Here is a 69,174-nt window from a genome sequence, read left to right as displayed (position 1 = left end):
CCCCCCCCCCCCCCCCACACACACACTAATGTTCTCTGTTTGGGGCCTATACTTAGGGTTTCACATTGCATTAGTTAGTTATTATGTTTTCTTAGTCTCGCCCAGTCTGTAAAAGTTCCTTGTTTTTTCCTGATGTTTCATGACCTTGACAGTTTTTATTGATCCATTATTTTACAGAATGTCCATTAGTTTGGGTTTGTCCAATGTATTCTGTTAATTGGAGTAAGGTATTGCATTTGGGGCAAGAAAACCAGAAGAATGATGTGCTCTCATCTGTGCACCACGTCAGGGTGTTCATGGTGTTGACTTGTCTTATTCCTGGTGATGTTTATCTTGGTCACTTGGATGATGTGATGGTTGTTAGGTTTCTCTATTACAAAGTTACTTTTTTTTTTATCCCTTTGTATTACTGAATACCTTTGAGGAGATTTTTTTGGAGACAATTCAAAGTTTGTGTCCCATCAAGCTTTGGCCACATATTTTAGCATCTTTTTCTGCCGTATGTTGCTCTCTGATCCATTTGGCCAAATTGTTATACTTTTGGCCTCATTTTTTATTCTTCTGTGATCCTATAGGTACTTACACTAGGGTGTGGATAAGAGACAATAGAGTGTACATATACCGTATATGTACTACTACTTATTCACTGGTTCAGATAAAGATTATTTTACTAATGTGTAATTAAATTCCCCAACTGGATCTCTCTGGACCTCAATTTGGATATATTTTTTTTGCAGTGCTTTTTTTTTCCTTTTATAGTTTATTGTCAAGTTGGTTTCCATATAACACCCAGTGCTCATCCCCACTAGTGCCCTCCTCCATGCCCATCACCTCCCTTCCTCTGCCCCCCTCCGCCATCAGCTCTCAGTTTGTTCTCAGTATTCAGAGTCTCTCATGGTTTGCCTCCCTCCCTCTCCCCAACTATTTTTCCCCCTTTCCCTCTCCCATGGTCCTCTATTAAGTTTCTCCTGATCCACTTATGAGTGAAAACATATGGTATCTCTTCTTCTCTGCCTGACTGATTTCACTTAGCATAATACCCTCGAGTTCCATCCACATTGCTACGAATGACCAGATTTCATTCTTTTTCATTGCCATGTAGTATTCAATTTGGATATTTTTAAAGTAGAAAACTATGCTCTGGAAAAGAATACTGGAAGCAAATTTCAACAGTAATTAATGGAGTAGGATCTACCCTCTTATATCCATTGAAAATAAAGAGACATTGTATTTATAAAAATTTACCCAGAGTGTAAACATTAGAAATCATAGGTAATAATAAAGAAAAAAAACCTCATAAATAATTTCTTCCCTTAACTCTAACCTTTGTTGGGATTATGCCAGTATCCTTCATAATTTTCCTATGTACATATACACATATATTTAAATTTCTGTTTTAAAAAGGATTATATTGCATATATCATGTTAAATTTGATTTGTGTACTTAAAACTAAATAATTCTTAAGAGCAGTACAATATTCGTTCACAGGTTACACAGCAGGATTTCTATAATTCCTTTTGATTGTGTATTTTAAGTTGGTTTACTTTTTAAATTTTAAATGTATCAAATGATAATTTGAGATAATATTTGAGGGCTACTTGTCCCCTTGATGTCTCAGATCCACCTTCTAGGCTTTCTGTGTAGGCTCTGGGGCAGCGCATGTATTTCTCAATGGATTTTCTAGTTAATAGCCTTGAAAGCCAAACTTTTGTTTGCATATACCTGAATTTGGGAGACTAAGCTTTTTGAATTTCCAAGATTTGGCACTAAAAATGCAGGATACAAACCACGAGAGAAACAGAATATGCAGTTAATTTGACACATGTGTGTACACATTTCTGCTGAGTATGTATATAGGGCTGAAACAGCTTATGCATAGACTTATAGTCAGTTTTAGATACTGCCAGAAAGTATCCCAAAGTAGTTTTTGCACTTTATACTTCCACCAGCAATGTATGAGAAGTTCCTGTTCAAATGTTTTGCACATTTTTCTATTGAGTTTTCTTTTCTTTTATTACTAATTTGTAGAACCACTTTATATATTTGGATAACAGATCTTTGTCATAAATATTTATTGCAGATATCTTCTACCAGTTTCTGGCTTATGTTTTCACCCTCTTAAAGCTATCCCTTTGGGAAAGAGCCTAAGTGTCCATCAACGGACGAATGGATCAAGAATATGTGGTTTATCTATACCATGGAATACTCCATGGCAATGAGAAACAATGAAATCTGGCCATGTGTAGCAACATGGATGGACCTTGAGGGTGTTATGCTTAGCGAAATAAGTCAGGCAGAGAAGGACAAATATCATATGTTTGCATGTATAGGAGGATTAGGAGGAACTTAACTGAGGACCATGGGGGAGAAGAAGGGGGGAAATGGTGGGGGAAAGGGAGAGAGGCAAACTATGAGAGACTCTTGAATGCTGAGAAACAAACTGAGGACTGATGGATGTGAGGGGCAGGGGGGAGATGGGCATGGAGGAGGGCACTTGTGGGGATGAGCACTGGGTGTTATTTGGAAACCAATTTGACAATAAACTATTTGTAAAAAAAAAAAAAAAGTTGTCCCTTTGATGACCAGAAAGTTCTTAATTTTAATGAAATTAATCTATCAACCTTTTATGGCTAATGCTTATCTGTTCAAGAAATTTTTGTCTAAACCTAGTTAACAAAGATATTCCCCATCATTATCTTCTAGAAGTTTTAGTGTTGAATCATTTTCCTTTAAAAGTATAATCCATCTGGAATCTATTTTTGTGAATTCTGTGAAATATAGGTCAAACTTATTTGCTTCAAAGAAGTAAGGCTATCCATATTCCCTCCCTCTTCTTTCTCAACTTAGTGGTGTCTTTGTTTTAAATAAAAATAAAATTGGTTGATCTGTTTCTAGCTTCTCTATTCTGCTCTATTGGCCACTTAGTCTATCCTTCCACTAATCCCCCTCTTAATTGCTATAGCGCTATAAGTTTGGCATCTCCTAACGGAAGGCTCCAACTTTGTCTTTATATTTCAAAGTTGTCTTCTTTTTATATATAATTTTTTTCATTTTTATATAAATTTTAGAATTAGCCCATCAGTCAAGGGGCCTTAAGGAGGACACTTGTGGGGATGAGCACTGAGTGTTACATTTAAGTGATGAATCACTAAGTTCTATTCCTGAAATCATTATTACACCATATGTTAACTAACTTGGATGTAAATTTTAAAAAATAATAATAAAAAAATAGGGGCAGAGGAAATGAATAGACATTTTTCCAAAGAAGGCATATAGATGGTCAACAGACACATGAAAAGATGCTCTTTATCATTAATCATCAGGGAAATGCAAGTCAAAAGTGCATTGAGATGCCACTTCACACCTGTCAGAATAGCTAAAATCAAATACAAGAAATAATAAGTGTTGGCAAGGATGTGGCAAAAAAGGCAGCTCATGCACTGTTAATAGGAATACCAGCTGGTGCAGCCACTGTGGAAAGCAGTATGGACATTCCCCCCCAAATTGAAAGTAAAATTACCATATGGTACAGTAATACTGCTACTTGGTATTTACCCAAATAAAATAAAAACACTAACTCAAAAAGGCATTATGTGCCTCTGTGCCTATTGCAGTATTATTTTTAATAACAAAGTTATGGAAGCAACCCAAGTATCCATCAATAGATAAATGGATAAGAAGATGTGGGGTACACACAGACACACAAACACACACACACACGTATACATATACTACTCAGCCACAAGAAAGGATGAAATCTTGCCCTTTGTAACAACATGGATGGATCTACAAGATATAGTGCTAAGTGAAATAAGCCAGTCAGAGGAATATAAAGACATGATTTCTTTGACTCCTATGTGGAATTTAAGAAACAAAAGAATAAAAGAGAGAGAGAGAGAGAAATGGAAAAAAACCAGACTCAAATATAAAGAAGAAACTGCTGGTTGGTTGCTGAGGGGAAAGTAGGTGTGCCGGGAGCCGCACCGGCCTCTCTGGATGGCAGTCACAGCAAGGAAATGGCAATGTTTGCACAGCTTCTGCCATGAGAAATGAAGACTAATATCTCCTTCTGCTACTACTGGCTCATGTTGGAAATGAGCCTGCTGGTATTGACCAGGCCTCCCAATATTCCATATCAGACCCATATTCTGAATACAGATACCTTATAAGGAAAAGCATATTCCTGCCTTCACAAAAGAGACTTTAGATGAAAGCTCTATGGGCGATTGTCAAAAGGCTCTTCCTATGGGCCTTGCAGATCCAAGACTTAGATAATAAAGAGGGTTAAGAACACAAGAGTCACTATTGAGCCTGGTCCCATATCAGAAGAGCCTAATTTATAGTTAAAGTACAGATAAGTACAGAACATAACTTACTAATTGGTGATGTATGGCAGTCCCTTCCTCAAGGCCTACATTCCACAAACACCCTCCCTTACACTGGCAACTGGGATGAGGATAGATAAGAGTAGCTAAAACATAAACCCAGGTGCCAAGATGGACACATTTAGGGCCCCCATGAGGACTTCCACACACAAACCAATTCAGAAACATTCATCCTCTTGAGAGACAGACAGAATGACTCCTAGCTTATCTATATACAACCTAACCTATATGTTATCCTGTCTTTCACTAAGAGCATCCTGTTATTTCCTTGGTTGTAAATTCACCATGACTGGGATAATTCTGCAATTGATATCACAAAAGACCTCTCCTTGTAAGAAATTCCTTTTCTCTGACCTCATATGGTTGTTGAACCTTTAAATAAAGACACCAAAACCGACAGGACAGAGATGCCTGCCTGGTGATCAGAAAGAATCTTGGGGCTCTCTCATTCTCTTTCGCCAACACCGTCCATCCTTCAGGGACCTGGACCTGTCGGAGCTGGCGCGGCCTCCGACATAGGTGGAGGGGTGGGTGGAACTGGTGAAAGGGACTAAATAACACTTATAATGAGCACTAAGTAATGCACAGAATTGTTGGAATCATTATATTATACATATAAAACTAATACAACACTGAATGTTGATTATGCTTGATTAAAAATATCTAAAAAATTAAAAAAAGAATTAGCCTATTTGCTTACAAATACATACACATGAGAAGTTGCTGGATTTAGGTTAAATAGCAAAAAAAATTTATGAAAAATTTTGAGGAATCGACATATTTCCAATATTTAGTTTTCTATCCATAAGCATAATAAGTCCTGCCATTTATACCTTCTTTCATGTCTCTCAATAACGGTCTTTTTTTTTTAATAGTTTATTGCCAAGTTGGTTTCCATATAACACCCAGTGCTCATCCCCACAAGTACCCTCCTCCATGCCCATCACCCCGCTTCCCCTCCCCCCCATACCCATCAGTCCTCAGTTTGTTCTCAGCATTGAAGAGTCTCTCATGGTTTGCCTCCCTCCCTCTCCCCCTCATTACCCCCCTTCCTCTACCCCACGGTCCTCCGTGAAGTTCTTCCTAATCCTCCTATACATGCAAACATAATGGTAGCTGTCGATTACAGTCTTTTTAATGTTCTGTGAGGAGCTCTTGATCATTCTTTGATTTTTGGATCCCTTTATAAATGTCATCAATATTCATATTTGCTAATTCAGCAGTGCAAATGTCAGGGCAGATGGTGAGATTCAGAGTCATGGACAGACCTGCTAGGGAGGACTCATTGCTGTGCTGTCAATGTCTCTCTTTTGATTTGTTTGTTTTGCTTTTTTTTCTTGTGGCGGTGGTTGTTTTTAAAAGCCTTGAGGTAGGTGTGGGATCCTCTGTGACCAAGCATCCAATCCATTTTGGGTAGAAGAACTCTGTCTTATTCACCAGTTTATAACAAAGCCACCCTTGGAATTCACTCTTTGAACACTTTGCCAATAGTATCTTGGTGTAACTTCTGGTGCCCCTGGTGTTTAAGACCTTTTTTTTTTTTTTCATGAAGCTCCTTGCTCTAAGACATGTGTCCTCATCTCAGAAAATCTCCGTCTAGGGGCTTTTTGCCCTTGTATCCATCCGAATTTCTAGATTCCACTGGGTCCCTGCTTTCCAGTTCCACTCCATTGGCCATGTCACCTGATTCTCTTCCTCCACTTCTAATTTCATGTCCCAGAGGGGAGTGCAGGGTCCCATCACTTACTCCCTCCGAGTCACTGCTCCTGGTGATGGTGGTTTGCAAGTAAACTCTGGCTATCTTTCCCTGACATTTCTGGTACTTACATAACACCGTTCTCTACCAGCAATGATGCACTTTTTCTCATTACAATTTTTTATATAATTTCTATTCACATTATATGGGGGATAGGTTGTGGGGGTAGGAATTAAATGTATGTTTTCAAATCTCACACAGCTTTAAAACAGTTTTACTAGTTAATACATTAGAATATGGAGAGCCATTATCTTCAAAACTCTTCCATCTACTTCTGATGTTGAAATCTCTTAAGGGAAAAGCTCTTCCCTCCAAAATTAGATGGATATCCAAGTGCAAGTTTCTTTGGGAAAGTGATGCTGATAAAGATTCAGATTAAGAAGTAATGGCAAATATCACTGCTTCTGAGTTAAGAACAAGTTTTGTTAGTGGGGAAGGGGTCAAAACCTAAGGGAGATTTGGAGCGCGTTGGGCATTTGAATGGGAGGGGTTGAGGAAAAGGGATGCACTCATATCCTAAGTCTAGCCTCAGCAATGGGTCTGACTTTTCCTGTATCCATAAGGGTGCATGTGTTTTTGGTGAGGGGATACAGTGGATGTATGTGACCTTCAGATAACTTATTATATTATGCCATGCTTATCCTTTCTAACCTGGAACTTAACCCATAGACCAGGGCATTCAGTAAGATGGAGACTGAGTATCTCCAGCCCAAATAAATGGAAATAGAGAATACAAGTGCTTCTATAAATCAGTGATGGTGGCTGGCTTTAACACAAGCAGGGATGTCTCCCTCTTCAGCACACAGACACTATATCTCCACGTTCCACTATCACAGGGCCTTAGCTGTATTTAATGACAAAGGCAAAGTGACAATAATTTTGTGAGGTAGATAGGATTTCCACACAGATCATGGTGTAATGCAAACATGCAAAGTCTTTTTTCAAAAATAATTTAGGAAATGTCCAGGTGGATATGAAGGGTGTTTACAGTCATGGCCAACCAAAGCTACTGCTTGGACCACAATTGATTAAATACATATTTTTCAAATGCTTACCCGGTCTCTCACATTATGTTAAATCTTTGGGATTTTAAAGTAACGTGGCTTGCTTTCGGTACTCAGGGGAAAGATTTTGTAGGAGTGACAACGTAAAATTATACCTAAAAGGTGGAACATTCAGTAAAATATATGTTGAAAGCATATTATCAAGAACGAAAGAAATCAATATGGGCTCATGCTAATATGGAAGATGGTGAACATGGGGAGACTTGACATGGGCCTTGAATAATGGGTAAGATGGTGATAGAAAAATATTATAGGTACAGTTTTCATTATAGATACAGATTTTCCAGGACTGCCTCAATCTGTTATTACAATAATAACTACATTGATTGAATACCTATTGTATATTAAGTGCTTTGCATACCTATAATCCTCTCAGCCATTAATTTAGCAAAATCCTCCCCATTTTTCAAATAAGCAAAACAAGACTTAGAGAACTTGGCAAAGGTACAGGTGAGGAGCTGGAATTTCCAGTCCACTGCACCCTTCTGTATCCTGCCACAAAAGTGTGCTTCCCAGAAGACATATCTTGATGTCTGGTTCAGAAGATATGGTCTCTGCTGTGTATTGGGCCGACAGTGTTTCTCCAGATTCACGCACTGCCATCTGTTATAGGCAAAAACCATCCCTGTGTGGCAAGCTTATAATGAGATCTAGTACTCGAGTCATTTCATCTTTCAGGGGCACCATTTGGACTCTAGATACTGAGTGCCCTCGGAACGGTCTCAGTCCTGGGCAGAGGACAGGACTAAGTCCTGCACCTGGCGCTTGGCCCCCGTTGGCTCTGGCTCACCCTCATGTTCATCCCTGCCCTGTGTTCTATTCTGCTGGCTCTGACTCTTGGCTCTTACCTGATAACCTGCCCGACATCCAGGTACACACAGTTTAGATGGGGATTGTTTTCTTTCCGTGGTTTCCTTGCTCATGATCAAATCGTAGGATGAATAACAGACACAGCGGCACCGCCCTAGGCTTCCTACTGAGTAGGGGGCTGCCACGTGGCTTCCTGAGCTAGACGGGGAAGCCCAGATGGTGTGCATCCTTGGTGTTCTCTCCGTGATTCTCCTACTAGTGCAGTCTGGGAGTGGGAGGGACTTTCCATGCACTGATGTCACTACTGCTGCTGCAGTCGCCAGCCTCTCCCTCAGGGGTTGAGCCAGTGGGAATTCTGGGGGAACTTTCCCTGGACCTTGGCAGAGGTGAGGCGGGAGGAAGGAGGAGACCGGAGGGAGGAGGCAGGGCGAACCGGAGCCCAGCAGTGCAGGTGGCAGGGCTGCAGTGGGAGGAGGTAAGTGGCATTCGTATGCATGCTGGGTTCTTCTAGAATATTCTCAGACACCCTGAAATGGATGACAACCCCCAGGGCCTGAGGGCTGTCTTTGCGAGCATTCATCTGCTTTCAGAGTAACAGCTTTGCCTCCAGTGTCTGGGCTTCTGGCAGCCGGACAGTGACTCGCTTGGTAATACCATAGCCTCCTGTTGCTTCCCTGAAGGCACCGTAAGCTCCCCTTTGGTTCTCTAGTCTCTGCAGGTTGTTGTAGAGTGATTTTGAGATCAGGATGACAGTGGATGGCCGCCTCCATCACGCTGGCCAACATACTGGATTTAGGAGAATCAGCTTTGTTCTTTACTGTATGTGAAAAATGCCTATCAACTGCAGAACAAAGCCATGCTTATAAAAGATAACTTATGCCTTGAATATACTTAATGCTTGTATCTAGGCTTTCTATCTCCCGGGCGTAACAACGTGAATAAGTATGTGTGAATGAATGAATGGATATTTGCAAGCTAGTAGTTTTCTGCCTTTTTTTTTTTTTTAACAGCAAATGATCTAAAACCCTGATGACAAGTTGCATGTCAGCTCCCAGATCCAAAACAAAAGCTAGAAACAACACTATGTGGTGACAAAAATTCCCCCCAAAAGTCAGCTACATATTAGACTGACTTTTCATTATGATCAATGATATTTGGCAACTTCTAGCCACAATGGTGAGAAGCGTGAGCTTGTTGTTATTTTTAGTAATGTTAGGAGCTTTTGAGTACTTGACAAACTTATTCAGAATCAAAAGTTCTCCAAAAAAAAACCCCCAAAACTAGGTACAGCTGAGCTTTAGAAGATCTCTGTACTGTAAATGTTGTCTTCTATAATAATTTATAGCCTGGATATCTCTGCTAGTAGTTTTGCATTCAATAAAGATGGACTAGAGAGCAGGCTTCCCAAGGGACCCCTAAAGGACATGACATAAGAGGAAAGAAAGGAAAAGGACTATATAACTTGTGAGGCCCTAACAGAAATACAACAGGAAACCTTGCATGTAATCAAAGTTGTAGCTGGACAATCTTGATCCAAAGTCTATGGTAGAGTTTTCAATGCTAACATATAAGTAGAGAAGCTTGTATTTATGTTGATAAATCAAATAGCATTTATTTCTCGACAGGAATGAAGTCAAACTATCCTGGAAAAGAGATATCTTATCTTAGAAAAGAGATATGAAGTCTTTCATTTGTCTGAAAAGTGCTTGGAGATTTATATAGTGCGGGACTGAAAACCTAAGTTTCACACTAGGGAAGTTGTGCTATTTTATTCATGTTTCATGACAGAATATGGGGTGTTGGTTATTCCAAAGCAAACACATATTTCCTCCTTTGTTCTTTGAGAAGTAATCAGATTGTTTTCCTGTCTGAACTTGGTAGTGTTGCCACAGGTGATGCTGCCTGGAACTCCATCGAATAGATAAAAAGCTCTGCAAGTGACATTTTGTAGGGACATGCCCTCTAGTCTTAGAATGTTCTCCAGAGGAGCAAAGACAGGGATAAGGCCGTTCATCAGGGCGATCCAGAGAGAAGCTGGAGCCTCAAGGACCATAGTGTATGAAATTCTCTGCACCTAAGTGCTTCCCTCCAGCCCAGTCGACTTCACTGGCTTCTCTTCTTCCCTGTTCCAGAAGGAGTTTGAGCATCATCTCTCCTGGAAAGCCTCCTGCAGCTGCTCTGCCTCCCCCAAAGCTCTTTCCAGGTATCTCCAGCCATCACAGAGTGGGCACTGTTGGAGGGAGGCAGGGAAGATGTCTTAGCAATTTCCTAGTGCCCACAGTGTTTAATCTGAAGTGTTGAATTGACGTGGCATTTGTGGCCATAGATAGAGGCTTCCTAGTTTTTTCCCTACTTCTGAGATGATGAAAAACACTTTTTTTCTGTACTCCTTTTCTTCTCATTTCCCCTCCTCTCCTTTTTCCCCCCAATTTTTCTCTTCCTGTGAGAAGTTGAAAATTTTGGGGATTAAAGGAAGCATGCATAGGGACAAAAATCAGGGATAACATGAGAAGGACCCTAATTGCTTTCTGTAGGTCCCCTTGGTATTACAATTAGCCTACTTTACTGGCAGACACTGGAGTTTGCAGGTTGACTGAACAGACTTCACTTGCAATAGTATCATTTTAAAGGTGAGCTAGTGAGGCAAGCTGTGCTTAATAGATGGGCACCTTGAAGAATTTTAAAAATCTTTGTTTAACTTTGGACAAGAATTGTATCACATCACCAATGAAAAGTCTACAGTTCTCTATATAAGGTCATTGTAATGGTTGACCAATATGTTATTACCTGTCACCGAGGGTGGAAACAAATAGCAATGACATTTACTGAGATAAATATTAATGATTTATACATGAACCTTTGAAGTTTAAAAGTAGGAAGATACTCATCTCAGAGCACGTGATGTTACGTAATGAGAGCATGCCATAGGGGATACAAAGTAAAGACTAGAGCTATTCTCTCCTACCTGTTGCTACCTGTTTCAGGCTCAGATTATGAACTTTTCTGTGTGCCAGGTCTCATAAAATCATTACACGGGGCGGGTGTATGGAATGTTTCAGCAAAGTGGTTGTGAGTGTGTGTTCCTGCACATGGACACTGACTGGCCATTTCTGTCGTGGGGCACAGAGCATCAGTTTATGAATGGTTTGCTCCCAGCCACCCCTGCAGGACCCACAGAGGGATCCAGTGCCAACACGACAATCTAACAGCAGTCTCTTGTTAAAGGTTGTGAAAGCCAGCCAAGCCATCCATCTCATATGACAAAGTGGATCTGGGCCTCTGCTCCATCGCTGTTGAAATCAGGGTGGAGGATAAACTGAGGTTCCTGCTTCCATGCTCAGTAGTTTTTGAGGAGCTGGTGAAGGAGATTCTGTGAGATTAGAAGGCATTAATTATCTAGGGCAGTTAGCCCTGGCACTCTGGCTTCCTCTAAGACTCCTATCCTACATATTAGATTTTGCCAGTTGTTTCTAGAGTCTTGGGTAGACTCAGTGTATGTGTGTGTGTGTGTGTGTGTGTGTGTGTGTGTGAGAGAGAGAGAGAGAGAGAGAGAGAGAGAGAGAGAGAGATGTGAGAAAATGGAAACACTTACAAGGACTCTCATTTCTTAGTAGTTGCCGTTAAGTGAATTAGTCTTTCTTTTCTCAAATTCTCTACCGCTTCCCATGGTAGTCACCAATACCATTTTGAAAGTTTCTTTTCAGTGTTAACAAGTTAGAAACATAGAAAGTTTATCGTCCTTGTCTAGGAAATTAGTTTAGCTACAAAACAAAAATTTGGATTATGGATTTTCTGATTCCAATGGAGTCAAATGATTGTGTATAAATTCTATGTATTACATACAGCATGTGTACCCTTGGAAAAGCAATTGAATAGCTTGAATTAATTTTCAGCTGAAAATAGGAATAATAGTAATAGTAATAAAATAGTGATATTGAGTGATATGCTTGTGAGGGTCAAGAGAGAAGCTAATTTGCTGTTACCATTTTGTAGATTTAGTTGGTATAACAGTTGTAAGTTATAAAGTTGGATAGAGGTCAAGAATCATTTGTGTGGTTTGCCAAGGTCTTTAGTCTCATTGATTTCCACAGGGCCATTAATGCTTTAGGGCAGAAGTTGGCAACTTTAGCTCTCAGCCCAAACCTGGCTTGCCACCTGATTTTGTAAGTAAAGTTTTATTGGAATATAGTCATGTCCATTTGTTTACTCATTTGCTATGTCTGCTTTCATGCTACAATGAAAAAATTGAGTTGCAAAATATGGCTATACGGCACACAAACCCAAAATATTTACTGTCTGGTCGCTTGCAGAATAAGTTTGCCAACCTCTGCTCCCAGGAGTTCTAGGTGAAATAAACGGTCTCTAAATTTCTGCACTACCATACTCAGTCTTTCATATAATTGTGAACATTGGACACCACACTTAGCAAAATATCAATAGAGCTCCCCTTCAAGTTCACAGTCTAGTTTGCCTTTCTGATAAGTTTTAGTTTCTGAGGGATCCTTTCCTGTTGGCTTGTTCATCCCTCAACTGCAAGCGGCTTTACCAGGAGGGTGTGTTGCCCACATATTCTAGTAATTGCTTTTTCAAACCTGATGTCAGTGTCACATTGCCACATTCTCACAGCACCCGACCCCTCCCCCATCATGCACACACTTTGTACAACTGCCATCGCTCACATTGGCCATGTAGCAGGCAACAAATGGCATGACTGGTGTGACTTTAAAATATTCACAGATATAAAGGCCCAGAAATCTTTAATAGTATGACCACAACTTGGCCTAACTGCCTCCCCATGCCCAGCGCCTGACACCACCCACAGAGATTAGTTCTTTTTCCTTGGATATTTGTGCATGTCCTGGCTGGTGAAGAGTAGCACATGGAACTCAAATTTTATAGTGAACAAATGTTCACTGTCTTGAATGGATTAGTCAATATAAAGTGAAGTGAAAAGTCATGAACTCCTTTCTTAAGGATGCTACTCGATTCACCAAGCCCTCAGAAGTAGAGCCACTGTCAGAAACTGGCTCTAAACACCAGTGACTTGGCTGTTATCATCTTGTCTCAAGTCTTCTGAGTCTGGCCCCTGGAGAGATAGTGGTTGACTGTGGAGAGACATTTCGGGGACAGTTACAGGGAACGATGCTTTAGGGCACGGGCCCGTTTAAACAACCAGATCCTCATATCATCTGGACTTTGGTATATGTGACATACAGAAGACTCTCATGGAAACCCTGATGGCTGTTGGGTGATAGGCCCACTCCCTGCCAGCACCTGGCCCTCCTTCCAAGGTGAATGGCCACCATGAGACCCCTCTTCCCCACCTTTGACACAGAGCCCAGCTCTTCAAAGACATCCTCGAAGTGTCTTTAACATCACCTTAACAGCAAAGAGCAAGAATTTTGCCTTTCAGCCAGGGTCCAAGAGTTTTAGTAAGCCCTAAATATTTAAGAAAGATTTCAAAGGGATGTCAAGACTTGATCGGAATCATTACTGGACCTACTTCTTGGTCAGTGGCTATCAAGCAGTTGTAATTGATCACATGCATGTATGCCCATGAAATAATACTTGCCCTTACTGTGAGCAGTGCTTTATGATCTATTCTGTTCTATCTGCTTCTCATGTGTCTTGTCCTTTTCTGTCTTATCAGGTACCACTGCATTTCATTATTTTTTAATGTTAATGTCCATCCACTAAATTAATTTCGTTTCCCCCAGGGGATTGTAATCTGCAGTTTGAAAAGCAATGTTCTGGGTACATTACTGACTCTTACCTAAAGTTGAGAGCTAGGAAACAATACATATTTTCATTCACACATGATGCAGGGACATAATGGAGCACTCAGGCCTCTCTGGACATACATATCTTTTTTCCTTCTACAACTGGATGAGTTATTTTAAAATCCTGATTTTCTTTTTGTTTCAGTATCTAGCTTTTCTCTTCCTTTTTTCCCCTAGTCTGTCTTTTTTAAATTTTTTCTGCCTTTGACCACTAGTTCCATCGGTCACTTAAAGGGTTACCGTGTTCCCTACTGTCCACTTGCATGTCCACTGGCTTCCTTTCTGTCCCTTCAGACTGGATCAAGTCCACTTGTCTATGCTGGGTTTCTCTGCTCCATCTAGTTCTCAATGAATTCTATTTCTTGGTCGTTCAAACAACATCTTACTGTGACACTTTTTGTGCTGCCTTGTACTCATCAACTGTCTCCTTTACCAAACTTTGGGCCCAGTGAAGGCTGGGACAGTGTTTTAATTTACCTACCATGGCATCCCCACAGTGTGGCACAAGGCCCAGCATCCAGCTGGCCCTTTATGAAAATTTGTTGGATCAATGAGTAGATGAATTTGGAACTACTGACTGGAGGGGAAAAAACCACTAGATGAAGGATTTAAATGTGCAACCTTATTAATATAAGCTCTGTGGGGTGCCTGTGTGGCTCAGTTGATTGTGGCTCAGGTCATGATCTCATGGCTTGTGGGTTCAAGCTCTACTTATGGCTCTGTGGTGACAGCTCAGAGCCTGGAGACTGCTTCAGATTCTGCACATCCCTCTCTCTCTGCTTCTTCCCTGCTCTCACTCTGTCTTTGTCTCTCTCTCAAATATAAATAAATTTACAAAATTTAAAAAAATAAGTTCTGTTATCATTAATAGTCTTCTTTGGCTTTGTGTACAATGCCAAAATGTCCATGGAATTTCCTCCCAAAATAAGACTGAGAGGTTTTTTCTTCTTATCACTGGTAGCACTGCCTTTACATGTTCATTCAGATCATAGTTGCCCAAGACATTCCACTACTGATGAGTCTGACTTATAGATTGTTATGTGAATTAGTATGTGGATCAGTGGCCTCCTAGACATGTTTATGGGCTGCAGGGAAATGGGAAGAGATTGTATATACATATATATTAAGGATCCTAGCTTCAGGCACATTCATGAAAAGCCACATGTGCCAAGGATCTGATCTGCCTGGTTTTCATTGGCATGGTTGTTAATTGTGTATGTTGGCTGTCTCAGCCAGTGCACATGGTGGTTGGTGCATGCAAGCAATCAGGCTTGTTCTCCAACAGATCAAATATCGAAGAAGTGTTTTCTCTTGTATTGGCATTTTCATCTCAAATTTTATATTGATTTAATTTAATTAATCTTATATCTGTGGAATATAAGACTATAATTCATTTTATCAGTATTTAGTTAAAATTTAATATGGTTGATGGATTTCAACTAACATGGGAAAAAGCTACTTCTCAGAAAACTCACCAACCAAAGAAGATTGTTTAGTCCTCTCTTATTTCTCTAATTTCATTTATTGAAGGACTATTTTTAGTGTCTTCTAGAATAGAGGTTACTGTAGTGATACAACAGACACAGGCATTGCCTTCGTGGAGCCTAAAATATAGAGGAGAGACAGATATTAAACAAATGCACAGATATGTAGTTGTAAGCTCTCGTAGCTTAAGAGCTATAGTTGTAAGCTCTAAAGGGATGATCTCTAAGCATAGGAGGGAGGGCCTAATTTAGATTAGATTTTGAGGAAGCCTCTTTGAAAAAGTGATATTTATGCCAGATATTTCATTCTTAGTGATAGAAACCTGTAAGAAATCTTTGAGGAGGGAAAAGAGGACTCTTAAATAATTGAAAGATCAGTATATTGGAGTTTAGGGAGTGTATTAGGTTCCTAGAGCTGCTGTAATAAACCACCACAAATTTTGTAGCTTAATTAACAACATTAATTAACATTAATTAACATTTGCAACACAAATGTACAATTCTCTTACAATTCTGAGGATCAGAATCTGACATCAAAGACTTAGGAAGGCCAACACTAGCTCTGAAGGCTCTAAGGAAAATCCTGCCTTGCCTCTTCCACCTTCTGGTGGCTAAAGACTTCTTTGCCCTTAGATGCATCATTCCAGTCTCTTCACATGCCATCTCTCCTGAGTCTCTGTGGCTGAAATATTACTCTCCTCTGTCCTCTAAGAGCACCAGTCATTTGATTTAGGGTTTACCTGGGTAATTCAGGATAATCTCATCTCAAGATCCTTAAATCTACAGAGACACTGTTTCATATTCACATTACTGGGAGTTAAGAGTTAGACCTATCTTTTTGGGAAAGAAATACAATTCAATCCAGTACAGGGGTGAGGGGGAGAGTGTTGGAGAAGAAGTGGGCAGTGAGCATGGCCAGATCATGGCCATGGGCCTTGTAGGCAAGGTAAAAAACACACCAAAGTCTTTGAAGGGCTCATAGCAGGGAAAGAACCTTATGCCTGAAGACAGTTTTTCTGGATGATGCTAGAGACTAGATTGAAGAGGGCAATAATGATAAGAGGTGAGAGCAGTGAGGAGCTATTGCCAGAGTTCAGGTAAGAAATGACGGTGATTTGGACTAAGGTAGCCCGTGAAGAGATGATAAGAAGTGGACACACCTGAGATAGGTTTCGGAGGAGGAGTTCCATGTAAGACTTGGCAATGGATTGCATAAGTAAGGGGGAGATGGAGAATTCAGATGTTACTGTTACTCCAAATTTCATACTGAACAACTGGACTAAGAGAAGTTCTGTTTACAGATAGGGAAGACTTACAGGTTTGGGGAAAGATGGTGAGGGCAGATTTAAAGGTAAGAAGTTTGAGATGCTTGTGACATGTCCAGCAGACATTGGAATACAAGAATGAAAGGAGACCTCAGGTCTGGAGGTGCAACTTTGGGAGTCCTCCGTGGTGGGTGACCATGGAAGTAATGGGAATGGCTGAGATCTTCTAGAGAGAGAGTGGGAAGAGAGGGACCAGCATTTAGAGGGGGAAGCAAACAGGAGTCGGCAGAAGAGACCGAGGGTGTGGTAGAGGCTCCATTAGACTTTCATCCACCTCTGACAAAGATGTCTAAGGGGCAGGGGCATGTGCAAGAGACAGAGTGAGAGGCCCGAGTTTTATTGATACATTTGATGCTCACTTGTTCTGTGGTTTTGAGCACTTGCTTTCTTTAAGACCAAGTGCTATGAACACTATTAGTTTTTAAAACAGGTGTGTAAGATAAGGCCTTTATTAAACTTGGCCTCTCCAGGTATGAATATTTAGGATGAGAAGAGTCACTTAATATAATGACATATTTTACTATACTCAGTGGCACATTCTAGATTCATTTTTATTTCTCAATCAGCATGTATTTGACCACAAAACAAGAACTATGTAAATATAATAACAAACACTTTAAATTAAACATTGAATTACTCTCATGCCTATAATATTAGCAGATAATTGTGAATTAAGAGGCTGATGAGAAATGTTTGAGGTTAGGTCATAGCCTTCCATCTAGATTCCATCAGATATAAAGGTGGGAGGGGCAGCTACTATGGTCTAGTGTTAAACATATTCTATAACCTTGGGATTGGGGGGATGAGGTTAGTCACAGACTCACTTTGTAATTATGGAAAGGAATAAAAGGATGGAGGAAAATCCAGCTCCAGAAAGAGATTGAGCACCGTAACCAATATCACACAAATCTCTGCTTTTCATTATCAAAATATCGACATAATTTTTCTGAACTGCTACAGGGAGTTGTTGCAATCTTTATGTCTTCTCTATGCAGCTTTGTGCTTCAAACTTTCTTGCTGCTTATTTTGGAATAAGCATAAATAGTATGCTAACAACTGGAAGCGACTAAGACATCTTCCAGAAAGTAATTTGGTCACTAGAATAAACTGGACTATAGGCTCTCTGTTATTAATAAATATTTAAAATTTTCAGCCTGAAAATGATTTTATGTTTGAGATGGTCTGGTTTCAATATCTTAAAAAAATTGGTAAATAATCCACTTCAAATTTATGAGTGGGTCTATAAAAGGCCCACACATAAATAATTTTATTTTAAAATAATCCTGGTGACGTTACAGCCGGAACTAAATTTGGTAATGTTCAAATTCATCAGATGCTTGACCTAAGGATTATTACTTGTCCAGATTTCAAGTCGTTGATATTAAGCTGTTATGGGAATATAAAGCATTTATGTAGAGTACTTTAAATGTCAGAAAGTCAGAGACAGGTTAGGGTCTAAAGCTAGGAGAGTTGCAGATGTTAGTGATAGTTTTGGTTTGGGTTTAGTGAGGCATTTAGCGGCCATTGGGCCAAGAAACCTGTAACTGCTTTCCTTTGTTAAAGATTATGTCCTTTGAACATGCACTAAGTTATTTTACTAAATTAAGGACTGATTTTTGGCAACCTAAATTCTATCATCTCGCCATGCCATGCTTTGAGAATGCCATGACTTGGGAGCATTATTCCAGGCCAAGGAACCCAGTAAAGAACAAGTTTGACCTGTGTTTCTAAATGGGTCACTATAAAGAATTGCATTACAAAACAATTACAGTTGGGTAGTTATTTCCCAAGTTATGAAAACAGAAACTGCATGCCATTTATGAGGTATGAACTGAATTGAAGGCAGGCCCAAGAGTGAAACTTAACCAGCCTTCAGGGTAAAAGAAAATTCTCCCAAGACTTGGACTTTTTTGAGTGATGGATGATCTGACACATTTGGGTGAATTTTTCTCCATCACTTACAGTCTTAGTCCCAGTATCTGGAGGAGAATAATGAGAAAGCTGATGGGATTTGGTGAACTAATCTAAGAAGACGCTACCTCTGTTCTGCAGACTGTACCCCAGTGACACTGTGTTTGGAGGTTTCACAAAGCCAAATTTGTTTTCTGTCTGATTCATATTCAGATAAACGTGGAGTGACTTTGAAGGAAGTCAGGTCTCTGCTTGTTTGAGTTCTGACTGTCCCCATCTCTTTCTCCATCCCTTGTATGTTCTTCCCTGCTCCTCCCAAGCTGCTGGTTGAAGTGTCCTGAGAAGCCTTCATGCTAGTCTTCCAGGAGTGGCTCTAATCAGAGACTCAAGGCTATTCTCCTTAAGGAACACGTGACTCAATATATTTTTAAAATCAGAGAAACTAATGCCACTATACTCTGTAGTGGGATGTTTTTCTTGAAAAATAAATCCAAGATTCTGTAGAAAATTTAAGTGAATTGAAAATAGTCAATAATGTTTTGAAAGCCAAGAGCAATTGGAAGGACTTGCCTTAGCAGATACTGAAACACACTTTCATTACACAGTTTTAATTTACTGCAAAGACATGGACAGATGAATGGCATGGAATGGAATGTAGAAACAGACTGTTACATAGTTAAAATTTAGCTGTCCATGAATAGGAATCACCCATATTTGGAGGGAAGAGAGTTTAAAGAAATACTAGTAGGATAATTATTATTATTACTATTAAATATGTAAATCTTCATTTCATACCAAAAAATAACAGAAAGAAACAAAATGAAACAAACTAGCAGAAGATATGGTCAATTATATATTGGATCTCAGAGCAGAGAGGGAGTTTCTAAACATAAGAGCAGTAGAAGAAATCACATCTTTTTAATTGCATAGACATTTAAAATAGGAGCGGAGAGGAGGGAAGAAAGATGTAGGCAGAGCAGAGAGGATTTTTATGACTCTCTAAATACTATATACTGGTGGCCACATGTCATTATACATTTGTCCAAACCCCCAGAATATATAGTAAGAGTGAACTCTAGTATCTACTGTAAGCATTGGGTGATTATGACGTGTCATTGTAGTTCATCAGATGTAACAAATGTACCACTCAGGCAGGGATATTGATTATGTGGGAGGCTAGGTATGAGTGGGGGCAGGGTATATACGGGAAATCTCGTTACCTTTCACTCAGTTTTGCTGTGAACCTAAAATTGCTCTAAAATATACAGTCTGTTTGTGCATGAATTATCTGATCATGTCTTTTCTACATTTTTCCTATGAAGTTTTTTGTTCTTTGCCCTTCACATTTAAGAGTTCTTTACAGATTAGAAGTATAGACCTTTTGTCTGTGGTGTATGTTGTTAATGTTTCTATAGCTTGACGTAGTTTCTGATATTTTCCGACATGCATTAAATTTATTCTTTTAGTCAAATTTAGTAAGCCTTTTTATTCATAGAGGTTAAAGAGTAATTGACCAATTTTTTTTTCTAGTACTTTCTAGTGCTTCAGTTTTTTACGTTTAGATCCCTAATCCATTTGGAGTTTATTGCTATGTATGAGGTGAAATATGGATCTAATTTTATCTTTTTCTAGATGACTACCCAGTTGTCCCAGAATTGCTTGTTTAAACATCCATGTTTATTCCATCGATTTGAGATGCTGCCTTTATCATATTCTAATTTTCCATAGGTATTTGGGTGTAACTATGGACTTTCCTTAATGTTTCTTTTATGCCTGCAACTTCATTGAATTCTTTTATTGTTTGATTTGCTTTTATTACTGATTATCTGTGGCTTTCCAGGTATACTAATACAACATCTAAAAAATACATGTGATTTAACTTATTTTTCCATCCACTTTTATTCTTCTGATTGAGTTCTCTTGTCTAAGTGAATTTGCTCATGCCTTCAGTGCAAAGCTGAGTAGTAGCAGAAATAGTGGATGCTCTCTCTTTTTTCTCCAGCATTAAAATTATTTTTTTATCACTAATTGATATTAAGTTTTGTCATTGGCTTTTTCATCATATGTCCAGATAATCATGATATTCTTTTCCTTAGATTTATTCATATGGTCTATTATAGCAATAAAGTTCCTAATATTGAACTAACCTTGCCTTTCTGTAGTAAATTCCACAAGGTGTTGGTGTATTATTTTCTTAATGTTGTATTGGGTTCTATTTGCTAATGTTTTGTTTAGAATTTTTGCATCAGTATCTGTGAGTGACATGTGTCCCCTCTCTGTCCTGTTGTCTTCGTCTGGTTTAGGTGTCAATGTTAACACTTGCTTCAGAGAAGGAATTGGGAAGTTTTCTTTCCTTTTAGCATTCTAGAATAATGAACACTGGGACTCTGGTCTTTGGAAGTTTGGTAGAATTCTACTGTTAAACCATCTGTACCTGATGCTTTTTTGTGGAGTCATTCCTTAATAATGCCTTCTAATTCTCCAATGGAAACTGGTCTGTTTAAGTTTCTCACCTCTAATCTTGTTTTAGTCGTCTGTATTTCCTTAGGAAATTATCCAGTTCGCCTGGATTTTCCAGTGTGTCTGCATCTACTTGTTTCTGTGTTTTCTCTTTCTTACAAAAGTGTTTGAAACTGCTAGTTATAGCCTTCACCAATAGTTGTTTTAAAATCCTTGTTAGATAATTCCAACACCTGTACCATCTTGATATTGAAATCTAAGAATTGTCTTCTATCATGTGAATTGGGATTTTCCTGGTCTTTGGTATGATGACTAATTTTGAATTGTGTCCTAAACGTTTTGAGTATTTTGGAAGGAGACTCTGGTTTCATTTAAATCTTCTCTTTGTTGGGATTTAACACATTTATTATCCATCCTAAAGCACAGCCTGGCTCCCTTTGGCAGGCTGTGGTTATAATTTCAGTTTAGTTGCCACGATTTTGCAGTGCTATGCTGGTCTGCTCCACTTGTGCATTATCCAGAGGCCTATGTGAAACTGCACTGTAATTCACTTCTCCCAGTGTTTGCTTTATTGATTCTGTTTGGCTTTACAGATGAGTGGAAGAGGGGTGTGCCTGGAGCTCCATATACAAATTCGAGGGATCTTTTTTTCCATCTCCTGCCTCTTTGTGATCCTCTTCAAACCCTCTCGTTGGGACAGGAAGGAGCTTCTTGTTTGTTGGTTATTGTATCTTTCATTTTCCTTCCTTCAGAGTGGTCACAGTTGACAAGAGCCCACCTCAGAGACTGTGTTCTCAGTGTCAATGGGAAGGAGTAGGGTTCTATTTCCTGTGTCTCCAGCCGCCACCGGTGGCCAGACGTGTGACACTGTTTGCTTGATGTAGGGTGGGGACACTCACCATGGTTTCACCCCACCGCCTCTGCCGCAACCAGGCCAATGTGAGGGGGAGTTGGGGTGTGGCTTCCTTCACGACACCTGCCTATAATTGGGTGGGTGCAGTCTAAAGGGCTCTGTCATGTAGGTCTACCCTCTTCCTAGACCTCCGGCTGGAGAGATCAGGCTTTCCTTGAAGATTTCTTTCCTATCCCTGGTAGTGTTTCCAGAGTATGGAACGCAGACTGAAATGTATAGGAGGATAAAGACCCGGCTGCCCCTCTAGACCTGAGGTTCTAACCTTCCTCCTTTTTCCATCCACTATTCATAGTCGTCTCATGGCTTTCGTCCAGGGATTTTAGCTGTAATTTGTAGGAAAAATAGGGTGGGGTATGTTTTTCCTATTTTGACTAGAGCTGGAAACCATTGTTATTACTATTACTATTATTATTATTGTTATTGTTATTATTATTATTGTAATTTCAGTTTCTATTTTCCCTTTCCCCCAGGAGTTAACAGGAGGGTGTTTACTATCCATGTGGAAGAGTCTTTTTGTGATTTGTTTCTGTTAGTAAACTCATCTTGCTGCAGCGGGATCAGAAAGTGTTGTCTGCTGCACTCCCCCTTAGTGAAGTTACTGATGGGTGCTTTCTTTGTGACCCAATATAGGGTCAATTTCTATGAATTAGCCAGGGGCATTTGAGAAGAGTGTATTCTCTGTTCTCAGGATATAGGCTTCATATATGTCCATAAGATTTACTCTGATGACTATGCTGTTTAAATCTGTTCACATCTTACCTTATTTTATTTTCCTTACTTTCTCTCTCTCTCTCTCACACACACATACACATACACACACGCCAAAGAGTGTTACTGCATTTCACCAGAACAAAGGAGGAGGATAGTCTCACAAAATATAGTCAGAATGGGAGAGAAGTTGAACTTCCAAAAGATGTGCATGCACTTCACATGGTGGGGATGAGCAGGTGGGTCTCTGGCCATTAGGTATTCCGTGGTTGGGGGTAGTGCAATCTTGAGTAAAACAGGAAGGGGTGAATGGAAAGAGTTGCATAAATGTAGTGAGGAGGTATGTAGTTGTGATACAGGAAAGGATATTTAGCTGCTGCTATGAGTGAAAGTTTGTGGTTGGGAAGAGATATCTAAAAAGGATCTAAGAGGGACTTTTTGGGTGACATGCTTTGTGAAGTCCTTAGAATGGTCTCTTTAAGGAAGCCTAATAAATGAAATGGGATATGTGTTTTCTTTGAATGTGACTTTTTTTTTAGTTTATTTATTTATTTTGAGAGAGAGAGAGAAGAGAGCAGAAGCAGGGGAAGGGCATGGGGGGGGGGAAGAGAGAGAGAGAGAGAGAGAGAGAGAATCTCAAGCAGGCTCTGCACTATCAGCGCAGAGCCCCATGTGGGGTTCCATCTCACAACTGTGACATCATGACCTGAGTCAGAATCAAGAGTCAGATGCTTAACCTACAGAACCACAGTGTTAAAGGATAAGGAAATAAAAGGTTATATAGAAAAACTAAATACAAAGGTTTTCCCTGCTATCCTTTTGTAAGCTGAAATGGCCTAAAACGAAGAAGCAATTACTATTAATTTATATGGCAAAATGTCTGAATCTTCCCTGACCCCAAAATAACCCCTGTTAGGCTTTCCTGATACCTTAGGACGCAGATGCACCAGTAAATGGAGACAAAGCCCAGATACTCACACACAAAGTTCAAAGCTCTGGGGCTTTGCTCCTGAGATGCTCTGAGGGTTCCCGGGGACGGAGCTCCTTGCTCAGCTGCCTCAAAACGCTCCTGCAAAATGCATTTTGTACCTTTGCTCATAAGAGAGAAAATCCTCTTTGGAATTATTTCGGTTAGACCTACTAATGCAAGTCTTTCATTAAAAGCCAGGCGGCTTAACTTGGAGAAGTGGAGGTTGTCTGTACATCATTGACATTCATCTTGACCACCGAAGTTATTCAAAGCTTAATGAATCTGGGGTTTTAAAACCCTTATTTTTCATGAAAGATAAATAATATTCAAATTGGGGTGAAAATATAATTCAGGAAATCAAATCGGACCAATTATTGCATTTATTTGGGAAGCTGACATCCTGAGATGGAAAAGTGGACTCTAATTTGCTTCTTAAGAAGCTAGAACTAAGAGTTCAAATAGGAAAGGTTACTAAGAAGCAACAGCGATGACTCAATTCTTTGGGAATGTACCGCTTATTATTTTGTTGTTTGTCACCGTGACCACGGTACAAAATGAAATGACAGAAACAAGTGGAAACCAACAAGGTCCCCGATATTTGACGTTCTCATGGGAAGAGATTGTAGCACATTCCAATGACTGCATTCATTGAAATGTCAGAGGAGAATGCCCCATCATGAACCATTGGCCAGGTGAGAGCTAAGATCATTCATTTCAGAAATAAAAGGGGGCAGAAGAAAGTGGAGGAGGAAGAGCAAGAAGGGAAGAGTGGGTAAATACTGACTTGTAAATAAGAGATGTAGACTAATGGAACTCTTTTGTGCCCTGCCCATCTCGCAATAACAAAGAATACATCAAGAAGTAAAAATAGACCTAGCATTCAAAGCATTTAGGATGAATTAACCATGATGCAACATGATATTAAGCCACAGAACTTGCTACTGCAAGGTTTTATTCAAATAGATAACTTAGATTAGAGGATTAGGTATGGTACACACAGTTTATAATAAAATTTCAGTGTCTGCAATTCAGAACAAACAAACGAAACACCAAACAAAACAAAACACAAATGACTTCAGCTAACAGGGAGGGAGTGTCGTAATCTATTTTAAGATGTGTAGGAAATTTCCCTTAAGAAATATTTTACTGCTATGCTTTTTGATGGATGTTAATAATAACCTCCAAAACCAGTGCTGCCGAATTAGAGGCGATGCAGTATGAATCTGTTGCTTTTCAAAGGAAGTGACCGTAACTATTCTAACAGGTACAGTGTGTAAAGAGAAACTTCAGGGAGAAAAGGTGAAAAAACTACAGTTTAGTGTAGTGAGAGGAATTAGCATTTTGGAGATCTGCAGACTTCCAATTTTCCTCCTCCTCTGTCACCGCTTGCTTCTGCCTTTCATACTTATTCCATAGATCTGCATCCTAGCTGGCCCACCAGTAAGAATTCAGCGAGCCCATGGATTGCAAAATATAAACCTGAAATGAAAGGCGGATCTTGCTTAGACTATATGGAAACCTCAGAGTGTTCCCTGCACACTCTAGGAGCTCACAGAGGAATACTTGATGCTGAAGAAGGTGATGATGATGATAGTTGTAGTAGAGGAAACAGTCAAAATACATCAGCCTCGTCCTTCAGGGGTCTCCTATAGGTCTCTGTCCCAGCTGTCAAACTTGACCTACACATGAATGCTATAAGGGACCCAAACTGATCTCTTTCCCCTTCAGGCAGTCAGGACATGAAATGTGTTTTTCTGCTTTTAGGCACTGTTTATCCTTTTTTTTTTTTTTTTTAACTTGATTTAATGGTATACTATTGTTCTCTTCCTAGACTATTATTCCAATAGACATTTAAAAATTACATTTTATTGTTTATGAAGCATATGCAGAGAAAGAGAAAAGAGTCTGAAACAAACCCTATATTCGTCAACTAGATTTAACACGTGGCCAGTCTTGTTTCATCTATACCCCCATCTCATTCTACCACATCGCAGGGTTATTTGGAAACAAATCCTTAATAAGGTATATATATTAATGCTCAGGTCTTCCCAGTGTGAACATCCTTGCCTGGAGTAGGCTTCCCGATTCTCTTTGTTCTAAATTCACATGTTCAGAACCTGGTTCTACATCATCCATGCCGCCATCGTGACAACTTTAGCCTGCGGGGACAGTCTCCTTAAACTCTATACACTTAGACTCTGTATTATTTGTCATGCCACTCCATTGCTCTCATATTTATGCATTTTAATGTCATTTCATCCTAAGTATACTGAAATGAGGGACAGGGACTTTTTTCTTTTTTTTTTTTTCATTCCCCACATGTGCTTTTATCATGCCCATTTTAGAATCTTACTAATGGAAGGCATATAATAAAGAGGTTTTGTTCTGTTCTTTGGGAAAATTAACACTAACCCCTAGGCCATTCCCCTTTCAGAGCACCCCTATAGATCTGCACCCTCTACTATGCCCTTTCCATTAGTATTCTTTTTTTTAAATGTTTATTTATTCTGGGGAGAGAGAGAGTCAGAGCATGAGCCAGGGTGGAGTAGAGAGAGAGAGGAAGACATGGAATCTGAAGCAGGCTCCAGGCTCTGAGTTGTCAGTGCAGAGCCTGACATGGGGCTTGAACCCTAAAACTGTGAGATCATGACCTGAGCTGAAGTCAGAAGCTCAATCAACTGAGCCACCCAGGCGCCCCTAGTATTCTTTCACCACAGAAACCATGTATTCTCTGTCTAACTACAGAGCTCTAACCAGAATTCACAGTCTCCTCAACCCATACCTCATATAATCCTGAATTTATTCTTAGTACTTGCTTCAAATCCTTCTCAAGGGGAAGTTGTTTATTCCCTCTGAACTCCTTTTCTGAGGCCAGGAGAAGAAGATAAGAGGTTTACTCTGGCTCCCTACCATTTTTAGAGAATTTTTCTATCATCTTCGTGTATTGCCCTTTCTCCTTTGAACCTCTAAACACCTACATCTGCCCTTTTTCTCCAAGCCTGGCCGCTTCCCATCTGCCAGACTCTTAGTTACGCCCTTAGTTAGAACCCTAGAGGACTTTGGTATCTTAGTTACTTTTGATTTTTCTTCCAAGGTGTCCCTGGCTTGAACATTCACTTGGTATACCACCTAATATCTAGTCTCCTGTCCTCCTCAGCGGCCCATTTCTCTGAGCACTTATGGACCTTATTATCTGCTGAAGAGGATACACTTTGAAGTTTTGAGCTCTTTACCCCAGTCACACAGACTGACTTCATGTGGTACACATTCCCACTAAATGTGCTTAGTAACATCTTGTCTTCCGGCATAATGATGTACATAATCTTATGTTCCATCTTTTTTAAAAAAATAAATAAACATTTAAAAAATGTTTATTTTTTTGAGAGAGGGAGAGAGCACACCCATGAGTGGGGGACGGGGAGAGAGAGAGACAGACAGACAGAGACAGACAGAGAGAGATTCCTAAGCAGTGTCCACTCTGTCACTGCAAAGCATGATGCAGGGCTTGAGCCCACGAACTGTGAGATGACCTGAGCCTAAATCAAGAGTCGGATGCTAAGCCGACTGAGCCACCCAGGCATCCCACATTCCATCTTCTCTGTAGACTGTCAAGGCTCACCATGCTCACCACAGTAACAGGAATTTGGGGTGGGAGCCCCATGTGTTGATGATGTCCATGGTTCTGAACAGTCACTGGTCTGGATATTGTGAAGAGGGTCGTGCTCTCTCTTTACTATATTACGTCTAAACTGAACTTTGTGGTTCACCATTTCAACCACACTTTCATTAACACTAAATTTGAATCTACCTCACCTGCATTTAAAACTCAAAACCCAACCAATTTTTTTTCTCTTGGGCTTCCTGCTGCTATTGCAGAAATGTCACATAACCTTGCTATTTAGCTCCTCTTCAGATATTTAATTTCTCACCACAGCGGGTAGCCTGGGCTTGCTTGCTTGCTTTCTTTCTTTCTTTCTTTCTTTCTTTCTTTCTTTCTTTCTTTCTTTCTTTCTTTTTTACAAATAGTTTATTGTCAAATTAGTTTCCACATAACACTCAGTGCTCATCCCCACAAGTGTCCTCCTCCATGCCCATCCCCCCTTCCCCCCACATCCATCAGTCCTCAGTTTTTGTCAGCATTCAAAAGTCTCTCATGGTTTGCCTCTCTCCCTTTCCCCCACCATTTCCCCCCTTCTTCTCCCCCTTGTTCCTCCGTCAAGTTCCTCCTAATCCTCCTATACGTGCAAACATATGTTATTTGTCCTTCTCTGCCTGACTTTTTTCGCTCATCATAACACCCTTAAGGTCCATCCATGTTGCTACACATGGCCAGATTTCATTGTTTCTCATTGCCATGGAGTATTCCATGGTATAGATAAACCACATCTTCTTGATCCATTCATCTGTTGATGGACACTTATAGCCTGGGCTTTCTAAGTCTCTTTACTGGTCTAGATCCTTGCTTTGCCTATATTGTAAATGGAGAAATGTCCCAGGGAGCCTTCCCAATGAGGTTTTATTCTTCTTGCTCTGGACCCTCTTTGTCTGGTAATCTCATTCATGGTTTAATGCCCATCCAGGTGTCAATGATTCCTCAATTAGCATCTGTATCACCAACCATCTCTTTCTTAGACAGACCTGAGTCTCCAGCTCATTTTCCCCCAGCTGGATGTCCTATAGGCATTTCAAATTCAATGTATCGAAACCAGACCTTGTTATCTCTTCTTTTTCTGTCACGTATACTCTTCCTGCTGGGATCTGTGTCTCTGTTCATGACATTGTCAACCATCCAGGTGGCAGAGCCTCCGGCCCTCCACGCCACTTCACTAGGTACTTGCCAGCTATTCCCAGAGCACACCGCGTTCAACACCTCCCACAGGCTTGTACACCCGCTGCTCTATCCCTGGAGGGCCTCTCATCTTCATTTCCCAAGATCCAGATCAAATGCTTGCTCACTTGTGAGGCCTACTTAAGACTCCCACTTCCAATTAATTATTTCTTCCTTAGAGCTATCACTTGTTTGCTTTTTTGTCATAACATTTATTTTACCCTAGGCCCTTTCATTAATTCAATAGTATTTATCAAGGTGGAATGAAATATCAGACACTGTCATATACGTGAGGGAAGAAAGAGAAATGCCTTTGGGTCTTGAAAGACTACTCTGTTTTTATTTTCCCAGACTTCTTTTGGGAAAGGTGGGCATTTTATTCACTTTGTATTATGCCTTTAAAGAGAATATATGCCTAGCAGTTCCTTTGAGGACAGTAGCAGAAGAACATGCTTCAGATAAAGCCTTTGTATGAAATGTTAAAGATAGAAAGTGTAGTCGTAATGGTGAAGGAAATACAGACATATTTGGGTCACATGATGGCTTGGTAGTCCCCCAAAGTGCCTACTTATAACTGTTAGTTTAACTGAGGCAAGGAGCCTAGCAAAGGATGCTTATGCACAGGTATCGATGGGCACCGTGGGTGAATGAAACAACAGAAGAACCTCTTCTATTCACCGGGTCCCAAGGAGGAGCATCAGCCAAAGACACCGTTGAGATGACAAATCCTGGGAGATGTATCTCTGCTAGGTGCCTGGCAATCAAGTATAATCCGAGCAGGGAAGGGACCTTCTTCCCATTTCTTTACGGGACCAAATGAAAATGTTGAAAACCCCTCCTTGACAGTTGAGAGGGCACCAGGAAAGTATTCTTGGTGGGGACATCAGTGCTCCCTCAGTGAGCACCAGCAGCGGTAACAAGGGTGAGGGAGCCTCAAGGATCCTGGAAGCTGAGGATGTTGATGAAGGCACCAGAACAGACAAGGAATATGGAAGGCTCATGTGGTGGCTCTAGCTAATGAGCAAACTTGTTTCCTTGGGAACGCCTCAGACATCACAGGAGGCTTCAGTCCTGAGTAAATAAGTGGGAGCAAAAATCAGTCAAGTTTAGCTTATTACAATTTATGAAATCTCATCTGAACTCATCAACTGGTGAGGCCTGTGGAGATTTGAGTTGTTGCTGTGTGGCAAAGGAGAACTGACATGACACACCAGTTCCCATGGCTGAACTTCCTTCTCAGGCCTATGTCACTGTGGGATTGGTTAGTTCTAAATAGACTGTTGCAAGCAGGGTAGTAGGAGAGTTGTCAGGGTTAAAGCAGAGAAGGAAACAGTAGTGAGAATAACCTTAATTATGGTTGGCTTTTGGTAATTCCAGGAGGATTAGCCAGTTTATGTGTCACGTGAATCTCTTACCTTTACCTATCGACTGTTTCACCACTTGGAAGTAGTTTCTGCCTATAATGGGTAGATGGTAGAAAGAATTTGAAATTCAACATATTTCCTTTCTGTGCAATCAGAATACAGAGAACAGGAAATCCGTCTGTAGCCCTGTTTTCCATATTAACAACAGCCTTCTCTGTCAGAAAATGTATTGAAACTGCTAAATCAAAATCAAGTTTCACGGATGAATTGCAACTTATTTTTCTCTACTATTATATTATTCGTAAACCATCATGGAAGTAAATGATCCATTTGATTTTGGATAAGCTAGTTGGATCTCCTTCTTCTTGGGAAAGAAACAAAACTAGACAAAACTGAGAAGCCACTGTAAGATTATGGCTCCTTCAGAACGCTATAGCTCTTTACAATAAAAGATCCAGTCATTTGGGGAAACATTGGCTACTCTCTGGAAAACATTCAGCCAGCAGAACTAGGCTTGCAGTCCCTTCTGTGTCCAGCAGAGCAGGTGGTACAGCAAGGAGCTCGACCACGTGATGTTAGCACCGACACTGGAATGTATGGCCCGGTGTGGTATGTTCTGATGCTAAAGATGTCAGCACCCAGTTGGCTCTAGCCTACCTTTGTTGACAGGTGGCCACTTAAGCAAGGGGCAAACCCATTTCAGTGAACTCTAGCCACTATTATGACAGGGAGGGGCTAGGTGTTGCAGTGTGGCTTTCCTGTGCCAGGTCAGAAGGGTGGAGAAGAGTCTGGCTGAGTGACAAGAATGAACTAACACCCCAAGTTTCAGCTTCTATCTGAGGCTGGTCAGTTCAGGGAAGCGTCTAGAGAAGCCAGCTGAGATTACAAACCCAACAGATATGTTTCTGGAAAATTTCAGGTTAGAAAAAACTGGGATTAAAGAGAAAGTGGGGAGGGGTGGAGGACAGTATAAAAAGTATAACAAGAAACCAGTGAAAATAGTTTGAGGTCCAGATGAACACTGGAGTTTGAGGAATGATGAAGATATTGTGTTAAATTTCATTTTAGGTCCTTAAGCTAAGCACATTTACACAGGATAGGGTTGAATTAGATTGCAAGAGATCACTGACAAGGTATGATAAAATTTTATAGAAAACTCACAGAGTCCCTGCTCACTTTTTTTAATCTACTGATGATTTCTCCCACAGAGGATATGTTTTGAGACAGGCTGATAAATACTGGAGATCTTGAATTTTTGTGTATGTTTACGTTAAAACCATTGGCATTGTAAAAAACAGAGGTGGGCAAATTACACCTTTAAATCTGACTCACATTCAGAGCGAATCCCATAATGATCGTCTTTAGTCAGATACTATTCTGAAACCTGGTGGAAAGGTCTAAATGCTTATTAGCTTCTTTAGAGACATTGCTTAGTCTGAGTCACAGGGAATCCATCCCAGAAGATAAGTCTACACATCAATAAGCAGATGCTTGGGCAGGGAGGGTGTAGACTGCACCCATGGACAGCCTTTAAACCTAATCCTAAGGTTTTCAGAAAAAAATTCTACTTAGAAATGTTTGTTTCTTTTTATTAGAGGGTGGTAAATCAGGCTTTCACCTTGCGTCTTTTTTGTCCCCTTCAAGTGCGTAGGGAACACATGGAGTGGCATGGAAACATTTTCTTTGTGAGAATGCATCACTTTGAGAAAGGAGATCAGATTCTCATCACTGCATCTGTGCACCAGGATGTGGGTGTGAATGTGCATTATTGATTTGCATATTCAAAAGACTGCTCTTGTTTCTGCCTGGGGAGAGGAAAGCTCCCTGCTCAATCTCAAGAAAGATGTAGGAAAATGGCCGATAATCACATGCAAAGGCCTGAAATCTCTCTAGACCGCTTCTCTGGAAGGAGTGCTAGGTTTGGGAGGTTGCTGGAGGGAACACAGACCCCTGGTGTCCACCAGGTACCATGTCTGTCTGGTATCTCAGTCTTACGTGGCATCCTATTCTTTACCTCACTGCCACTCTGTTTATCTTGGGCTCAGGGTCCCCAGTTCAACCTCCATCAAAATCTGCTCTCAGGAATAGATCAGTTATCAGTTATATACAATGCACTGTAGCCTATTCCTGGGGTATTTTATTTCCTAATGTATTTTGATCGACTTTTTAAAATTATGAAATATAACTTGGATATATAAAAGTGCATTCAGTATATGCATACAATTTAACAAATAGAACATTTTTAGAATCTCCGAAACCTCCTTCCTCATTCTTTTACCAACAGAAACTTCTCTCCCCCAAGAGGTAAGTAGAGCTAAGTAAAGGGAATCATTCCATTAATGTAGTCTGCTCACCTATGTAAGCATCCTTAAAAATGCAGTTTTTCTTGGCCTGATATTTTCATAAAGGGAATCGTAATGTGTGTATTCTTCTGTGTCTTCCTTCAGACTGTGGCTTGGGACCCCATGTGTCCTGTCTCGGTGATTTCAGGCACCAGTGAGCAGATGAGGACATATTTTGGGTGTCAGGAATACATGTTGTGTGTCTCAAGATAGTTTGAATTCAATGGCCATGACCTGGTGTGGAGCATAGTTTTGGGGTGCGCTAGATAAACAGCGGTCTGGGAACTGTCGCTGCATCCCACCAGGACTGAGGGGGTCCCAGGGTGTGGGACTTTCAGGCAAACTGGAACCAATTGAGCACCCTGTTCTTTTGTCTGCATATCCATCTCCATGCCAACAGGGGCCCCTTCCCCTGCTCTTAACTCTCAGCTTTCACTCCCAACTGCCCACTGTTCCTAAAAGCTTCCCCATTCCTCCTATGATGAAAATCTCTCGAGTATTTTAAGAGAGGGAGAGAGAGAGCGTGGGGGAGGGGCAGAGGGAAAGGGAGAAAGAGAATCCCAAGCAGGCTCCACGCCCAGCATAGCCTGACTTGGGGCTCGTTCCCATGTGACCATGAGATCATGACCTGAGCTGAAATCAAGAGTTGGATGCTTAACTGACTCAGCCACCTGGGTGCCCCAAAAATCTCCATATATTATTTCTCACTGTATTGTTTTCAGAGGGATGGAACTATCACACTAGATGGATAGTAGCAGTAAAACCCCAGCTTCTGGAAGGTAGAATGCTATATAAAAACAGTTGAAGCGATCCAACTTCTTATATTGTGTGTAATCACATGCAATACGATATAGCAAGGGCAAAGTGATCAGTGAGGGGGAATAAAATTATCGAGGGCCCATCCTCCAGCAAATGCTAAGCTGGTGTATATAGTATAGTATATAGTGTCTATGTACGTACACATACATTCGTATGTTTTCAAATAAAAATAAAAATAGAATTGATCTGAATTCTTATTTTACAAATGAGAAAATGGGGACTCAGAGAAGTGAAGTTATTTGCTCGAGGTCACACAGCTAATAGAGTTGCCAGGCTGGAATGTAACCTTAGATCTAGTATTTTATCCTTCATCTATTTGCCAAGTTCATATACGATCTAAGCAGTGAGGAGTCTAAAGGAGACCAAGGAGTAGAGATGATGGAGTAGACCAGCAGTGCCTTCCCCACAACGCCCCCCTACCTCCTCCCCCCACCCCGTTCCCCTATAACAGGAAAAACAACTCTCAATGCTTTTGGTTTTAAAACCACTTCATTAAAGTATGATTGATTGTGGCAGTGATTTCATGGGTGTATATTCTTGCCAGTCTCAAATGCTTCTAATGCTGGCTTGTGTCTTCCTTCAGACATCTCAATGCCATGCTAATGTCGCTTGTTTTAATGTTTGTTTTGTTTTTTGTTGTTCTTGTTGTTTTGTTTTGTTTTGCATTTTACTTTTATGGACTATCTGTAGACTTCCTTTCATGGAAAGAAGATGTGCCTCAGCATCCTTACAGAGATATATCATGAGTCTTGTTAGCTCAATACTTAGTATTTAAATCATTACAACTAAGAGAATATTCCCTCTGGCTGAGCTACAAGGTATAGAAGGATGTATGTTTCATTGTGGAATCTGCTTTTTCATTGTTAACCATTTTTTCACCCCCTTCTTTTGGTTTTTTGTTTCGTTTCCAGGGTTCTTGTCACCAGCTCTTTACTCTTCTGGTGGAGGCGGGTATCACCCCATGTGTTCAATATGTTCTGACACATCTGTCCCTCTGATGGGGTATTCAACTTAGAGAACTGCCAACGATCAGGAGATCAGGGTATTCCCTCTTAGCATTAACACCTGCACCTAAGGCAGGGTGCGTGAACGCTTGTAGGAATAACGTGAGGCAAAGTCAGAAACACTATGTGAAGTAAGACCTGATGGCTCTGGAAAGAGTGAGCTCACCTGCCGTCCTCAAACACAGAAACCCTCGGTCTCTGAGCCAGAACAGTGCCTGCTTTCCACACTCAGTCCTCCAGCTGTTTGCCCTCTCCCCTTCTTTAGGGCAGAATGGATGCCCCTCCGTGCAGTTAATTTTATACATGCTGGAGTAGGAATCCTTGAAGGGGAGGCTCTGTGGCATTTCTTGTTAGATACCCAAGTCCTAGGAGGAGGAATCCAACAAACAGGGATAACAAAAATCAGTGACTGAATTTGAAAAGATGCCTTTCCGTATGGAAAAATACCAGGTGTCCCATGATACAAGAATATTTACATAGACTACATAAAATATGATGTGATGTTAATATCAAATTAGATAAAATTTCATGCTAAAATTTGATTATTAAAACCTATCTACTTTGAATTAGATCTGTAGGACATACACATTTCTCTTCATTTGCTTTCTAAAGGGCCTTAACATAATTGCATTTTAATGCCATTATTTAAAATGTCCATGGTCATTATAAAAGGGAGTAGGGAGTGTCTGAGTCAGAGGCTTTATATTTCAGAGTAATGCAAGGAACTTTTTCAGACTCACCCAACCAGCTGCTAACTTCCTCTATGAAGAGAGTAAGGTAAATATTTCTGAAGCCCACAACTTAAAGTCTGGCAGACGCTTTGATGAGAGAGACAAAGAGGGTAAGAGAGAAAGATAGAGAGAGACAGAGAGAGAGACAGAGGGAGAGAGAACAATGGCTGTTTCTCTGTACCTGAGGGTCTAAACTCATCAAACATCAAAATCATTGCCTGTTCTGTCGTCAGCTTCTCTGTCTAATGGCTTGTCTGTGGCTGACTTTACGTGGTGTCATGGGGAGGATGGCAGACACTATCCAGCAGGGGACCAGCGACAAGTTGAAGACCTCGTATTCCGTTTTGAAACAGATAAATAGCATGCAGGGAATTATGTACAAACCTAGATTCTGTATTTCCAGTGTTCTTCTTTAAGGCATTATGTATGGGTTATGTATGGGTTGGAATATACTAAGTTTTGAGATTAGAACTGAACTTTAAAATCACATAGCAAGGTGTTTGATAAGGGAGTTATCAAAATTTGAAACCATATTTTAAAAGAAATAGATTTGAAAATACTTCTGTAGAAAAGTAACTGCCAGTAGCGTTACATCTGACTTATATGATAGGAATAAAAATCAAGCATGCTTAATAGTAGCTACTGCTTACTGCTTCCTCCCCCCAGTATGTGTATTCAAATTTAGTAAATATAGGAGTTTTTGTTTTCTTCAATAATGCACCATGAAATAGGATTGCTTTTCCTTGTATTAGACAAAATTATCCTGAGATTGGTAATATTTTGATCAATCATTTAAGGCACATTATTTATCAATCAAGTATAGTAAATTTAGGTCCATAAAATATTATTATAATTTCATTTTATAGTTTTTTTTTTTTTACTGTGTTTGTCCCTAGCTTTTCCTAGGCTTTATTTAAAAAGTATTTTTCTTGCCTTTTATGAGACTTAAAAAACTTCAGTGAGAACCTATGTGTCTTTTTGTTTTGACATTTAAAAAATGCAGGAGGGAAAGGATAACACATTCCTTGGATTAGGGAAATATACCATTACGTAAGTAAATGGGCTTTGCACTCCTTTGGACTTTTAGATCCTCAAGTTGGATGTTTGGGGTTTAAAAGCCTTCATGAATCTTCATCAGTTTGTGTTAACCTGTAAATTATAAATTTCATGTCTGTATATTAAAGTAAAATATTTGTGTAAAGAATATAAGATACAGTATTTTTTAGTGGAATGAAAAGTTAATCTGAAGCCAAGTTCTTTCATGATTTGGAAAGAATATGCCTTCACTGCTATGTCTGGACCACAGCATACTGAATAGGATCATGTTGATGTCTTCTGTGGCTTCACCTAATTTATTTTCTTCTTCAACTTCCTTCAGTTATTTAACTGGGACCCAAGTCACTGGATACTTGTGAATGGCTTGTTTGAATTTAACTTATTTCTGTTGGTGCTTTTTTATTTCTTTAAAAGTTGCTATACAAAGTAATTATAGGAGAAAGGAAAATCACACTTTTGGTACTCACGCTAATATTTACTCATGTCACCAGATGGAATCTTGGGAATGTATAAAAAGTAATGCGACCTTAAATATAGTTGTCTATTTGCCAATGGGATTTAGACTTTATATCAAAAGAGAAGGAAAGAATCTTGCTTTCATTCCTGGAAACTACCGGGCACCTGTGTAGAGAAAGATAAAAACAAGTTATGTGAAGTGGAACATACTATTTGGTATTTATTTTCAAAGTGCATAAACATGTCTGCACAGGAATGTTTAAGGATAAGTGATCTAGTACCATTTATCATTTTATTTAATGTTTACTTATTTTTGAGAGAGAGAGATAGAGAGAGTGAGTGGGGTAAGGGCAGAGAGAGAGGGAGACAAAGAATCCGAAGCACGCGCCAGACAGTCTCTCCGAGGTCTCAGCACAGAGCCCGTCACGGGGCTCAAACCCACAAACTGTGAGATCATGACCTGAGCCGAAGTCTGTCGGTTAACGACTGAGCCACCCAGGTGTCCCGCCATTTATCATTTTAAAAGTCATTGCTTGAAAATGTAGAACTCGGAAAGCCTCAACTCATTTTTGAAATATTTGTCTAGGATGGGTTTTCTCTGCCATAAAATTCATCTAATTCATAAAAAAGTGCACTCAGTTGCCTCAGTAAACACATTGCTGTGTAGCTTCTCTTCCATATGATGATAGTTTTGTGAAAAGTCACCAGGATGATTAAAGAATTAGAAAATGAATATTCATGGTTATTGCTTAGAAAATAATTTAAGAAATGATTTTTAAAAGCATTCTTTTAAAGGAGAAGAAAAGTTGCTTCTCTCACCCCCCTCACCCTTTACTTTTGTAAAGCATCTAGAAGAGTCAGGGCTTGACCAAAGAAAAGTGCACTGAAATTTTGTACTACTTTAGTATATACCATGAAGTAGCTTCCAGACCCCATTGGGCCACACAGGCAGGTCCCCAAACAGGGTCATTTTTAAATCTTTCAATCTTTCAGGTCTTAGAGGTTCAAATTATATTGAACATACCAAATATATTCTATAGACGATGTCAAAATGAACCCAGAGTCCTCTAGTTTTCACTGTAAATATTTGGAAATGATTATTATAATTTTGCTTTTAAAATCACTTTATTAAGAGTGAGTAATTTCATTTACCATGCTCTTCAGCAGTCAACATGAAATATTGGAAATTGTTTGAAAAGACAGAGTCTAGCACACAATTTCTCTCTAAAATTAAAGAACTTCTTATGAGTAAAAAATTTAATATGAAAACCAACTTATGTTCCAATTTAAGGATATTTACTTGTATGTTCATTAATTTCAATTTTGTCATTTTAAAAAACATTTTAGAAGCAATACTTGTCTTTCCCATGTAAAATGTGATTTTGAGCCCCTAAAAAGTCTGGGGTCTTAGTCCCCCTCCAGTCTTCACTAGATAAAGCTGTCTGGCAGCTCTCCGCCTGTGTCCTCTCCTTTTTCTGGTTCCTTCTCTCCTTTGCCGGAAGGAAGGGTTTTTTTTTCTGTTCTTAAAATCACAGCTGCCACTGCTCTTCTCCCTAGTTTACATGGATCTGATAGGAAGTCATTCCATTTTCTGGATAGCTACTAAAAAAACATAGATGTTCTTCCCTAGAGTGAAGAGTGTTTGGAGTGTGAATGTTTTTTTCATCCTGTATTTCTGGGGGCATAACTCGGGAGTGGGGACCTATTCTGAAAGCTGAATTTCACCTTGCAAAACAGCATCATTTATGGGCTAGTTCCTCAGTGATGTTCTCTTGAAATTCTGAAGTGCTGAATGTGGGTTCTTCAGGAACACTCTGGAAACGTCCAATGTGTTGTCTTTTAGGAAGAAAAATTTATATATATATAAATTGTCTTTTAGGAAGAAAAATTTATATATATATATATATAAAATATATATATTTTTATATATGTAAAAATATTTACATTTTTATATATGTAAAAATATATATATTTAGTATATATATTTAAATTTTTTAAAAAATTGTTTATTCTGAGAGAGGGAGAGACAGAGAGAGAGAGAGAGACAGAGACAGAGAACAAGCAGGAGAGGGGCAGAGAGAGAGAGGGAGACACAGAATCTAAAGCAGGCTCCAGGCTCTGAGCTGTCAGCACAGAGCTGGATATGGGGTTTGAACTCACGAACTGTGAGATCATGACCTGAGCCGAAGTCAGACGCCTAACTGACTGAGCCACCCACGGGCCCCAGTGTATTTATTTATTTTGAGAGAGAGTGTGGGGAGTAGAGAGAGACATACAGAGAATCCCAAGCAGGCTCCACACTATCAGCACAGAGCCGCACGTGGGGCTCCATTCCATAAACCATGAGATCATGACCTGAACCAAAGTTAGACACTTAACTGACTGAGCCACCGAGGCAACCCTGAATAAGATGGAATTTAGAAGCTTAAGGAAGTGAAAGACTTGACCTAGGTCACACAACTGTTAGCAACAAGGATGAGGTTAGGAATGGGTCCCTTAAGAGACTCTTAGAATCTGCCACACCGTTTGGTGTAATGTACAGAATATTCAAGGAGAAGAGCTTGGAGGACCCACGTTAACTCATTTAGTCTGGACAGCCCCACCTGTGGGACTGGGGATCAGTCTGAGCATTGTGGAAAAAGTCTGCAAAGAAATACCAAAGCAGATTCCTGAAGAATTCCATGCTGGTGGCCGCCCTCTATATTTTAGAAATGTTATCAAGAATTTGAAAACAGTCTCATTTTCATCCTGGATTCTAAATTAGCTGTTATACCTTAGGTTTTCCGGTAAGAGATAGACCTCTGTGTTATAAGGTCATGTGCATGTTTGTGATACATAATAATGGTTAATAACATTTCCATTCCCCTCAAATTAGAAAAACGTGTGAAAATAATAAATACAGGATCAAGGATGCATAATATTTGAAATTTGGGCAGTCCTGAAAAGAGTTAGGATGTAGGATTACTCTAAGCACGTGTATGGTGGCTATACTGGAGAGAAGGGAATTATGTGTTCAATCTCCAAATATTAACCATTTAAAAACATTTTTTTAACGTTTATTTTTGAAGGAGAGAGGGACAGAGCATGAGTGGGGAAGGAGACAGAGAGAGGGAGACACAGAATCGAAAGTAGGCTCCAGGCTCTGAGCTGTCGGCACAGAGCCCGATGTGGGGCTAAAACCCACGAGCTATGGGATCATGACCTAAGCCAAAGTCAGACACCCAACTGACTGAGCCAGCCAGGTGCCCCAAATGTTAACCAGTTTTAAAACTACAGATTTAGAAAGCAAGGATTATAGCCCCTTTAATAGGCTGTCTAATGTCTTAGTATTTTACTGCAAAGAGCACTTTTGCTGTATTTCAGCTTAGGAAGTTGAGTTAATTCGCTGAATGATAGGCCCCAGGAATGTGTCTGCTTAGGAGGTGAGAACAGAGCTATCTGAGGCCACTGATGACAGATGTACCCCGTCAAGGAGAAGTGGAAGTATGTCCTAGATGTGATTAGGAGAGCAGAGGCAGAAACAGAGAGACACTGCGCTGAAGTGTATCCGTGTAAAAAAGATGAGTGTATCGTGATGTTGCTGCAAGAGATCATTTTAGAGTGTTGGTAACAAGGATACTGGAAATTTTTTTCTTTTTGTTCTAAGTTATTTGATTATTTGGTTACCTCCAAAGCTGAAGAAATACAGCTTCAGATAGAAAAAACAAATGAATATAGAAACTTCCATATGGGCAGAGAATGTACTTGGAACTCACTCCATGTCTCTGTGTTCTCCAGGCTGCCCACCATTCCGCAATGGCCCCCCTTGCTGCAGCAAATGCAGAGTTTTGCATCAACCTGTTCAGAGAGATGGAAAACAATCCAGGGAATGGAAACGTGTTCTTCTCTTCTCTGAGCATCTTCACTGCCCTGGCCCTGGTCCGTCTGGGCGCACGAGGTGACTGTGCTGCTCAGATTGATAAGGTCAGTCTTGGGTTGTGCCACCACCCATGGTTCCCGCAATTAATCATTTAGGGCAAGTTGTTTCCTGCAAGAGCATATTCTACTGCAGTGGTCCATGTAGATGAGGCCATCCCAACGAGGCCCGCTCCGGGGGTGAAGGACACACGTACTGCTCGTAGTACTTGTGTTTGAGATGAGAGACAACACAAATATTCTCAGAACTGTCGCTTTGGTGCTTTGCCTTGGTCAAGTGGCTCTCGAAGTGTGTTTCCGAGACCAGCAGCATCAGCATCACAGAGAACTTGTTAGGAATGCAGATGCTTGGGCCCCACCTGAGACCTAGTGAATCAGAAATTATGGGGGTGGAGCCCAGCAATCTGGGGCTTAGTAAACTCTCCAGGGGACACTAAAGCTTGGGAACCAGTGCCTGTCAGAGTTGACAAGAAAGAAGAGCAACCAGAAGATACCAGAGTCCCAGTTTAAACATGAGTGGTGTGGGTACAAATGACACAATAGTACATTCCGGATAATAGCAGCCTACCAGAATGGTAGTCACATTGTCATCAACAGCATTAAGTGCTTTTTAACCTGCCTTCGTACACTACCCTGAACTAGGCTGGCCTCGGGAGTTGTAGGAGCTCGATGGCAGGTGGGACACCAGGTCCAGGCTGCGCACGGAGGTCTTTGTATCACTTTCTGCCCACTTGTTCCCCCCATTGTTTTGGTCCATAAATTAGACCTAGAGGAAGCTTGTCCATGTCGTAACCTTTCACAACTAAGCACTGGTTAAAGAGTGTTTGTGCAGGTAATTTAAGCTAGAATAACTCATTTCTCTCTCCGGATAGCTCAGTGAATATTTGCTGCTAGGGAATAACCACGGGTCTCGGAATGCCATTTTTTCCAAGGGCTGGAGGGATTCACAGCCACAGTATATTGAGCACCTTCAGTGCGATGACGCAGGTAACTGCTGAGAACCTGGTCAGTGTCCGGCTCTGGGCTAAGCTCTACAGACACCTTATTTGTTGCTCGCAGAGATATTGGGGTAGGTCATAGTACTCTGACTGTGTGTTCCTGGGCCATCTTGATTGGTAAGTGGCAGAGTTACGGTTCAAATTCAGGGTGATCTTCTAACTCAGGGTTTCTAAACCTCAGACATTTTGAACAGATAGTTCTTCGTTGTGAGGGGCTTTTCTGCACGGTGCTGGAGATTGACTAGCATCTCTGGCTTGTCCCACTAGATACTGTTTGGGTACCTCTCTCCGGTTGTGAGAAGCAAAAAAGTCTCCAGATATTACCAGATATCCCCCACGAGGCAGAATCAAAACAGTGGAGAAGCATTCTCCCTAAAACAACCAAACTGAATGCAGCCCAAAGTACATTATTACAAAGCCTCAGTTATTATGAAGTTAGCACTTCAACAACCAAATAGAGCCTAAGGAGGGGTGGGGAACCTAGCCACTAATAAAAATGTATTCATTCATTAGTATAAGTACATAATGCTTTAGAACCAAGTAAGGCGACTTGCTTTTTGGAGTTAGAAAATTAGATCCAAATTCTGATTTGGGAAAATTAGGTCATCTGTGTTAGCCTCAGTATCCTTACCTGTAAACTACAGGGTGGCGGTTGGGGTGGGGAGGACTTGTTGTATCCACTTTAAAAAATAGCCTAAAAGGTGTTCCTAGGGGCGCCTGGGTGGCTCAGTCGGTTAAGCGTCCGACTTCGGCTCAGGTCATGATCTCATGATTTGTGGGTTCGTGCCCCGTGTCGGGCTCTGTGCTCACAGCTAGCTCAGAGCCTGGAGCCTGCTTTGGATTCTGTGTCTTCCTCTCTCTCTGACCCTCCCCTGCTCACGCTGTCTCCCTCTCTCTCTCAGAAATAAATTTTTAAAAATTAAAAAAAAAAATTAAAAGGTGTTCCTAGTCCAAAGACATGTAGGCTTCACAGCTATGATGAAACACCATGCCTTTAACATAACAGAAGACACAGTTATTTATTATTGAATGATTTCAGGTTAGGAACTTTCTTGGGCTATTGCCTGATTCATTTCCTGAGGTCTCTTTGCCAGCCCACACCCCACTCCCCCCACCAAGCTGCCTGGTGGACCAGTCAACAGCTCATGCGGGGTGGGCCACAGTGGATTCAAAGAGCCTGTTTTGCTGGGGTCTGCTCTTTTATGGTCACTGACGGAATCAGTGCCTTTCCTGAATTACTTTTTAGCCCTTGCTATTATAACCTCCTGTAAGACACATGTAAGAGGACTCTCTCTCCCCTTCCACCCTTCCCCTGCACTCTCGCTCTCTCTGTCAAAATAAATTAAAAAATAAAAAAGAAGAAATATGTAATAGGAAAAAATGGCAACTATAGACACAAGACCATTCATGAGATGCATTTGTACAAATATTTAGCCCTCTGCAGTATACCTTCTTGGAAATCAATTGTTTAGCTTCCCCCACTTGCCCCCACAACCCTGTCCCAGTTAGTTTCTTGTTGCAGTACCCAACACTTGATGCTGTGTGTCATCAATGTATATTTTCTCCGTTTAGTAGTAATCTGTGGCATCCATCTATCTGTCTCTCTTAAGTATTGCCGTGGACCAGTGGTCATTCTTATTTCTGATGCTCAGATGGTCACAGTTGGCCAGTAGAAATCCCTTTAATCTTGTCCTATTTTTTGTTTTTAAATTTGACAGTGAGTGAACAGGGGAGGGGCAGAGAGAGAGACAGAGGGAGAGAAACCCAAGCAGGCTCCTTGCTGTGAGCACAGAGCTCAATCCCGGGAACTGTGAGATCATGACCAGTGCCAAAATCAAGAGTCGGACACTTAACCAACTGAGCCACCCAGGTGACCCTAAACTTGCCCTTTTTAAACAGTCCTCTCAAATGACTCTGAATCTTGCAACCCGACAGCATGAGGTTCTGGGCCTGTCCTGAATTTCCTTGGTTCCACACAGCTCAGCTACTTTCAGCGAAGGCGTGATTCCTTTACTGGATAACAGTGTTGAAATCCAGAATTGGCACGAAATCTAGAATCCTTTCAGTGGAATTCAGGTGACACACAAGCTGCTTCCCACTTGAGTAAAAGAGCAGAAAAGTACATTTATTTACAAGATCATGTGTTCAGGTTCATAGTTTTTCATTTAGCTCTAATAGTACTGTACTTTTTGATTATAATGGTTTTTAAAATTTAGTTTTCTTTTCTTTGAGATACCTACTTCCTCTCTTTTCTCTCACATAACAATTTCATTGAAATAAAGTATGTCATAAATTTTTGTCTTAAATCATGTCTTTATGTCACAGGGTTTTTTAAAAGTTATGCAAATTTGAATTTTCTTAAACAATTGAGTTTTACTAAAAACGTTTCAAAAATAATTACTGTAATATGTTCCTTATTCTACCAATTCTGTGAGAAGACATAATAGTGTTATCATTTGGCAAGAATGCAAAGATAGAAAGAAGGCCATTGGGATGCAGATCATTCAGTCTTAAAATTTTTTTTAATGTGTATTTATTTTTGAGAGACAGCAAGAGACAGAGCGTGCATGGGGGAGGGGCAGAGAGAGACACACACAGAATCCGAAGCAGCCTCCAGGCTCTGAGCTGTCAGTACAGAGTCCTACATGGGGCTCAAACTCACAAGCCTTGAGATCATGACCTGAGCTGAAGTTGGATGCTTAACCGACTGAGCCGCCCAGGTGCCCTAGACTAGTCTTTTTTTTTTTTAACCCTCAATCTAAAGTTCCTGAAATATCTTACATTGTGTAGATCCAGGATTTTCCTTGTTTGCCATTTTCTGAACATGTTACCAGTTATGAACAAAAAAAAGAAATTCTGACTTTTCTACATGGGTCAGTCAGGGAATATGAGACCACAGGACTGCAAGCATTTTGGATTGTGATAACTATGCCCTTTGATATTTTATTTATTATTCATTACATTTGACTATTTACTAGTGTCACCGTTCATCTTCAGTCATGGTAGTTTTATCGTTGAATGCATAATTTCTTAGAGTTTTTGAAACTATAAAAACATATATGTATCACCTCAATATTTTACCAGTCAGGTTTCCTAAAAGCCAATTAGGAAGATCAAAAGAGATGACTAGATTATCATCCAAAGAGAGTAAAATTAGAAATGGTCAAAGAATGATGTTCAGTGTGTGTTTGTTAAAGTTTTATTCAAAAAATTAATAAGGATGACTTCTGGGGATTCAGATGCTTTTTATAATATTGCTTGGGTTCCACAAAGTTAGTTCAGGAAAGACATTAGGTTTTTTGAGTCCTGACCCTATGCCATGATCTTTTATTTTTCTGGTACACCCATATATTCCCAAATACCAGTCTATCCAATGCCATGGCAAAATGAGAGAGGAGGCTGGTACTTCACATGCTCCGCAATGGCACAGAACCAGGGGGGAGGGGCAGGATGCCCCCCCACTTCCCCCATTGCAGGCGTGGTGACTTGATGCCTGCAAAGACCCCACTAGTGAATTTAAATCGACTACCAATTTGTATTTCAAATGTGCCTTGTTGCCTTTGCCTTACCTCTCACTCCACCTCATATTAATTATTATTCCAGATGAAGAGGATATAGAAATTGAGGTAGGCTCCAATTCCCTGTGACCTATTAAGACTAATTGTGACACTCGTAGCCTTCATACATCTTCATTTTCTTACTGAGCTGTTCCATTTTCTCCTACCCAATAAGATGGTACTTGATTAGGGTTCTGAAGCCTTGAAGTTGAAACCCTGCACAGAGCCACTGATAGCCACAATGACTTAGTTAAGTTCCATGCATAATTTCTAATGGACTTCACCCCTTCTCCCTACCTCCACCTCCCACTAGGATATGGTTCAAACGTAGCACATACGACCCCTTCAGGAAGACCTTCATCTTTCTTTTGGAACACCTTAGCTGGCTCTGTGTCTCACCCATCCATGCCTGGGAGGCAGAACACATTCAGTTTGGTCCCCACAGTTGCATAAATGAGTATCATAAGCGTAGTGCACTTTGTCACTTCCTAGTAGAGAAGCTGTTTTGCATTTCAGATCCCATGGACATAAGGGCCTGCGGAAATTCAGATAAAGTCCAATAGAAAATTAAAGCTTGGGCAGAATAGCAATTATGAGAACAATGGGATTATGAGAGCCACACTGGAAAAGGAAACACCTAAAATGACTTAATTCCAAATAATTGCAGGATCTGAAATTACATCTCTCAAGTCCCAATTTCGCTTCACATTTAGGATTTCCTAGATATTCAGTAACTACTTCTCCCTTTTCCATCTTGGTGCCTATGTGATTAGCCCTAATCTTGCCTGCCAGGTAGGTAAATAAAGTTTCCGTGTTTTTTAATGTTTATTTATTTTTGAAAGAGAGAGAGACATAGAGTGAGCAGGGTAAGGGCAGAGAGAGACACACACACAGAATCCGAAGCAGGCTTCAGGCTCAGAGCTGTCAGAACAGAGCCTGATGCAGGGCTCCAGCTCATGAACCGTGAGATCATTGCCTGAGCCAAAGTTGGACGCTCAACTGACTGAGCCACCCAGGGGCCCCAAAGTTTCCATTTTTTATTTGATTTATTTTGATCCTTGTCTACTTTTAATCAGGGAGCAATTGTAAAATTGTTCCACTAGAACGAGCAAACCAAAAATACTTATCAAATACATTTCATGTTGTAGCCATCAATTGATTAACTCTGCCGACCTGTGCCACTTTCCCCAACAAGCAATCTGTGTTCTAACCATGTCAGTAGGGCAGCTGCACCTGTCACTGCTCCCCGGAGCGCTACCAACCACACGCGCAGACTCAGCCATGAACAATCAAGTGTCTTCCTTTCTTGGCTCTGTGGGGTCCTTTCTCATTGGGCAGGACCTGCTAACTGCTTTCCTCCTTCTCTGTCTGCAGATGCTCCACTTCACCAGGGTCTCAGGATGGGGAAACTCTTCGAACTCTCAGGTAAGGACAATACATTCTCCTAGGGAAAGGGAATGTGGGACTAAAATTCGAGAAATTTCTATCTCGCCGTTGTGTTTAATTAGGCTCACTGTCTTCTCAAAGCAAAGGCGTATGTCTCACTCAGATTGCCATAGTGTAGTGTGGTGTCTCAAGTACAGCTCTTGATAATTTACCTGTTAATTATTAATTTCCCAATATTTCACTTGTGTGTTGGCTGGATTTTGGCCAGACAGTATGGAACTAAATGTTTTGCTTTTATCCTTTGATATCCATGGCCAACTTAGAGGTAAAATGAATTATTTAGCACACATGTGACGCAGATTCATTATCTGCTGTTAATAATTTTATTCTAAGGTTAATGACTTTAGTAAAACTTTTAATTAACTTTGATCACAGATACTACTCTGAGAAAGAGCAAGAAATTGTAAGTCTCTGTGGCATTGCTGCTTTTACAAGCATCATTCTTCTTCAGTTCCTTTCTGGCACAACATACATGTTTTGTTTCATGTGTAAATGAGACTGTGGATATATTTGCGGTCCCATAATACATTTTTTTATAAATCTTTTCAATAACAGCCAGAACTTCAGTCTCAACTGAAAAGAGTTCTCTCCGACATAAACACATCCCATAGAGATTATGAGCTCAGCATTGCCAATGGTCTTTTCGCAGAAAAAGTGTTTGACTTTCATAAGGTGAGTGCGACCTCCCATATCACAAGGTTATTTCCACTCTGGATCGCAGTCTTGTTCGATCCATCATCTGTAAGAGGGCTGTGTCTTTCTACAGAGCCAGACAGTAGTGATTTTTTTAATTTCTTATAGCTGCTAATCATGTTCCCAGAAGTCTTTGAAATATCATCACTGTGTTTCCAGAGTTCAACTTTACTTGTTCGGCTGAGTGATCCCCACGTTCAGGGTCACCAGACTGAGAGGCTCCAAAAATAGAAGAGACTGTGCCCTCCAGCAGTGAGGTGGAGCTATCAGGGGGAGGGAGAGGGGAGGCGAAGGCGGCCCATGTGGGGTTGTCGCTGGGCAGTGGAGAAAAGTCTCCACACTTTTCCTCTAAGCTCTGTGTCTCCTGGGATTCCTGTGCATCCCCAGAGTTGAGTTCACCTCCTCTGTTCTTTGCTGTGCCCAGTCTTCTCTCCTGCCAGCATGAACTTTGCAGGGTGAGCACTTGCTAAAGAGCCCCTTGTGGGGGACATAGTAAGGACACCGGCAGCAGAGGAGCAGATCGGGCTGGACTGAGGGCAGGGATGTGGTTCACTCGAGGCCGGCAGGTGCATTGCTAATATTGCTCTGTGGTGTCTGTGCTACCAATTCATTCATCATGGAGTCCCACTCACCCAAAGACCAGTGAGATCCAGACTGTATTCTTTATGCTACTGGGCTCCACCCATGCATTAGAGCCACTGTCGCTGTGACAACCGGAAGCTGGTTAGTACTCTTCAAGCAGATGCAGTGCCCGTGATTTTCAGGGCATGTTTGTTCTTCTTTTTAATTTTCCACTTGTCAGACAACCGTAAAGCTCGGCTTCCGTGCCATCTCTGGGCTGGTCTCCACTTGTATCTTTGCCAGCCTTCTGTGTTCCACCCAGCCATCATTGTCTCCTCTGTCTGTCACCCACACGGATTCCTTGCCCCCGTCCGACACCACTCCCCAGCCCTTTGGCAGCATGCCGGTTATGAAGCATGAAGCCACTTTGTTTTTTCATCTTTCCAAGAAGAATCCCGCACAAGCTTTACAAGGGCCACCATGTATGTTCAGATCCACGTTCTGTGTCTCTTTTCCCACACATACTGCTGAGTTCCTGAGGGACTGCCAGCCCCCTTAAACTCGAGGTTGAGGTGTCTATCATGTTACTATTTACAGCACATTTCCGTGTTCCTTTTTCCGGAGCTCAGCATGTGTAGGGAACAGGGCATCCAGAAGCACAGTGAATTCGAGATCTGGTCACGAACATGGAAAATAAAGATACTGTCCTCTTTTTCCTCCCAAACATTTGCAAGTAGAGGTAGTTATTCTAAAAACTACTTTTTGCGGGGTGCCTGGATGATTCATTTGGTTAAGTGTCCAACTCTTGATTTCAGCTCAGGTCATGATCTCACAGTTCATGAGATTGAGCCTCTAATTGGACTCTTTGCAGAATGTGAATCCTGCTTAAGATTTCCTCTCTCTCTCTCTCTCTCTCTCCCCCTACCCCTCGACCTTCCCCTGCTTGTGTTCATGCTCCTTCTCAAAAATAAAAATAAAACAAAATACAAACTTTTTAAAAAAAGTTTATTTATTTTGAGAGAGGAACAGAGCACAAGTTGGGGAGGGGCAGAGAGAAGGGGAGAGAGAGAATTGCAAGAAGGCTCGATGCTGTCCACACCAAGCCCAATGCAGAGCTTGACTCACAAATCATGCATGAGATGACTGGAGGTGAAATCAAGTATCCAATGCTTAATCGACTGAGCCATCCAGGCGCCCCAATAAAAACTACTTTTGATTAAATATGGAACTTTTATTAGCTTTCGGTTGTCAGATCAGCATACAGATAGATCATCTCCAAATTTTTTACGTTTTGTGTTACAAGTTTTTAAACTCATATTTGAATATGGATGAGTCTATTTTAGAATTGATAATGATAATAATAATGTATAAATTATCTTTACAAAAAGTATGGTGGCATAGAAGACCTAACCACCGTCTCTGATACCTTCTCCCTCCTCCCCAAATCTGTGCTAAATCTTGGTCAGACCTCTGAGAATGTCCTTCTAGTACTCCCCCAAGCTCTGTTATCATTTTGGGTAACTTCAGTGTCCTGTGACACCTAGCTGTGAGGTCAGCTTCCCTCCGTACAGTTCGTGACCTGCTCTCTATCCCATTACAGTAACGAATGCCCAAGCCACACCCTGAAACTTATCAATGCCCAGAGTGTTCCACTCCTGAAATCTGTAACTTGAGCTTCCCCATTCGTGGCCACATCATTCCATACTTCTCAGTCTTTCATTATTTCATGCCCAGTCTACCTGTTCTTCAACTGCACTGACCTCTGCCATTTTTCCAACTCCCCATCGGCTCTCAACCTGTCAGCTCTCTCTTTCCCCCAACAGAGCGACACCCAGATCAATCCCACGATTTCTCCCAGCAGGTGTGCCTCAGCTACTACCTGACAGCTGTACCAAGTCTGGGTGTGTGGTCAGCACCCCAACACCGTGGGTCCCAGCCTAGCGAGTGTTCTCAGTGCTGTCCAGCAGTCAGCTGTGCGCTCAGGGCCGTGTCTTTCTCCCGTTCCTCACAACATCTCTTGAAATCTCTTCTGCTTCTCTCAATTTCCCAATAGCCTCTTATTGCCACCATCAGTTTCAACCAGGTGTATGCCTTGAGCTCCAGGTCTCTGAGGCCTTAGATTTTTCTAGTTGGCCCTGGAGCAGGAGAAGGGCCCAGTGCGGGAGGAGCCCATGTGAGGATGGGAAGCCACGGGATTTAGTGGAAATACGCCTGGGCTTTCTCCGTGCACTTGTGCTGCCTCCCTGGTCACCAGAGTCATCACAGTAACAGGGTATCAACCACTGCCTTTGAGTGGGTGGGTGTCTGGATCATCAGGGGTCACCTGAGACCTCAGGGTGACACCCCTTCGCTCCTCAGAGCTGCTGCTCTGGGCTCCTGGGATGACTGGCCAGGGGGAAGGGACGGCTCTGCTCGCCGCCCCCATGCCATCTGTTCTCCGCCTGGTCATGACCACAGACTGGCACTTGATCCTAGATTTTCCAGTCGTTTGTTGTGTACTCAAAAATAGTTTCTATACCTGGCACAAGCACTTTCAATGTTCAAATTTATTTTTTTAATAGAAAATTATTTAATACTGAAATGGAGGTACATGTTGTAATATATGTAGGATGAATATTTTAGTTCTTTTCTAAAATATGATTTATTGTCAAATTGGCTTGCCTATGACAGCTAGTGCTCATCCCAACAAGTGCCCTCCTCAGTGCCCATCACCCACTTTCCCTTCTTCCCCGCCCTCTCATCAACCCTCATTTTGTTCTCTGTGTTCAAGAGTCTCTTATGGTTTGCCTACCTAAAGAGTATCCAATGGAGAAAAGACAAGCTCTTTAGCAAATGGTGCTGGGAGAGCTGGACAGCAACATGTAGAAGAATGAAACTAGACCACTTTCTTACACCGTACACAAAAATAAAGTCAAAATGGATGAAAGACCTAAATGTGAGACAGGAAACCATGAATATTTTAGTTCCAGATAGGCAATTTGATCTTCTTAAAGTTAATGGAGGAGGTTTCAAGAGACAAAGCAAGTGTGGCTCTTTCTGAAAGATGAACACATTATATACGTTCATGGAACAAATTGTGTATGGAGAAAAAGAATTGGACTTGAGTTGTCTTATGTTTCAGCTTGTCTTCTATAAGTAGAAGCACATCCACCTCAGAATAATGACTTTTCATTTTCAAGCAATAAATTCCCATCTCCGCTTGTCTTCTACTTGACAAAGAAAAGAGAGGCCATCAGGGGGGTTCACATCCCAACTCACATCCTGCCCCCTTTCCCTTTCCCTTCATTTTCACAGAGAATACTTTGTTTAATGGATAATTCCTTCATTTCTTTTTGCCTCTTTACCCCCCAGTTCCTTGGTGACATGTTTCTATCAGTATTTTTCTGGAACATCTCTCACTCTACTGTCTTCTTCCTCATAGCATATAAATGTGCTCCAGGTGCACATCTGTTATACCCAGATCGCAGTATCCTCACCGACCAGAGACCACCAGGGAGACCGAGTCACGCATCCAAGGGCAAAGGGCTTTATTACGGGCTTTATTACTTCACCAGCGCATGGGTCCGTGCTGAGAGCCCCGAACAAGGGCAGAGTAGGGTTTTTATGGGGTTTGAGACAGGGGAGTTACAGAAGTTGTGACATGGGAACAGTGATCCAATCATAATTATTCAACATCATTGACAGCGGGTTTGACCATACACATTGTCTAGAGTATTCGTTACTTTTGGCGGGATCCAATTACAACATTTAGAGTACCTTTAAATTCAACCAATTGCAGAGTGAGCCTAGGGTCTTGTTCGGCGACTAACAGGTTAACTTTAACATTAGGTAACAGGGTCCTATCTATAGTTTCTATCTCCAGGCCTCTCCCTCAGTAATGTGGAGGGTGGTCGCTGGCCTTTCCTGATTGGGTGTTGCAAGGGTGGTTTCTCCTGCCTTGGGCAATGTGTAACTGCCTGATAGTTTCGGGAAAGCTGAAACTCAGGCCTTCTAGTTCAGAGGGGAAACTTTAAGCCTGTCATGGAGTCAGTTTGGTTTAGACATTTAGACTTGTGGCCTTACACATCTTCTAAATTTTTCTCTCCTTTTTTTTTAAACGTTACCCCATGATTCTCTTCCTATTTTTGTACTTCTGACTCTGACAATCTAAGTTTGAAAAATCAAACATCTCCGAAGACTGATATGTATAGGCAGAATCCATTTTCCACCCTCTCTCACTGCTCAATCTGTTGCGATGCAGCTTCTACCTTCTACGTTCTCCAGAAGCTGCTCTTACCAAGGTGACTAATGGCTTTCAATGGACACCAGGCTATGGGCACTTTGCAAGTTTCGATATCATCTGCTTCTTTAGTATTCTACCCTGTTGTAGCTCCCCCAAACTTTCCCCTTTCGTGGTTTCTATGGCATTGATTTCTCCTGCTTTTCTACCTTCTCCTTCATCTTCATTTCCTCTGTTTATCTGTATTCCTCTACTCATCCCTGAAGTATGAGTGGTCTTTAGAGTTTTGCCCTCAGGCAACTTCCAGTTTGAGTCTACTCCCTGCCTCAATTCGGGACCTTCTATATCCCTCAGGATAAACTACAAGGACATTTTAACAAGTCTATTTCCAGTCCATTTTTTTTCCTTACACTGATTTCAGAGTCACCTTTACAAAATGCAGATTTAATTACATTACTCTCCTATTTAAACTCTTTTGCTAACTCTCCCTAAAATAAAATGAAAGCTCCTTATCAAGGGAGACAAGACATTCATGCCCTTCCTGTGGCTGGGGTCCTCCACTTCCCCCATCCACCCCAGGCCTCAGGCATTATAAACTCCTGCTGGGCTCCTGAGTGTGCAAAGATCCATTCCCTCCCCTGAGAGTACTGCTGCCTGGAGGGCTCACCTTTGCTGCTGGTCCTCCTCAACTACACATCCTTCTTTCTTCCTCTCTCTCTCTTTCTTTCTTTTTTTTTAAATTTTTTAATGTTTTATTTATTTCTTAGAGAGAGAGAGAGAGAGAGGCAGCATGAGCAGGAGAGGCTCAGAGAGAGAGGGAGACACATAATCCGAAACAGGCTCCAGGCTCTGAGCTGTCAGCACAGAGCCCGACGCGGGGCTCAAACCCACGATCTGTGAGATCATGACCTGAGCTGAAGCTGGACACTCAACCGACTGAGCCACCCAGGAGCCCCTCTCTCTTTCTTTCTTTGTTTCTTTCTTTCTTCTTTTCAGTTTTATTTATTTATTTATTTTTTATAATTTTTTTTAATGTTTTATTTATTTCTAGGAGAGAGAGAGAGAGACAGCGTGAGCAGGGGAGGGTCAGAGAGAGAGGGAGTCACAGACTGAAACAGGCTCCAGGTTCTGAGCTGGCAGTCAGCACAGAGCCCGATGCGGGGCCCGAACCCACGAACCGCGAGATCATGACCCAAGCGAAAGTCGGACGCTTAACCGACTAAGCCACCCAGGCGCCCCTCAGTTTTATTTATTTAAACAAGCTTTATACACATTGTAGGGCTCAAGAATCACATGTTCCTCCGACTGAGCCAGCCAGGCGCCCCAACTTCATTTCTTTCAAATACAGGCCAAGTCTAGGGCACTTGGGCTGTATCTTACGTGCAGGAAGTAGCCTGGAAGCCTTCCTACTGCTTTCAGTGTGAAGGGGGTGACGCAATCAAGGGATGCTAACTAAGAGGCTGAAGTGTTTCTGATGAGAGAGTAGTGGTAAAGCCAAGGGAGTGGGCTTTAGTCATAATCCCTATTAGTCTCCCCTAATCCATTTCAGATACGTGTACGTCAAATAGCGTGCTTGCTGTGCAAATTCAGTTTCAGGTTTTCCAGCTCCTCTTCCAACCATATTTTCATATTTCTTGCCATATTTCCCCATCTTTGAGTGAGGAATGAGCGGAAGACAGTAAGACAATGGAAATAAAGAGATAAGTTGAAAAACAGATGTGCTACATGCTTAGTTAAAGGTGTAAACATAAAAACTGTGTATTACTTACAGACTTACTTATTAGTGAACTTATTACTGTAATTATTAATGTTTCTAGAACTATATTGAGCATGCTGAAAAGTTATACAAGGCCAAAGTGGAACGAGTTGACTTTACAAATGATGTACAAGATACCAGATACAAAATTAATAAATGGATTGAAAATGAGACACATGGTGAGTGCAACCTTATTTTTCTATGGGATTTGTCAGTGATATGTGAATACAGAGAAAGGTCAACTTTAGAGCTGGAAGGCTTTTGTAAGACATGAAAGGAACTGGTTCCTCCCAAACCGATGTAATGATTGCTGTTATTGAAAATTGCTCGTGCACTGTTGGTGAGAAGGCAGACTGGTGCAGCCCCTGTGGAAAACAGTATGGAGGTTCCCCAGAAAGTTAAAAAGAGGGGCATCTCAGTTAAGTGTCCAGCTTCGGCTCAGGTCATGATCTCGCGGTTCATGGGTTGAGCCTCGCAATGGTTTCTGTGCTGACAACTCAGAGCCTGGAGCCTGTTTCAGGTTCTGTGTCTCCCTCTCTCTCTGTCCCTGCCCCACTTGTGCTCTGTCTCTCTCTGTCTCAAAAACAAACAAAAAATTAAAAATAAAAAAAGTAAAGTTAAAAACAGAATTATCAATATGATCCAGTGATTCTACTCTTGGGTATTTATCCAAAGAAAACAAAAACACTAATTTGAAAAGATAAACACATGCCTATGGTTATGGCAGCATTATTAACAGTAGCCAAGTTATGGAAGCAGCCCATATGTCCATCAGTAGATTAATAGATATGAAGATGTGGTATATATATCTAGATCTAGATAGAGAGATATATAGATAAATACATAGACAGGTAGGAATATTACTAAGCCATAAAAAAAGAATGAGATCTCACCATTTGCAACAATGTGGGTGGACCTAGAAGGTGTAATGCCAACTGAAATAAGTGAGACAGAGAAAGACAAATATTATGATTTTACTCACATGTTGAATTTAAGAAACAAAACAAATAAACAAAGAAAAAAGAGACAAACAAACAACCAGACTTTAAATACAGAGAACAAACTAATGGTTGCCAGAGGGGAGGCCGGTGGGAGTATGAAATAGTGAAAGAAGTTAAGAGCACACTTATCTTGATGAGCACTGAGTAATGCATAGAATTGTTGAATCATTATATTGTACATCTGAAACTAATATAACACTGTATGTTAATTATACTTCAATTAAAAAATAATACAATGCTGGTTACAAAGGGCTGGGGGTTGGTGCTTCAAGGAGATTTGTTCAGTGCACTTAGAGTTTCAGCTTTGTGAGAGGAAATAAGTTCTGAATATGTGATATACAACAAGGTGTATATCAGTAATACCACTGACTTGTTAAGATGATAACTTTTATGTTCTTTAATCACATTAAAAAATGGGGAGCAAAATTCCTAACAATCCTAGCACCTCAACAAATCACTGGCTTCTTTTTCCCATGTTCTATTCTACCCTTGGCCTTATGCATAAGGAATAAGTTGACTTTGTTATGTTTATAGTTTATGTTCACATAAACTGTGTCTAGATTTTTTTCTTCACTTTCTATCTCTGACATTTTTACAGGCTACTTTGCAATTTTTCATAACCATTTAATTGCACAGACCAATTATGAAATAAAGAATGTAAACATACCGTTATTATATGGTAGAATAACATTTGAGACATATTGGTTAAATAAAATATATTATTAAATAAAAAAAAGAAAGAGAATTGCATTAGTATTTGTCCACAATGTGGTTTTGAGCAATCTTAATAATTGTCATGCGTTATACTTTTCAGAAATCTTATCTATTACATTTTCTCATTGGATTGGTCAATAATCCTATGAGACAAATACTGATTTTATTATGACCATTTCATAAATTAGTGACAAGCTGAACTAATATGCCTCAATATCTTATTCTTAGTTAGTGAACAAAGACTAAAAGTGGTTTATAGGATATTATTTTCCATGGCCCCAACATAACATTTCATTCTAACGATTAATCCAATATCTTACTGTTTTCTTCTTGGGTTGAAGAATCTCATTAAAATTATGACATCCTACTGTCTGTGAAATATATTTTTATATGATTCCTTCTTCTAAAAGATGCATAGTTTATCTCTCATTTTAAAATTCTCTTCATTTATCAAAATAATATATGTGGCAGAGGTAGTATCTTATGAAAAAGTACATTGCTTTATTGGTAAGTGTCTTGCACAGTTAAAAACTGAATTCTAGAAAATGTTCTGGTTATTTCAAAACAAAGAAATGTATTCACTGCTATTTTGTTAATCAGTTGATTCCAAACCTAGTCATTTCTTTACCAAAGGCTGACCTCGATTTGTACTCTAAAAAATATACATGTACTTGCCGAGTCTGGTTCTGTTTCACAAATATGAGACATTACTTGCATTCTTAAATGCAAACATTCAAGATACTGTAATTAATCCTGGGAATAAGAATACAGTGTTTCAATTTACTTTTTGTTCATTGGTCATTACCTCAGTAGACGGTTGCTATGACCATTAGCCACCACATGTTTCAAATATACTATTCACAAACCAAGACAAAATATGCAATTCCTTTTTCTTTCTTATTTTTTAAAGTTTATTTATTTATTTTTGAGAGAGAGACAGAGACAGAGAGGGACAGAGAGAGACAGAGTTTCTAAAGTACGTTTGTGCTGACAGCAGAGAGCCTGATGTGGGCTTGAACTCCCAAATTGCAAGATCGTGACCTGAGCTTAAGTCAGAAACTTAACTAACTGAACTACCCAGGGGCCCCTGCAATTGCTTTTTGTAATAACTGAGCGGGATTCTATTTAGTGTTTAGTGTTTAAGGGTATCAGATTGCTAATACCCTTTTCCATCTGGACCATTTATTCTCTTCCTTGTTTTATTCAAATCTATCCTAAAATTATTTAATTTTGGTAAGCATTGGTTCTCAATTCTCAATACTTCGGAATGTTGCTAACATTCCACCAAACTCCGCCAGGTCTTACTGCCCTTGCCCCTCCTCCACACACAACCAGAGCACTCATTTTGAAACGTAAATCTGACCCATCATGACCGTGTCCTTTCTTATCTTTCAATGAATGCTCAGCAATCATTTTCCATTGCCTTCAGGATAATCCAAAATTATTGCCAGACATTCAAGGCTCTTCATTAGCCGGCCCCTCCCTGTAACCTTTCCAACTCTACTTTCCCTAATGCATCAGAATGTGCTGGGCTTCCCCCAAATACACTGTGCTCTTCCAGCCTTCCAGGTCTTGGAACGAAGAACTTCTCTCCACCTCCCATCTCACCCTCAGCTCAAGCAGAGGGCGCCCCTAGTCTGTGCTCCCACAGCACACTGAGCACATGGCTATGGTACCCGTGTGGACAGCTCCCTGTGCTGGACTGTGAGTCCAATGATGGCAAAGACTGTGTCTTTCCTGGTTGTGGATCAGGCATTGAGCATAGGGTTGACATCCAGTGAAAATCTTGTGAATGTGGAATCAAGGAAGTAATTAGCCCTCTCAACAGAATGGAGTTAAATTCTATCTAGAATCCCGTGGCCTCGTCCAGGTGGTAAAGGTAGTTTGGTGCTTACCAGCAAGGAGGGGCTTCGGGAATCCTCTTTCTGGGTTGGAATCCTATGGCTGGGACTTTCTTGTTGTGGGTTGTTGTACAAATTACTTAACCTCTCTGTGCTCCAGCGTCCTTGACAGGAAATGGAAACAATCATCGTGCCTACCCCACAGAGACTTCTGTGAGGATTAAAACAAATCTTGCACATTAAAGTGTTTAGGGAGTCCCAGACGGAGTGATTGCTCATAGGCTAGGACAAATATCATTGTTATTATTCTAATTATGTCCTAAGGAAAAATCCATGTTCATTGTGTCTTTTTAGAAAAATTGCATTAAAAATTAACATTTTTTTCTCCACTTATTTTTCAAAAGGCAAAATCAAGAACATCTTTCAAGATGATAGCATCAGCTCTTCTGCTGTCATGGTGCTGGTGAACGCTGTGTACTTCAAGGGCAAGTGGGAGTCGGCCTTCTCTAAGAACGAAACCCTAAATTGCCGTTTCAAATCTCCCAAGGTACAGAAATCTATTCAAGTTAAGTTCTTTTGCCAATAGTATTCCTTTGCAGAAATTATGATATTTACATAGACAAAGGATGGACCCATCATTTCTTTATTTCTTTCTTCTACTGCTCACCAGTGCTATATGGTGCGTCGCTTATAAAACACACTGTTCTCCTGATAATGCAGGTTATAAATCACAACTGGAGGTGTCCCAGAAATTGATATTTCTTAAAATACCTTTGTAATTGAGAAAGGTAATAAAGAATGCGTTGATTTTTAAGATATTCTAGTTGGATGCCTATAAGAAGTAAATGGGACAAAAGGGTGCCAATTTTAATTTTTTCTGATTCTGACTGTGGAGCGTACAGTTCTAGTCACTTAATACCAATGATTTTTCCTGAGTCAAAGCGAGGATGTGTTTCCTTTTATAGAGGAAGAAGTTATGTTCAGTGAAGTTACACATTTCCAAGTGTATATATTCTTGTGGCTTTTTGTTTTTGTGTGTGTGTGTTTTTACCAATTTGTGCACAATAATCTTACAGTACAGTAGAAACACCAAAGCTTTGGAGTCAGAAGTACTGTGTGGGCATCCCTGCCTCGTGTCACAGAATCTGCGTTGTCTTAGGCAAGGCAGCTTAACCACCGTAGACCTTCCTACCCTCACAAATAAGTCAATTCCTCTAATTGACTGGTAAAGTTTCCTTCAATCACTCAGCCTTTTGTGTTCAAGCAGAGAAACTCAGCTTAAAGTTTCAGGTTGAAACTTAGTTTTATTTACTGAAATGTTCTTTCTGCATTTTTCCGCATCAGACGTTTTGGGCATAGGAGAGCTGAGTGCTGGTAGCAATCAAAGATCAATGAATGAGTGATAAATATTTCTATGAATACTACAGATGTTTTCTTTCGTTGGAGGTAAAATACAGACCAGTACTATCAAAATTACACAATTTTAGTTGAGGTCTTATTAAAAAATATATAGCATTCATTTTAAAGAATTCTATTTAATAATTATTCGTTACTTATCATATAGACATTTTCAGGTAAAATACTAAGTGCAAGGCAATGTACCAAGTGCTAGGTATATTAACTAACATTATCTCTACAATGGTCCTATACAATAGAGACCATTTTTACCCTCATTATATTGATGAGGAAATGGAATCACAGAGAGGTGAAGTAACTTGTCCAGAGCTACACAGCTGGGAGTTTTAAACCCAAGCATTTAAACTCAAAGTCTGTGCTTTTACTGCTAAGCCATGAACCAATGCAATACATCACTATTGGCAACAAGTCAGTAAAAATCCACTGAATCGACTGGACAAAGACTGAAGAACTATTCTTACTGCATAAGTGAAAGATGGTGAGTTTATAAAATTTTTTTGTGACTTGACTTTCAGTGTCCTGGGAAAGCGATCACCATGATGCACCAAGAACGGAAGTTCAATTTGTCTGTCATTAGGGACCCACCCATGCAGGTTGTTGAGCTCAAGTATCATGGCGGCATATGCATGTACATCATGCTGCCTGAGAATGACCTGTCCCAAGTAAGTTACTACTGCCACTTTCACTATTGGGGACTTAGAAGATTTTTAAGATATTATTGATTGTGTTTTTATGCATCAACTTTATGATTTTAGGTTGTAAGAATCAGAGATTTACCCGCTTATTCATTTATTTAACAAATATTTAAGAAGTGCCTACTCTGGGGGCACCTGGGTGGCTTAGTCGGTTAAGCGTCCGACTTTCGCTTCGGTCATGATCTCACGGTTCGTGGGTTCGAGCCCCGCGTCGGGCTCTGTGCTGACTGCCAGCTCAGAGCCTGGAGCCTGTTTCAGTCTGTGACTCCCTCTCTCTCTGACCCTCCCCTGCTCACGCTGTCTCTCTCTCTCCTAGAAATAAATAAAACATTAAAAAAAAAAAATTAAAAAAAAAAAAAAAAAAGAAGTGCCTACTCTGTGCCAGACACCATTATAGATGTGAGATTGACTTACTTCGGTTTAGCCTAAATTTTAGTTGAATAGCCATGAAATTGGAACCCTCTCACACCTCAGCTTTGGAGGGAAAAGGGTATGAGTTTAGGTCTTTGCTCTTGGCCCTCATAATAGTCTTGCATGTATTATTGGAATTTTGATCGACTGAACATTTTTAGGCAGGAATGATTCAGTGGGGTTTTGAAGTCCTGGGCCTTTGAGCATCAAAATGTACGGTCCTACTCTGAGCTGCTGTGTCTCTGGGAAAAGCAGTGTTTAGGGGCTGCCCTGTGATTGATGTAGCCAGGGCAACAGACCAGCATAGCGCAAGGGACAAAAAGAGGCATCAAAGGGGCCCTGCAAGGCCACATAGCATCACCATGTCTCAGATCCTAATTTTCTTCCAGCCCTTCTTCCTCTTCTCCCTGTGAATTTGGCCTCCTAAGCCTATGACCTCAAATCCCAGAAGCCTGGATCTTAGGTTGCTCTCTGTACTTCCCATCGAAAGGAAGAATAGACACCGTTCATTGAGCACCTACTGTGTGCTGGGCTGTGTGCTCTGAGCTTCATTCATGTTTTCTTATTTGATCCACACAACCATGTGAGATAGGGAAAGGAGGCTCATGGAATTTGGTCAATTGGTCTGATAAATACATATGCACAAATGTGTATGTGTGTGTGCATATATATCAACTACCCTAAAAAGTTACGAGGGTTTAAAATATTTTTGTGTTTTGATTCGTAAAATAATGAATGTTGCTTATAAAATAACTGGAAAGGAGAAAGAGTATGAAGAAATGCTCCTCCTACCCAGAGACATTATTTTTCATTCCATCTTTATCCTATGATTTAGAAACTTTGGACTTTAAGACTTTGGAAATATAATTTCTACAGGGACAAAACCACTGAATCATTATAATGATTTTCACTTAGTTTTATTTTAATTACCTTTTCTGACATGGACAGCAAGAAAAATGCCATAAAGTTGCTATTATTAAATCTAAAGCTGACAATATAAAATATTGGTATTCCTATTAAATCAATAATTCACTCAATAATCTTTGTCAACATTTTTCCACACATGAATTATTTTAACCTCAAATAATCTACAATAATAGAAAAAGTAGCCATATAAAACAAACTGTAGGTAACTCGAAAGATAGATTTGTTCTTGCATTTATTGTCTGAGTTTTTCTTTTCTGTCATGGATTTTCCTAACAATTTTTCAATCAGATTAGTATAAATCTACTGTGTACCTACATAACAAAATAATGATGAGGAAATTGGCTTTACAGTGAGCTAAACAAGGGAAGACTTCTAAGTCAGAATGAGAAGTTATTATAGACTAACCATGAACTGGATAATTTACACACATCAAATTTAAATTAGACTAAATTTGATTATATAGGTTTAGGTTCTCGGTAAAGATAGCTATGAAAAATTCTTTAGGATTCCAGTGAGCCTGAATTTGAGAACAAATTTCTGTATATAATATTTGTAAACATTGTGCACGTGACTAGTTTCTGATCAATTCATAGCATTCAGAGCTGGTCCTACTCATGAATCATTTGGGGCAGCAGTGGTGCTGGAGAGAGAGCTGTGGGATCCTAGCTGTGTAACCAAAGTCCCAGCTATGCAATTCAGCACATTTCCTCACAATGTTTTGGGCTTCAGTTGTCACATGTGTTGAGTAGGAGAGTGGATTTGGATCCAAGCCCCCTAGATGGTATTGGTAACTGTGCTGGAAGGCAGTGATCACCTAAACCCTGGAAGCTAGAGCTCTGGATTCCTTGCTTTGGGTCACCTGGGGTCCATTTGGTTATTCCCACAAGTTGTGCAAACATTACCATTTTCTATGTCTTTAGTGATGAGAAATGGTCAAGAAATTCTGACTTAAATGACTACTGAGTTCCTTTCTCCCTCTGATGATCTCTGATACCCTAATTCCTTCACTTTCCCATTGTTCCACTTTGGCTATATTTGTGGCTATATTTGTTCATATGGGGGCAGAGAACAGAAATGCCTAGAAATACAAGTCATACTTTGTCATAGCAGAGCAAATTAAGCACATGACTTAATAAAGAGTGCTTGAACTATTTGTGTTAATAGTTTCCCATTTTCAGACTTCCCCGAATCCATTTACGTACTTACATGCAAATATCCAGGACAGGATAATTATGGAAAACCATCTGTCTTTGTAGCTGATGATATTTCATCTGTCTCTTAAGCATATGGTTCTTTTTTTTTTTTTTTTTGAGAGAGAGAGTATGTGTGTGAGAGGAGGGGAAGGGCAGAGAGAGGGGGAGAGCCCTAGTGGGGGAGAAGGCCAAAGGGGGAGAGGGGAAGAGAGAGAGAGAGAGAGAGAGAGAGAGAGAGAGAGAATATAACAAGCAGGCTCCATGCTCAGTGCAGTGCCTGATGTGGGTCTCAAGCCCACGACTCTGGGATCATGACCTGAGTCAAAATCAAGCGTCGCATGCTCAAGTAGCTGAGCCACCCAGGTATCCCTTGAGCATATGGTTCTAAATTGCTTTTTCAACATTCCTACAGATTGAAAACCAGCTGACTTTTCGGAATCTAATGGAGTGGACCAATCCAAGAAAAATGAGCTCCCAGTATGTCGAGGTGTTTCTTCCTCAGTTCAAGATAGAGAAGAATTATGAAATCAAGAACCATTTAAGAGCCCTGGGGCTGAAGGACATCTTTGATGAATCCAGAGCTGATCTCTCTGGTATAGCTTCAGGAGGTCGTCTGTATTTGTCCAAAATGGTGCACAAGTCATACATAGAGGTTACTGAGGAGGGCACAGAGGCGGCTGCTGCCACGGGGAACAACATAGTAGAAAAGCAGCTCCCTGAGTCCAGGGTGTTCAGAGCCGATCACCCGTTCCTCTTTGTCATCAGGAAGGATGACATCATCCTGTTTAGTGGCAAAGTCTCTTGCCCTTGAAAATCCAACTGGTTTCTATTACAGTAGTTCCCTGCAACATCAGGGAACCACCACAAGAGAATAGATTTGAGTGTGATCGAAGCACATGGTGTTTTGCTTGCTTACTTCCTTCCAATAGTGGTCGGGCAGGTGACTTGGGTGGCCTGACCCCTTGTAGACACCCGGTTGATTGTCCTGATCCCGCTTTAGCCAACCGTGTGCCTCACCCATGTCTAAGTTCACTCTCTTTTTACCCCCACTCATTCCGGCTGTTCTCTGCTGTAGCCCCTTGCACCCAGAGCTGGGCACCGTCTGGGAACTATAGGGGGGTCTGTTGGCAGTGACGATGCAGAAGCAGCCCTGGGGTGTTGTCTGAAATGCTGTAGTTATCCCGGTTATTCTGGTTTCATGGTTAATGAGCGTGGAAGGAAGCCCAGCTGCTGAACCCGAGTGTGAAGGCTGACCTTTCCCTGCCGACCTAAGAAGACATCAGAGCTGACTTTCACACATCTGATTTGAAATCAGTAACTAATGTAGATGCTAAAAACTATAGATTTGGGATAAGGGGACACCTAAAATATTTCATGAGTAACTTTATGTTCATGTCTTTTGGTCTTTCCTTGATACAGACTTTTTTTTTTCCTTGATAGAGACTCACTGTGTACATAGTTTTTCAAATATTAAATATCTTTTAACTATTGCCATTTGTTATTTACAGTATATATTTTGTGTGCTGCGTAGTTTACAAGTTTTTGCTCTTATTTATCAGAATAAATAAGTACAACAGAGCTGGACAGTGTGATTTTTGTCCTCTAACCAATGGTGAGACTACCAGCACTTTCTTTATCTGGTAGGTCAAGGCAAACAAGCAAGAAAGAATGCTGTTTAAATATAAATCTGATTTGGTTCAGGGGTGCTAATTTATGATACATGAAAGTTACTTTTACAGACACACAGGCTGATAAGGTAAGTATAAATACTAAGATTTAAGTTCATTAGGAAAAGGATTTGCATATATGAATATTTATAATAAGACACAAGTAACTTTACAAAAACAGATCAAAAATAAATTGAAGGGGCGCCTGGGTGGCTTAGTCGGTTAAGCGTCCGACTTTCGCTTAGGTCACGATCTCGCGGTTCGTGGGTTCAAGCCCCGCGTCGGGCTCTGTGCTGACTGCCAGCTCAGAGCCTGAAGCCTATTTCGGAGTCTGTGTCTCCCTCTCTCTCTGACCCTCCCCTGCTCACGCTGTCTTTCTCTCTCTCTCTCCTAGAAATAAAAAAAATTAAAAAAGAAAAAAAAAAGAAAAAAAAATAAATTGAAAATGAGTAGACCAAGCTGAACACACTTAGAATTTTATAAACAGTAACAGTCTATTGAATTATGTTGTTTATCACACATGACTTTCACCTGAATAGGAACTAAATAAATCTGGAGTCTTCTACAGCATGGCACTGTGGTGCATGATACTTACCCTGGCGGCGATCTGATTTTCAACAAATATTTTGAAGTCCGTGAAAATAGCATGAATGAGTTAACGTCACATGACTTGAGAGAGGTAGAAAAGCCTCGACCAAATAATTAATCACTAACCTGCATACCTGAAATCATTATTATGTCTGTAAGAGATATTTATGGGTGGGAGTGAAATTAACCTGTATTCAGTGGTATTTTTTTTTTGAGGAACTAATTTTTCCGATTAACCCCATTCACACCTGTTGCCATTCAAAAATGGCATACTTCTAGATTCTGCTCTTAGGTGATGAAGATACAGGATGGGGGTGCAGGAGCATGCGTTGTGACGGCAGCCATAATGTCCAGAAGCGTGGACGCCCTTTTCTGCTGATAGTGTTTTCTGTGGGGCTCAGAGCTGCTGAGGTTTGAAGCACATACCAGGTCTGTAAGGAAAGACCGGAGTCAGGTCTGTAAGGCAATAGTATGGAAAAACTGATAGAAGCTTTCCCTACAATTTTGGTTGGTTGGTTCTGCCCATGTGTCCACCTCATGGTTAAGGACTCCCGCTCACTCAGAGAAGGACTACCTTGTCTAGCCATGATCTAGGCTTGGTTTGGTGTTACTTTCACAAGGCTGTAACTGTTGTCAGTACACCTCTGGCTTAGTGACAGCAAAGGTAACAGTTGTTGAACTTCTCTGTTAGCACTGAGCTCCATGCTTCTTGAGGCAGGAGCCATGACTGGTTTGTTTCTGTAACCAACACCCCCCTGGAACAATACTTAACATATAATAGGCACTCATTGTGTCTTTAGAATAAATGTAGCTGTTAGTCCCAAGAGTGTGATTTGAGACGGAAATGAGACCTCAGGGACCACTCTGGTATAAGATCATGTCACTGATCTTGTAACTGATTTATTTTCATACAAAGACTCCTTTCTATCTTTTAAGGTCATGTTTTTTTTTTTTTTCTCTCAATCTGTTTATTTAACCATAAGTATTTCCAAAGCTCTCCTTCTCTCACTCAAAATTCTGTCTCTGTATGCTCCCACCTGAACGCATGGCTTGTGTAATAGCTGATGACACCTGTCTCTATTGTAGCTTCATCCAGACTCACGACTGTCTCCTGAAACATCCACCTGAACGTCCTAGAGTAAAACTAAACATGCCTCAGCCACAACACATCATCATCCTCCACGTGGTCGCCTTCGGGGCCCACCTTTAGTTAAGGACAAATATTGTCTAAAATTCCAAGCTCACAGGGTGCCTGGGTGGTTCCGTCGGTTAAGCGTCCGACTTTGGTCATGATCTCACAGTTCGTGGGTTCGAGCCCCGTGTCAGGCTCTGTGCTGACAGCTAATTCAGAGCCTGAAGCCTGTTTCGGATTCTGTGTCTCCCTCTCCTTCTGACTCTCCCCTGCTCATGCTGTCTCTCTCTCAGAAATAAACAAAACATTTAAAAAATATTAAAATTCCAAGATCAAAACATCAAGATTATCTTTGTATATTCCTTTTTCACAGTGGAACTGTTCACTGGCCTTACCACTAAAACTCTCTTGAATTTATTTCCTTTTCTTTCTTCCCATGAGCACTGCTTGAGTTTAGGCAAACTCAAACTACTGTAGTTTGTTGCTTATCTTTTATTCTTGCTTCTTGCAACTTGTATTTCTCTTTCACTCTTAAGCCCAAAGTCGTGAAGATTTTTGTTTCCTTCTTAAGAAAATTTTTTTAATGTTTATTTATTTTTGAGAGAGAGAGAATGATAGAGTGTGAGTGGAGGAGGGGCAGAGGGAGAGGGAGACACAGAATCCAAAGCAGACTTCAGGCTCTGAGCTGTCAGGACAGCGCCTAGTGTAGGGCTTGAACCCACAAACCTCAAGCTCATGACCTGAGCCAAAGTTGGATGCTCAATGGACTGAGCCACCCAGGTGTCCTGAAGATTTCTGTTTTCATCCATAGATGCCAGTTATCTTCCTGAAACACAGATGGAAACAAGCCACTTTCTTATAAAACACTTGGTGGCTCTTTACCACCTAAGGACAGAGTCTAAACTCTAGCATAGCACTCCAGGCCTTCCCCAATTTTCCTTATCCTCCTATCTACCTGGTTTGGCCACTCCCTGACAAGGCTCTAAACTCAACACACCTTGGACTAATGAAAGCCAAATCCACAATTTCATGTTGTGCAGTCTGTCCCCCTGAGTGGCACACTCTCTCCATCTTCACTTAATATCCATCAAATTGTTCAGGCATCTGACCATGTTCGTATTCCCTGGGGAGATCTCTGTTTAGGTAGACCCATCGAACACATCATGCTTCCTTTTATGAGAGCTGTGCTCCAGTTTCTTGCTATGTTCTGCTAGTGTGTGTGTGCAAGTGTAGGTGTGCATGTGGCTTGCTAGAGTATGAGCTCTTTAAAGGCAGGGTATGGCATATGGTAGGTATGGTGAGTATCCCTTCCTCATTTGAGATGAATAAATTCTCTAAAGGTCCCCAAAAAAGACAGAAGTCAGAGAATGTAGTGTAGACAAAGACTCTGGCCAGATAGCAGGTACCCTTGCCACCACTTGTCTCTACCTCCATCAGTGCCTCCTTGAGAGCATACTGTGTTCTGCCAGTCATGTGCCAAAGTCAACGTAAAGGCAAACTCTCAAAAGTGGGTGAAAAAGCACTCTATCTCTGCAGGAACAAGAAGAGTTTTTTTTCACCCATTCTTCAATGAAGAGAAAGGGCAATATTGCCATCTTCGTTAACTCCCATCACTGCTTTATCATTTACAAAATGTTTTCACAGACCCCATCTCAATTCTGCTTACACTCCTGTAACGTGGAAACTATTATGATTATTAATATCATTTTTATTTCATAAGGAAAATTAAGGTCAGAGAAGTTGGGCAATTGCCCAAGATCACGTGTGCTCTTTCCATCATAACACGCTGCCGTGAACTTGGTTATAAATCTCACTTGCACCTTGGCTCTGCTCAGGGTCCTCTCATCTCATGCTCCAACACCTCACACGGCTCACTCCTTCTTTGGGACCATACTGACTGATGCCACGTGTCTCCGATGACCTCAGGCTTTCCTAAAATACCACACCTCTTGTAAATTTGGGCAAATCCATAATTACATGACTCTGTGTTCTTATATTTGGGTCATTTACACTTTTATGATTTAGGTGATTTAATTTGTGCATTATTTGTTCTAACAATAAACTTTTTGAGAGTTTATACGGGAATGATAATGATAGTACAAACTCTTCTAATCGTAAACCCTCCTAAATATAAACTCTCTGAGACAAGTGACAATTATCTTCTGCTGTCTTTGTGATTTCTCGTCCGCACATTCTATAACCCTTCACTGACTGAGTTCTAGTCATCAACAGAGAAAGGCAGCATATGTGTCTGTAATCTGGTTATCATTTGACACTAATATATCTGTCCTGACTGCCAAACCTAGAATTTGTAAAGACTCATGATTAGAACAGCATTCATAAGCTTAATCTCCCCTAGAGATGCCGGCAGCACCTTGAAGAAGAGAAAGCCACAGTGAGTTTACCTCCAAGTGGCTAAGTGTTGACTATCAGAACTTAATTGTGTTATGGGACCTTTCTTTGATATTCTCTTTACTTCTTGCTTCTTGCCTGTGGCACTGTGAACCAAAAACACGAATACCATTCTACTTAAAACATGAAGTTATTGAGTGAAACTAAGGTGACTCATCTTTTCTAAATACTGAATTTTATTATTGGCTTGTGATTTAAACAAAGACAAATAATGTACTTTGATATACTCAGTGCATTGAGAGGGAGAGGAAAAGGAGCAGAATGGAAAGAGTGTGGTGGGAAGAGAAGACAAAGACTTTCTAGATATTTCTACAATATTCCATTTTAAATGTAAAATTTCTCTCCAAGTGTGTCTCTTCGGACAATACTTGTCAAGGCTGCTGAATTTGAATCTTTGGCTGGACAGGACTATCACAGTGTTTGCAAATCGTAGCAGTGTGACTGCTACATTCTGTGAACGAGGGCAGATGCTGTGGAAGCGTGCAGCATGGGCTTCTCAACCAGTCCTGGAAGGACAGGAGGGCTTCCCGGAGGAGGGGACTCTTGTAGTTCAAACCAGGAGGGATGAGTAGGTAAAGGGAAAAGAAGGAGAGGGGGAGGGGGGTCCAGTAGAAGCAGCGGCCTCTCCAAGGCCCACCAGTAAAACCATGGACTCCTCTGAGAGCTGCAGGGGCGACCGCGGAATGTGAGGCCAGAAGGCTGTGAAAAGTGGACTGAGAGGAGCAAGAGCAGGGCCCTGGGCACCACTATGTGGGGTTTGCCTTTGTTCTAAGTTTAGTGCAAAGGCAGGAAAGGCTTCAAGGAAGAGAGTGACGCTTTCAAGTTTGCATTTTGAATGATTGTGCTTGCTGCGTGGTGGCCGGGCCACAGCGCTACAAGACTGTTAACAGGAAGATGTGGGCAGCGGCGCACCTGAGAAGCAGTGATGGTCTGGACCAGGATGCAGGTCTTAAGGGTAGACAGAAGGTGACAGACTTAGTACATAGCATTTGGTTGAATGAATATGGGGTCAGGACTTCATGACTGAATGAATTTGGGGACAAAAGATAAAGACTTCTCAAGATTCCGTTTAGCAGTCTTTACATGATGGGGACATCAAGTAGCCAGAGCAAAGGGGGTGGACATGAGAGAAGGGGAAGCCTGAAGCACAGGGGTTCCGTGTGAAGCCTCTAGGAGCTTTGATTGTCATGACCCTTTATGTTTGAAGTAAATGCTCCCTTTAAGAATCAGATTAAAATATCAAAACATGCACATATATCAGAATTTACAAATTTAAGTTCAAAGGCCTCTTGAATATTATCCATAGATCTGCTGGATTAAAAACCATTGTTATATATACCTCAGGGGCGCCTGAGTGACTTGGCTAAGCGTCCATTTTGGCTCAAGTCATGATCTCATGGTTCATGCGTTTCTGCACCCTGCATCAATCTGTGTGCTGACAGCTCAGAGCCTGGAGCCTGCTTCAGATTCTTTGTCTCCCTCTCTCTCTGCCTCTCCCTTGCCCATGCTCTGTCTCTCTTTGTTTCTCGAAAATGAATAAATGTTAAAAATTTTTTAAAAATCATTGTTATATATACTTCAGTTAATGCATTCTGGGTGGAAGCCAACTATTGTAACACAAAGAAACTAAATACAAGAGCCATGGTCCACTAGATGGGTCCAGTTGATGTGAAATTAGGGCTCTGGAGGTAACCCTATACAATGATCTGTCCATTTAAACATCTAAGACAATAGGCAGGAACACACACACCCTCACTCCTATCTGTTAATCAGACTCTTTATAGAGAAGAGGCTTTATATGCAAGAGAAACCAGTACATGCTCTTTTGTTAGTGGTGTTTATAGGTAACAGCACAAAAGTCGTTG

At 40.8% G+C, this 69,174-nt stretch overlaps 1 protein-coding gene across 2 annotated transcripts; it reads left to right on the top strand.

Annotated features, from left to right (window-relative positions):
* The first annotated feature begins 39,941 nt into the window (after positions 1–39,941).
* SERPINB7 (serpin family B member 7) lies at positions 39,942–62,940 on the top strand. Of its 2 annotated transcripts, XM_039251903.1 has the most exons (7): positions 39,942–40,130; positions 46,012–46,062; positions 46,639–46,755; positions 53,374–53,491; positions 57,273–57,415; positions 58,800–58,946; positions 61,923–62,940. In XM_039251903.1, the coding sequence occupies exons 1-7, from the start codon at positions 39,963–39,965 to the stop codon at positions 62,319–62,321; spliced, it is 1,143 nt and encodes a 380-aa protein (XP_039107834.1). In that variant the 5' UTR covers positions 39,942–39,962; the 3' UTR covers positions 62,322–62,940. The 2 variants fall into 2 exon arrangements, with proteins under 2 accessions (XP_039107834.1, XP_039107833.1); XM_039251902.1 differs by lacking the exon at positions 46,012–46,062 and having other exon boundaries at positions 39,963–40,130.
* The last annotated feature ends 6,234 nt before the right edge of the window (positions 62,941–69,174 follow it).

This window comes from Hyaena hyaena, unplaced genomic scaffold (genome assembly GCF_003009895.1).
Source record: "Hyaena hyaena isolate Hyena2069 unplaced genomic scaffold, ASM300989v1 scaffold_399, whole genome shotgun sequence".
Taxonomy (NCBI): Eukaryota; Metazoa; Chordata; class Mammalia; order Carnivora; family Hyaenidae; genus Hyaena; species Hyaena hyaena.
The sequence above is the reverse complement of the archived record's forward strand: the minus strand, read 5'-3'. Positions and strand labels throughout refer to the sequence as shown.

What these genes read in the sequence shown, in the direction of transcription:
- SERPINB7 (XM_039251903.1), top strand. Translation starts at nt 39,963, where the DNA reads ATGGCCCCCCTTGCTGCAGCAAATGCAGAGTTTTGCATCAACCTGTTC. An exon ending in GATTGAAAATGAGACACATG is followed by an intron (nt 53,492 to 57,272) that starts GTGAGTGCAACC and finishes ATTTTTCAAAAG; the next exon opens with GCAAAATCAAGAACATCTTT. An exon ending in CTGAGAATGACCTGTCCCAA is followed by an intron (nt 58,947 to 61,922) that starts GTAAGTTACTAC and finishes ACATTCCTACAG; the next exon opens with ATTGAAAACCAGCTGACTTT.